The 72,089-nt window shown below is 38.5% G+C and overlaps 3 protein-coding genes and 1 long non-coding RNA gene across 4 annotated transcripts in view; 2 read left to right on the top strand and 2 right to left on the bottom strand.

Moving 5' to 3' along the window:
* Positions 1 to 7,079, top strand: part of AMBN (ameloblastin) — a 13,705-nt gene extending 6,626 nt beyond the window's left edge. Inside the window, exons 5-11 of the mRNA XM_061145227.1 lie at positions 505 to 615; positions 2,070 to 2,306; positions 3,334 to 3,372; positions 3,639 to 3,698; positions 3,794 to 3,838; positions 4,239 to 4,283; positions 6,123 to 7,079. Of these exons, the coding sequence (XP_061001210.1) occupies positions 505 to 615; positions 2,070 to 2,306; positions 3,334 to 3,372; positions 3,639 to 3,698; positions 3,794 to 3,838; positions 4,239 to 4,283; positions 6,123 to 6,671 (1,086 nt within the window). The 3' untranslated portion in view covers positions 6,672 to 7,079. The remainder of the gene's footprint in view (positions 1 to 504; positions 616 to 2,069; positions 2,307 to 3,333; positions 3,373 to 3,638; positions 3,699 to 3,793; positions 3,839 to 4,238; positions 4,284 to 6,122) is intronic.
* LOC133058527 (uncharacterized) lies at positions 4,252 to 8,577 on the bottom strand. The gene is made up of 3 exons (XR_009693345.1): positions 8,525 to 8,577; positions 8,308 to 8,407; positions 4,252 to 4,581 (listed from the first exon to the last, which is right to left on the bottom strand). It is a non-coding gene; the product is annotated as an uncharacterized LOC133058527 (long non-coding RNA).
* Positions 8,578 to 46,181: 37,604 nt separating this feature from the next.
* Positions 46,182 to 49,116, top strand: ENAM (enamelin). The gene has a single exon (XM_061145833.1). The coding sequence runs from the start codon at positions 46,342 to 46,344 to the stop codon at positions 49,114 to 49,116; it is 2,775 nt and encodes a 924-aa protein (XP_061001816.1). The 5' UTR covers positions 46,182 to 46,341.
* Positions 49,117 to 58,430: 9,314 nt separating this feature from the next.
* On the bottom strand, positions 58,431 to 67,874 carry JCHAIN (joining chain of multimeric IgA and IgM). Its single transcript, XM_061145834.1, has 4 exons — positions 67,714 to 67,874; positions 64,533 to 64,659; positions 60,179 to 60,259; positions 58,431 to 59,341 (listed from the first exon to the last, which is right to left on the bottom strand). Exons 1-4 carry the CDS (start codon positions 67,775 to 67,777, stop codon positions 59,137 to 59,139), a joined length of 477 nt encoding a protein of 158 aa, XP_061001817.1. The 5' UTR covers positions 67,778 to 67,874; the 3' UTR covers positions 58,431 to 59,136.
* Positions 67,875 to 72,089: the final 4,215 nt, after the last annotated feature.

The following is a 72,089-nucleotide window of genomic DNA, read 5'->3' as shown; positions in this document are numbered from 1 at the left end:
TTCTCACTGCAAATATTCATGGTATTTGTGGTAGTGATATTAGCAGCAGCATGGTAATTCATAAAATTTGTTTGTGAATAAACAATATCCTAACTACTAAAAGAGCAAAGAGTAACTGAAATAACCTAAAACAAAATAAGGACCTAGGATGGTAGGGATATAGGATAGGGATATAGGACCTAGGATAGGTATGGATAGTAGGGAAAAATAAAAATAATGATGATTTTTCTTTAGTACAAAAAAAATTCTTTTTTGTATTATCAATTTTATTATACAGCCCAAAATATGAATGCTTTTAAAAAAGCAAAATCTCAAACAAGTTTATGGAAATATTGCAGACTGGCTCAGAATGGAAAGCAAATCTACTGGAAGACTTACCTATCCACATTAATGAATATCACTCTAACTTTTGCTATTTCTGCACTTTCTGTGATTTTTTTAGAAAATGAAAACCAAGACAACAGAGAAATATAATCATACATTTTTTTTTCTCCATGTCTTTAGTATTCAAGATTTGGCTTTGGGAAATCATTTAATTCTTTGTGGATGAATGGTCTTCTCCCACCGCATTCCTCCTTCCCATGGATGAGACCAAGGGAACATGAAACTCAACAGGTAAGTTAGTTGCATCAACATGTCTGAAACTTCAAGCTTTAAAATATTCCTCTGCTTGCTTTCTCTAAGTTGTCCTATACTAACCACAGACAGGTAATAGTAATGAATAAAAAAAAAACCCAAATAAAATAAATCAAAATCTATAACTGTTTTTAGCACTTAGGAAAATTTAAAATGAAATGGTCCAGAATTTCAACCCATTTTGTATATCTATTTCAAATAGGAAGATATGACTTCCAAAATAAAAGAGACCTATGTTAAAGATATGAACAGTAAAAGTAAATAAACTATAGACTCAAAATGAAAGCAGGCTATATCCTGGAAAAATCTAATTTTAGTCAAGATTCCCTAAAAACTAAAAGACACATTTAAAATGATGCCAAAGTCCTAGTTAAAACACCATGAGCCCTATAGCAATTAATAAATATATTAATCAGTTTATTATTATTTATTTATTTGGTGCCTAATAAATACATAAGCCAAATGATAGATTGGCTTTCACTCCATAGATTGGGAATGAAAGTGAAGTCATTTAAGAATGGCTGTAAAGTTTATGAAATTTCACATCAGATTAGGAGAAAAGACAAAACAACCACATTACAAGGTGCTGAGCTGTGAGGCATTAGTAATGAATGAAGTATAGGTACTAATGAAAGCCAGGGAGTTTAGAGACAGGAAATGCTTAAACAGGTAAAGCAGAGTTGACATTGTGGTGAAACTTCTAAGCCACTTTGAAGTGGTTGCAACCAATTTAAAAATCATAGGGATTTATTCACAACAGGTCATTTCAAAGAGGAGCAACCAACCATGGTTGCCTGAACAGGAAGCTTTGATTTCAGATGATTTTCCACAACAAACAGCATTACTGACCAAGCTACATTTAGTGGGACAGTAAATCATGTTAAGGGTGATTCTTTCTCCACATGATTATTTCCAAATTGAATTCATGATGCAAGAATTCGACTGGTATTTTATTTGGTTATCCTTTCTCTTTCCAAAAAAATTTATCATCTATCATGTGCCAGGAACTTAGAAGCTAGTTAAGTCCTGGGACTATGAAGATAAATAAGACAGAGTATTCTGTATTAGTTGAATAAGGGATAAAGACATGGCATAAATCATTGTAATCCACTGAGAAGGTGGACACAGAGGCAGTTGCAGGAACCCAGAGGAGAAACCGGCTCATTCTACCCCGAAGTTCACACAGCTTCCCGCCTACATGAGCAGTGGTCGTCAGTCCCAGCGGAAGCAGGGGCGGTAGACACCTACCGATCTTACCCAAATAACACGGCCTTTAAGCAAATAGGTGCTTTCTGTGTAACACAGCTTCACGGCAAGTCCCACAGACTCTCCTGCAAGTCCGAAGTTCCCCAAGACCTTTCGCTTTAGAAATTCTAGACCGCACAGTTCAGCGAGCCATCGCTTCCTGACGCTCCTTTCAAATTTCTCTGCAGTATGAATATTCTTTGCCTGTGCATCCCCCACCTCTCCCATCGCAGCCATCCCTGCAGCCTCAACAGCCAGGACAGAAACCTTTCCTCCAGCCCAACGTTGTCACCTCCATCCAGAACGCAGTCCAGAAGGGCGTACCTCAGCCTCCGATTTACCAGGGACATCCGCCCTTGCAGCAAGCAGAGGGGCCAATGGTTGAACAGCAGGTGGCGCCATCAGAAAAGCCACCAGCGACCGAGGTACTTCCTTTCTCTGAAGTCCTGTCAGGATCATCCATTAACTTAGTGAAAGAAAACCAATTTGCAGAGCACATTTAAATAATCAGAGCTTTGGGTATAATGCACGAAAATATAAATATGTATCCAAGCAATTGACATATTTGGGAGTAGAACACTGATATCCATTCCTGCCTTCTGCCATGTGAGATGGGGGTTACGGATTCTAAAAGATCCTGTTCCTCTAAAACTGGTCTCTTAGTTGCAAAAGTGAAAGCTTTCACTGAAACTAGGATAGTCCAGAGAAGTCTGGGCTTCCTATCATCAAGCTCTTTTTCAGTGCTAGAAGACTGAGAAAAGTGATTGATCCGTCAGCATTGCAAGTAGTGTTGCTGCATTACTAGTTCTCTGTCTGGTAGCTGTTGTTTGTAGTTTAGCAGTTAAGTCGTGCCCGACTCTTTGCGACCCCATGAACTGTGCGCACCAGGCTCCCGTGTCTCGTGGGGTGAGATACTCCTATCTGGTGGTAGAGAAGACAATCAAGCCAAAGTATCCTGTGATAATATAGAGAAAAAAGCAATGGACAGAAAGGAAGTTACCATGTAACTAGTATGTTGCAGGCATTTAACATTCTCCGATATCATCCTGACTCCCATCCTATAAAGATAGATATTATCATCCTTTTTTAAAGAGAAAAAAAAAGATACTGAGAGGTTATAAAATTTTCCCAGTATCACACAAAAATTAAGTGACAGGGCCAGGATTCAAACCAACCTGGCAGGCTCTGATCCCAAAATTCATTAGTTTCTATGCTGCAAGACCAAACAAATTCGTGACAGACATGACACATCCCCCCTGCTGTGCACTTGAGTCGTGTCAGTAAGGGGCAATTGTAACCTTGTAGGTTGTATCCTCCAAGCTGAAATGAAACTAAAAACATGGAAATTCATTTTAGATTGCTTATATGTAATCGTAAAAAGGATCAGAACCCTTTAAGTTCATTTTGTCTATTCTGATTGCTCAGTAATTTTAATATTTATCTGTAATGCAGCTACCAGAAATGGATTTTGCTGATCCACAAGATCCACCGGTAAGTACAAATCTCAATAAGATACTTTCTTGGGGAATACATCTCTATACTTTAAGGAAGAAGAGTAAAAAATTTTAATTGTCCCATTTATTCATAAATATGAAGTATAATGGGTTGCTTTGTTTTCTTAAATATTAAACACTGAATATTTATCATAGTAGTTCATCTGAAAATGTATTTCATATAACTCTTAGAAATGTCTATAATGGGAGGTTTGCTGTGTTATAGCAAATATGAATTGCTTATTCTCTTTCTACCATTTAAAGATATTTCCAATAGCCCATTTGATATCTCGGGGACCAATGCCACAAAATAAACCATCTCCAGTAAGTTTTTTTAATACCACTTCTCTGTTTGTGATTTATTTAAAAACTTTTCTCTTGGGAATGCATTATGTGATGATTATTGTATTTATATTTAGCTTTACCCAGGAATATTTTACGTGACCTATGGAGCAAATCAACTGGTAAGTCATTATCCTATTTTAGTTAATTTAGTGTTAACTTAGGAGATAATATTATAAAATCCAGGTCTCCAACAATAGATCCCATATTTTCTGACTGCCGAAGTTAGCAACCGAAATGGCAAGGAGGCACTCTTCCTATTTGGATGATTCCGGCCAAGCATACAAACACACACACACACACACAATGGCATTAAAGAAAAGGTAAATAAATTTTCTATCAGAATATCCAAATTGGCTACTTTTATTCAATAATGATTCATCTCTCCACTTTACTCCACCTCTGGACACAGCATTAATATTAAAGTTTAAGGAAAGACCAATTGACTTTTTTCTTGAGTATCTACAAAGATAATAGGAGTCAGCTGGTTCATAATATGATTCAGCGTTTCTTTTTGAACAGAACGCTCCTGCCAGACTTGGCATCATGAGCTCAGAAGAAATGGGGGTGAGTAATGTCTTCAAACTCTTCTTAAAACAGTGGCCAAGGGAGAACAGTCACAGATGACTGGCTTCAAGAGGCATTGGCCATGAGTGTAGCTGAATATACAACATGGGACTCAGGTTGTTCCACTCCAAACCTAAAAACTGGATTCTGAAGCAGCATGCAAAGAATCATCACATTTCCCATATAACTGTTTCTGAGTGATGAGCATTCTTGCACATAGGATTTTGCCCCATTTCTTGAACGCACGGAGCACAGGAGCAACATCTCTTGAAAAGCCATCATTATTGAACAGCAAATGCTTCAAGCCAAAAAAGAAACACATGGTTCATGAAGTTCCCCTTACTTCTCAGACAATTTAACCCCTCAAAACAACAAACTCAACAAAATAACAAATCATTTAGACCTCAAAATTGAGAGATCAAAAAGAAAAAAATTAACCAAACTTAAAATTTGATTATTGTAAAATTCCAAGTACATTAATGACTTAAGTATATTCTTACTGTTATCATTATCCATGCATATTACAACTTTAAAATTTGAGATCAACAGACTCACAATTGGACTTTTTCTCTCAGAAATTTCTATGTTATATCTGTTAGAACACAAAACAAAACCATACCAAAGTAACAAATCATTATCAAATCATATCAAATTAATAAATACAGATCATGTCAAATTAATAAACACACATAAGCATGCTATCATTAAAAGAAAACTTGAATCTCAAATTATTGAATGCCTTCTGTGAGTGAGACACTTAAAAAGATCTTCTGGAGATAAGTTAAATAAAATAAGGTTTCTGATCTCAAGGAGTTTACAGACTAATCAGCAGGAAAAATAGATAGCAGAGCAGAAAATGTGAAAATTATGTGATAAGGGTCACAGCCCAGGGGTTCACAGTACCATCTCTGGAGGAAATGAGGTGAAAATCTGAGAGTGGAGAGCCAGGAGAAGGTAAGAGGGAAAAGAACGGACTCTACATAACACAACATACATAACTGACTCTACAAAACAGGTTGAAAATTCAAGTGTCAATTTTCATTTTATAATTTTAATTAACTTATTTATATTCTGCCTCAATCTTAAAAGATTTTCCTGTAGCTTATAAAAAAGACAATAAATATCACACACAAAAAAAACTGAAGATAGAATTTTAAAATGAGTCAAAATGAGAATACAAATATGTAAGTTACAAGGCCATGCACAACCATTGTAAGTAGCCCAAGATTTTGGTTCTGAAGTGTTTTGCAACAAAGGAAAAAAAGGAAACATGGTCAGTTCTAGAATTTTAACTGTCCACAGGAAGAAAATGTTACCATTTCTCCAGAGGAAAGAAGGAAGGAGGGGAAGAAGAATGAAAGAAGGAAGGAAGAAAAAATAAAAGAAAAAATATTACATGGGGCTTCATTAATTTGAGAGATACTGAGAAATGATATTGACAAGGTCCTCCAAAACTCTGCTCAACCAGTTTAGGAACGGATCAGATTTATGTTTGTTTTATGACGGTACTGCCCATTTCAGCTGCTTATTGTTTTCTTAAAACTAAATTCAAACTACCTTTTGCCTGTAGACGTGGTTCTTCCCTACTTCCCTGCTTCTCTTCTTCCCTTTCAGCAAACATTCAAAGGGTCTTCATCTCCCTTTCAAAGAAGTGAGCGCCCCACTCAGAAAAAATGCAGAAGTCAACTTAGCGAGAAATGTGCTTACACAAAGCTTTCAGCCAATTCCCTGTTCCCTATCAGTTTTTTTGTGGCTTCTCAGTGAATTTGACCAGGTATAATTGCATGGAATAGTTAACAGTATGTGACCATAGTGTTTTTGGTAAATGATTTTTTCCAGGGAGGAAGAGGAGGCCCCGTGGCCTATGGAGCCATATTCCCAGGATTTGGAGGCATGAGGCCCAGCCTTGGAGGGATGCCCCAGAACCCAGACATGGGTGGGGACTTTACTCTGGAGTTTGACTCCCCAGTCGCTGCAACCAAAGGCCCGGAGAAGGGAGAAGGAGGTGCACAAGACTCCCCTGTGCCGGAGGCCCACCTAGCCGATCCAGAAAGCCCAGCTCTCCTTTCAGAGCTAGCACCTGGTACCCTCGGAGGGCTTCTTGCTAATCCTGAGGGCAATATTCCCAGCCTGGCAAGGGGCCCTGCAGGGCGCGGAAGGGGATTCCTTAGGGCAGTCACCCCAGCAGCTGCCGACCCACTGATGACCCCTGGATTAGCTGAGGTTTATGAGACCTACGGTGCTGACGAGACCACAACTCTGGGTCTCCAGGAAGAAACGACCATGGACTCCACAGCAACCCCTGACACTCAGCACACATTGATGCCAAGAAACAAGGCCCAGCAGCCCCAAATCAAGCATGATGCGTGGCATTTCCAAGAGCCCTGAGAGTCTGGAGATATCGGCTACTTTCTGTATGCACAAGCTCCCCAGCTTTGTCCCCATAGCATATCTGTTTGCGAAAACACTTATTACCCTTCTGCAGCAAAGGCATTAAAAGTGCTAAACACATATTAATAAATACAAGTGGCTAGAAATAGTGTAGGTCCCCTTCTTGCTTTCATTCTCTTATTGAAATAAAATGTGCCGCCTGTCTCTGTGATTTAGAAATACTATTAATAACATCAGAGCAAGTCAAAGGGTCTCCGCATTTGAAAATCACTGTTTCTTAGCTATCTTGGCATTACAGAATTTCTCCTGCTAGCATGACACTGTTATATCCAGGAAATGTGACACTACTTTGGAAGTTTTTCTTTAAGCAAAGGCACATATTCTTAGAATTATAAGTTATTTCATTCAAACGTTATTAAACAGGGACTGGTCGATAATCCCTGACTGGTATTACTGGGTTTGGTTTACTGGATTTAAAATTCTCATTTGTAGAGTATTTTATTTAATCTAGTAAAAACATCTAGCCTATTTTAAATAAAGAATTTTTCTCACTGAAAATATCAGGAATTATACGCTTATTATTTACATATGTTTAAATGGTTAAGAGACGCATACTTATGCCCTGCCTTTGCTACCCTTTAACTCATTTTATTCAACTTGTTTTCCTTTCCTGGCAAGTTTATTGAGTATCTACCGATACCCTCGGCACTGTGCTAGGGAACAGGGACACGGCCCCTTCCTCTGAGCTTTCAACAGGGGTGATTGACAAGCAGACAAACAACCACAATAATAACAAAAATCTGGTGGCTCAGACGGTAAAAAATCTGCCTGCAATGAGGGATACCCGGGATCGATTCCTGGGTGGGGAAGATTCCCTGGAGAAGGGAACAGCAACCCACTCCAGTATTCTTGCCTGGAGAATTCCACGGACAGAGGAGCCTGCCAGACTACAGTCTATGGGATCACAAAGAAATGGACACAACTGAGCAACTAACACACACGCACGCACACGTGCGCATGCGCACACGCACACACACGTGCACACAATAACAAAAACAGCCGCTCAAGACCAAGCTTGAGTACTTTACACGTATCATCTCACATCAGCACTGCAGAATAGATACCCCCAACCCCCCAACACATGTGAAAAGTGCTGTAACAAGGTGAAGAACAGAGTACCCGGGAACCACAGAGATTAGGGGCATCTCCAGGCTAAGGTTACGAGTATGCGAGGGGCTGGGAGGGAATCACACAAGTTTTCTCAGAACAGTATCGAAAGCATCTGCAGAATAAGGCCTCCGAGAGGAAGAAACCCAAGAGTCATATGGGCACCATGTGAGAATTAGCTCATTTCTGTGAAACATAATGTGGAAAAAAGGAACCCAGATAATGATCATTACTCGTCACCAAAGCTAGGGTTGTATCAGCCAGGGCTACTTGCCTAAATCAAGAGGTTCGAAGGCCAGATCTGAAAGTCACCTCACCCCTAAAAAGTAACCTCCTCCCTCATTCTCTCCATTTCCTCTCAAGATGCCCAGACCAGGCCTCAGAGTCTGTGCAACTCAGATTCCTCTCCATCTCTTGTGGAGATTTTGGAGAAGCCAAGGAAAAGAGCCCTGAGATGCCTCCTCACCTGGGCTATTTCAGGAGCCTTAACAGGACCATGAAGCCACTTCTTATTTCCTCCCTCTCTTCAGGCAGAGCTCTGCTCATCCCCACTCCATGGGCTGGAGCTGAAGGAGAGATGCAGGGGATAAAAATTCAGTCTATGTCCCAGAGTGGCTCTGGCAAAAGTGCGAGGATAAGAGAGTGACGGCCACCGCGGCCAGCAGACGTCCACTGAGACCCACCTTAGCATTCCGGACAGTCTCCTAAAAAGCAACGCCATTAAAGACATATAGACAGGTATGGGTTCAAACCTTGACATCACATCTAATTATGAGTCTTTGAAAGTGAGACTTTGTCTCTCTGTTCCTGTGTTTTCATGTCCCTAAGGGAGTCGGAGTGCAACTCACCCCACAGGGTTGCTGTGAGAACTAAATGAGATAAAGTCCACAAACAAAATTGCCACATCATAGTAGTTTCCTTCTTTTCCTACTGATCCTTTTCATAAGGAGAACCTAACAAAACAGCTTCAGTAACAGTGGAGAAATGGAACATTCCCATTATCTGACGAAACTGGGCTTTTCCATTCACACTCCACACCCTACCCCTTTTGTCCTTCTTTGTAATTCAGAGCAAGCATTTACAAGATCACATATGCTGGTTTCCCTGATGAATACTGTCATACAACAGGCTCAAAGTTGGTCTCTGCTATTGGCAGGTGGGCACTTAATTGTGTTAATAGTTAGATCAACTTTGACAAGGGGGATACCAAGTTGTTGATACCCTACCATCACGGTCACTTTAAGCACCAGTCCATGAGCAAACACCAAGGCGGGCTCAATATACCCCACAGGAGGAGCCATCCTCATTACTGAGAATTCCCTCCACTATGACTCCCCTCCACTGGACATTTACATAAGAAATAAATATCTTCCTACTATAGCCCATTCTAAAACATTTAAGTAGCCTGCCTTCTAGACATCCTTATCAGTAATTGTCCAGTTTTGTTCTTTCTGACGCCTTGAGCAGCTGACCAGTCTGGTGTTGACACTGAGTTGGTATTGATCCTGAGTTGGTATTGATCTACATCTACATTTGTTCTTCCACACAAAGGAGACACCAGATATACTATTTGGAGTTCTGTCCACTCAGTGGGCTTGTGCTGTATTAGCTGTACACTTCCAGCTGATGCTAGAGTACAAAAATCCATAAGCCAGGTACACATACCTTCCTATTCATTGATTGATCATATATAGGGTAGTCGTAACTGGTTCTCCAAATTAGGACACTTTTGACAATGAAAAGTGGCGTCATGAATGATGAATAATAACAGGTATAAACCAGTACTACCTAGGGCAAACCTGGATATCTGCTTATTCTAGTCATTCAGAACGCCCCGTGAAACCAGATGTATGCATTGAGGGAAAGGCATCAAGTTATAAAGAGGAAGTATATGAAAGTCTGAACCTGTTGCTTACACAAATTACTTGAGGCCTTAGAATCTTCTAAAGCCTGATTATTTTCATTTATGATGGTTACTTCTGTTTATACTGTTTTATGGTTCAACGGATCATAAATCATCCAGTTCAGGATGAGTAACTCAAATAGCATAATCATTTGGCATCCCCAAGTCAGCACATTGGTTCTATTAGGGTCCAGTAGCAAGGCAAGAACTTCTTTTCACAAAGAAAATCCTAAGGTTCCATGCCCTTATTCTCCTGTCAGGGCTTGTCAGAGGTCCCATAAAGCCTCAGATACTTCCATGAGCCCCTGAGTCATAAGTCATAATGCACCTGTAACATAGACGCTTATGCTACTGTATGTACACCTTTCTTGACCTAAGTCCCACTCAAAACTGGCCACATTTCAAGTCATACACTATGTAGTATATGTTGTCCTCAAAACACAAGATAAATCCCAAAGCATTGAGCTTCTCTCATCTTGCCCAGTAGTGCAAGCTGCCTCAACTTGCATTTTGCTTTAGCTATCTTGACATGTCCCATGCTCCTAGGCCTCTAGAAATGTCAGGAACCCCATATACTTTTCCAGTATTTATCTTCCACCTTCTGGCTTGATTCTTCATGCTAATAAAAACCTGTGGCATTGTATTTTCAATGGAATGGACTAGCATGGTTTCCAATGGGATTTGAAGATGATCACAGACCCTCAGGACTATTTTATGATGGATTACAAGAGAGGTGACACAGTCCTGGGGCAAGACAGTTTAACTCTGTATTGTCCCTGCCCTTTAAAAGCAAACTGTTTCTGATTTTTCTTACTGACTGGAATAGAAAGAAAGTATCTGACAGATAAATAACCACATATGACATGCCATGGCTATACTAATTCGTTCCAATAAAGCTACCACATCTAGAACTCAAGCTACAACTGGCATCACCACCTGATTGATTTTGCAATAATCCACTGTGTCCCCATAACCCATGTAGCATTTGCGTCAGTCAAACAACTGAGTTAAATGGGGATATGGTAGGTCATCTTCGCTTCCTTTTCTCTCTCAAGCCTTCAGTGGTGATACTAATTGCTCTCATTCTCCCTACAGGTCTTACCATCTTGTCAAGGGGATTGGAGGAAGCAGTACAGTTCTAGGAGCTTCCTTCCACTTGGCCTGTCCTACCATTATAGATTTTATTCCACTGGTGTAGGAATCAGTGTGGAATTTTGTCAATCACTAGGCATATCTCCTCTGACTATACATTCTGGGTCTAGGGAAGTAACCACAAGACAGAGTCACTGAACCCCCCCCCCCGCCCCCCCACCATGAGATGGATGTGGACCAATTCTGTCTCTTATCTGACTTCCAAAGCTTTAATTGGCAAACTGTTAGGCTTTTCAGGTTCAGAACCACTGTCTAATAACCTCCAGAAAGCCTGTGTATTTCTCTTCCCCGACTCTACTCTATATGGTCACCATCGTAAACTGCCTCTGGTCTCTCCAGAGAAGACCTAGGGAAACTTCCATAACATACATACACGGTCTTTCTCACAGAGACCTTGTCTCCCCTCAGATAAGGGGCTCCAGGTCTGGGAAGTAGGTAAGAGCATGTGAATTCCACTGTGGTGACTTGAGTTAGGCTCAGTGAATCTGGAAACTTACCTTTTTATGCCAAGCAGCACCTTAACAGGATGTCCATAATTGTTTTCCAGAGACTTATGATCTTTTAGTCACCACCACAGATCCCTGCTGGTCAAAGCATCCTGACTACCATTCCATCCTGTGACTTAGTGTGGTAATTGCACCCTCCTTATCTCTGAGAGACTTGGCCTCTATTATTTCAGAATCCTATATTTCCCACTGATATTCCAAAGCAGCAGCCTCCATCATTATACCTGCTCTGCTGCTACGGCTGCTAAGTCATTCAGTCGTGTCCAGCTCTTTGCAACCCCATGGACTGTAGTCCACCAGGTTCCTCTGTCCATGGGATTCTCCAGGCAAGAATACTGGAGTGGATTGCCATCCCCTTATCCAGGGCATCTCCTGACCCAGGGATTGAATCCATTCCTCCTGCGGCTCCCAAATGGGAGGCAGATATTTTACCATTGAGTCACTGGGGAAGCCATCATATCTGCCCTACAGAGGATAAAACCACAGAGCTCTCCACAATGCCTTAAGTCAAGGAAGGGTCTTCTAGGCCCTTCTGGGTAGAGAAGGGTTGGGAATAAATCTGGAATGGTAAACATAATAGACCCATTACACCAATACCTGGCATTACACCAATGTGTCTTACATGTGGCATGCCTGCCATCAGTGTAAAGAAGCGAAACTGAAAGGATTAGTTGCTCAGTCATGTCCGATTCTTTGAGACTCCATGGACTGTAGCCCACCAGGCTCCTCTGTTAATGGGAATTTCCTGGCAAGAATACTGGATTAGGTTGCCATACCCTTCTCCAAGGGATCTTCCCAAACCAGGGATCAAACCTGGGTCTCACATGTTGTGGGCAGACTCTTTACCATTTGAGCCACCAGGAAAGCCCAAGACAATAATTTTTATGTAGCACATGAATAAGTGTATTTACATCAAGTGATGATGGTTTTTCATTTACAGATGCAAAAATGAGGTTTCTTTTAAGATAAATTTTGTATAATAGGCTCTACGCTCACCTACCTCAGTTGAACTACTGACTCATATTTGTTTCTTTATATGACTTTTTAAGTGTTAAAATTTTTTAAATTAAGTAAATAGTACAGATTGGTGGCACTAGTGGTAAAGAACCCACTTGCCAATGCAGGAGACATAAAAGATGCGAGTTTAATTCCTGGGTAGGGAAGATCCCCTGGAGAAGGGCATGACAACTCACTTCAGTATTCTTGCCTGGAGAATCCCATGGACAGAGGAGTCTGTCAGGCTACAGTCCATGGGGTTGCAAAGAGACTGAATGACTTAGACGGAAATGTCTAAGACACGACTGAAATGACTTAGCATGGATAGATTAGGGTAGGATACAGCAACAATCACAAAGGCAATTGTACATAAATCACTATGTACATGAACAAAGTTTATAAAAACACTGACTTAATTCAATCTTTGCATTTATAGGTGAGGGGGTCTCATGCCTGGAATGATAATGTATTTTTTCAAACTCTATTTGCATTAGAGGTTAAAAATATAAGCCTTCAAATTTCCCCTTGGCTCTCACACAGACTCTCCACAACATTCAAGCATTCATTTGAGAATCTAATGAAAGCTGTGAAATGAGGACTCTTGAGAGTCTACTAGACTGCAAGGAGATCAAACCAGTCAATCCTAAAAGAAATCAGTCCTTAATATTCATTGGAAGGACTGATGCTGAAGCTGAAGCTCCAATACTTTGGTCACCTGATGCAAAGAACTGACTCATTTGAAAAGACCCTGATGCTGAGAAAGATCGAAGGCATGAGGAGAAAGGGACAACAGAGGATGAGATGGTTGGATGGCATCACTGACTTGATGGACATGAGTTTGAGCAAGCTCCGAGAGTTGGTGATGAACAGGGAGGCCTGGCATGCTACAGTCTATGGGGTCACAAAGAGTCAGACACGACTGAGTTACTGAACTGAACTGAATATTCATAAAATTCTGCCTACAATTTCAGTGATTACTCAGACAGCCTACAGTCTAATCATTCAAATATCTACCAGTATGCGGTATTGTATGAGTGGAGGCAAATATTCAAACTGACCCAGACTCACAGTCTCAATTTTTCAGAACTTGAAAATACTTTCTTTGGGAAGGTAACTCTCAAACATACGAAAGAAAGCTCTGAATTCCTAGGAATGTTCAGCTTCCATCCAAAACTGCTCACACAGAAGGGTTAGCTAACGCAGACTGCATGTGACTATCAGTCACAGGACATCAATCAACACACAGATGGGCTGCATTTTGCAAAGAGGGGCACCAAAGCCGAAGTTTAGACAGTTCCTTTCTTCCTTAAACACTGGAGACTGGGGGGAGGTGGGAATACCTGCAACCACACTCCACAGAACCAGACGCTAGAAACAAAATTCCCAGTTTTGAGAAATAGTCATTACAAAGTTACCTGTCATCATAACTTTTGCTGAGGCCTTCAGCTCTCTCCCTGCACTTTCATCTTTCAGAGGGCTCAGCACTTTTCTGCCAACAGACCCCCACATAACCACCAGTTTGATAATGACTTAAAGATAAGCTATATGAGCACAGCGAAGGAAATGACTGTGGGCTTTCCAGAGTGAACCGGGATTTACATTCTAATTTATTCACAAGCTAGGAATGTAGTGGGGAGGGACTGTTATTTAAAGATGTGTTTAGAAAAACTGACATAAACAAGTCAGTCTTGGAGATATGTGTCTAGCACAGGTTGGACATTATTTTAATATGAACCTGGCGGGCTACAGTTCATGCCGTCACAAAGAGTCAGTCATGACTGGCTGAGCAACTGCGCACGGGCGCACAGGGCTATGCTACTTCCATGAAGCAAGGAAAGCTACGCCCCAGAAGATGAAGCTACAGCATCACTACAGGTTGCAAGCTTGGGGGGAAAAAATGGAAGATAGAAAGTCAGAAACCCTGAGACTGTCCCTGTGTCTTGGGGACTGTCCCTAAGTCCCTCTGAGGTTTACTTTTATACCTATCCTAAGGCCAAGTATGCCAAGCCAGCTGCTTCCAAGCCGAGTTTATGAAACATGTGGGTGTCGAACATGTAGCATTTGTCTCCTTTTTGCAGTTTTAGAAATGTTAGCATCAAGTACGTATTTTTGTGAAAGATCCTGTGCGGGTGCTGAGGGTGGTCATCCATCTCAGTTTGTGTTTGTTGGAAAGCACGTCTGTCCAACAAAGATCCACGTGAACACCATGCACTAAGCACTGTTACAGGCATTGCAAAAACAACAGGAAAGGGAACACCAAACCTGTGGTGTGCCTTCAAGTAATGACAAGCCCTGTGATGAAAGCTAAAACAGGGTAGGGAAGAAAGAGGAAGGAGAGACTATGGGGTGATTAAGGAGAGCTCCCTGAGGAGGTGACATCTGAACTGCAAAACCGAAAGCTCCTTAGAGAACAGCTAGCAAACACGCACATTAAAATTTAAAAAATAGAACACTGAATGCCAGAAAGTTAAAACTTGCTCAAGGTCACACAAGGGCTTCCCAGATGGCTCAGTGGTAAAGAATCTGCCTGCCGACGCAGGAGCTGCAGGAGACACAGGTTCAATCCCTGGGTCAGGAAGATCCCCTGGAGAAGGGAATGCCTACTCACTCCAGTATTCTTACCTGGGAAATCCCACAGACAGAGGAGCCTGGTGGGATATAGTCCATGAGTTTGCAAAGAGGCAGACACGACTGAAGTGACTTAGCATGCATGCACATACACACACACACACACTCACAAGGTTACACAGAGATGAATGTGGGCTCTACAACCAGAAGCCAGCCAGGCCAAGGTATTACCAGTCTGATATTCTGTGCTACTGTCTGCCCCATTCTAAAGCCCCTTCTCACTCTTCATGTTGCATAGGCAGAAGGAAACGTGTGAATTGACCCTGACCTCATGCCTGGATTTCATTAGACAGCAGTATGGCACAGTAGTTTAAACACCAACTCTGCTCTTCCCGGTTTGTGACCCCATTCCTTTATCATTCTGTGCCAGAGCCTCCTTATAAGAAAACAAAACAGACAAGGCTAAGAAAGGTAATCAAATTCAACATGTTAGAACACACAACAGTGACTTGCATATTAGAATTCCATAAATATTAATACTAGGAATTACTGTGCTTTTTAGAACTACTGATGTGTATAGCATTGCCTATCATTACAATTGCAATAAACAAATTATTTGTGTAATATTTGTTTAAGATCTGTCTCCTCCCACTAGCCCATAAGCTCTCTGATGACAGGGCTATTTGTCTTGTTTACTTCAGTGTCTCCAGATGCTAGAATGGTACCTGACTCAGAATATGGAGTTGATAAATATTTACTGAATGATTTAATGAATTAAAATGCAAAATTGCTATAGATTTTAGAAAAGAAAGCAAAATTGGTAAGAATCTTGCCAGTAAAAACTGCCGTTGCACATCTTTACTTAATGAGTCTTAATCTAGACTCACTATTTATTGCCACAAGAGAAGGCTTTAAATAAGCAGTAGCCTAACTCATTCTGTATGAGCAGCTATATCAATATGGTCCCCTACTTTATACTGCCCAGAATTACTTATCACAAGGGTCAAGTTCAGTTAAACCTCTGCAATTGGACTTCATTCATTCAGTCAACACATTCTGAGCACCTACTAGGCCCTGGTACTACGATAGACACTAGAGACACAATGATACCAAGATGAGCAGGTCACTCAGATGCTGCTGTAAATGCTGCTACTTAGACAAGGACTCAAAGGAAAAGCTGACTCTGTGGGGAGTGATGCAGGAAGTGGCGCAGAGAAGGGTATTTTTGAGCTGGCTCTGAAAAAATACAGAGCTTCCTAAGTGGAAGAAGTAAAGAGAGAATTCTAAGCTCAGAAAACCACAAGTGCAGATGGACAAATATTTAGAAAGATCTGAAGAGTCTGGGGAGGGGAAATAAAACAATATGGCAAGAGTGTCAGGATGTTAGGAAATATTCTTCAGTGCTATGTTAGGAAAAATAAGAAGAGGCAGATGGGGTGATTTTATGCCAAATTAGGGAGTTTACATTTTGTCCTGTACCTCCCAAAGAATGGGGATATGGGACTGGAACTGGTTTGGGCTAAATTAATCCTGACAGCAGTGAAGTGGGTAGGAAGGTATCTTTGAATTAGGGAATGGTTGGAGGCGTGAATCCAGTTAGGACTGTCTCTGTCCTCTGAGTCTTCTTTCCTGTATATCCTTTCTGTCTCCCTGATGTGTGTGTGTGTGTGTGTGTGTGTGTGTGTGTGCGTGCGCGCACGGGCGTGTCTCCATCTCTCCCTCTTTCAAGTCCTCTGGCTCTCTGCTTTCTCTCACACACTCTCTCTCTCTCCCTCTGGCTCACTGCCTCTCCCATTATCATTATTTGATATACAAAACACATAAAATTCCCTGCCTTTACTGCAAAAGAGGAAGATAGACAAAAATTGTTAGTAAAACATACGTTGATTGATGACGAGCGCAACCCAGAAAAATAAAGCAGGAGAGAGGATTAGCAAGGATGACAGAACTACAGTTTTACCTCACCAAGACGGTGAAATTTAAGTGAAGACCTAAAGGAGGCAAGGGAGCAAGCCATGGAGACTCTGGGTAAGAGCATTCTAAGCAAAGCCCACAGCAAAGGCCCTGAGGCAGAAGCATACCTGGCATGAATAAGATAAATTAAGAAGGCCAGAGTGGCCTGAGACGAGGAGGAAGACAAACTAGGAGGAGAAGGCTATCAGAGAGATGGGTTCAGATACACAGGGCACAGGCTGAGCTGAGCCCATTGGAAGAAGTTCATGATCTGACCTACATATATTTAAATTATATATTTAACATATCACTCTGGCTGCTAATTTGAGAAAAAAATGAAAAGGAGCCAAGAAGAAGCAGAGAGACCACTAAGGTGCTAAGACTCAGCCAGAGTGAACAGAAGAGGTTCAAAGTGGTCTGATTCTGGATCTATTCTGCAGATAGAGCTGCTGGGATTTTCCAAGGAATGGGGAAGAGTCAAGGATGACCTCAAGGTTTGGGGTCTGTGAGACTACGACAGGGACACATCCCTTTAGATGATGCTGGAAGAAGCACAAGCTGGAATCAAGATTGCCGGGAGAAATATCAATAACCTCAGATATGCAGATGACACCATCCTTACGGGCAGAAAGTGAAGAAGAACCAAAGAGACTCTTGATGAAAATGAAAGAGGAGAGTGGAAAGGTTGGCTTAAAGCTCAATATTCAGGAAACTAAGATCATGGCATCCAGACCCATCACTTCATGGCAAATAGATGGGGAAACAGTGGAAACAGTAGCTGACTTTATTTTGGGGGGCTTCCAAATCACTGCAGATGGTGACTGCAGCCATGAAATTAAAAGACGCTTACTCCTTGGAAGGAAAGTTATGACCAACCTAGACAGTATATTAAAAAGCGGAGACATTACTTTGCCAACAAAGGTTCGTCTAGTCAAGGCTATGGTTTTTCCAATAGTCATGTATGGATGTGAGAGTTGGACTATAAGGAAAGCTGAGTGCTGAAGAATTGATGCTTTTGAACTGTGGTGTTGGAGAAGACTCTTGAGAGTACCTTGGACTGCGAGGAGATCCAACCAGTCCATGCTAAAGGAGATCAGTCCTGGGTGTTCATTGGAAGGACTGATGCTGAAGCTGAAACTCCAATACTTTGGCCACCTAATGCGAAGAGCTGACTCATTTGAAAAGACCCTGGTGCTGGGAAAGATTGAGGGCAGGAGGAGAAGGGGACAACAGAGGATGAGATGGTTGGATGGCATCACCGACTCAATGGACATGGGTTTGGGTGAACTCTGGGAGTTGGTGATGGACAGGGAGGCCTGGCGTGCTGCGGTTCATGGGGTTGCAAAGAGTTGGACACGACTGAGCAACAGAAATGAACTGAAGGTCACTTCTGCCTCTGAGATTCTATGATTTGGAGAAATTTTCCTTCAGAGTGGAATCTTTCACTCTTTCAGAAACTAGTTTATTAAAAAATTGAACATATATGGTATCCCTTTTACATTACTACCTCTCTTCAGGAAGCTTTTCCAATAAAGGAAAATCTATGACAAAAAACCTTTTTAAAAACACAAAGAAAAATATCCATTTGTTTAAAAACCAATCTTTCCCAGTTACCTTTTGAACACTCAGTTAGGCTGGATTCCTGCATTTCTTATAGATAAGGCAAATACTGAATTGCTGGTGAGCCCAGAATGATCTTGTCCTTAAAGGAAAGCAGAAGAACCAAGATGGACCCCAGGCCAGAAACAGAGAGAAATCCCCTGGGGGCAGCACTTTGACTTACTAATACTGATGGCTCCAGTCAAAGGGTAGCTCTTGTGCTGACATTCTCTGGTCGCTCAGCTGATAAAGAATCGCCTGCAATGCAGGAGACCACGGTTCAATTCCTGAGTTGGGAAGATCCCTTGGAGGAGGGCATGGCAACCCACTGCAGTACTCCTGCCTGGAGAATCCTCATGGACAGAGGAGCCTGGCGGGCTGTGGTCCACGGGGTCACAAAGAGTCAGACAGGACTGAGAGACTAAGCACAGCACAGTGCAGACTTTCACCTAGACTTGTGACGATGATACTGGAGCAACTGGAACGTCGAGGCAACAGACAGTGGTGCAAACTCATGCTCTGGGGAGCCTCGGCTTCTGTTCGTTAATCACCCCAAGTTCCCATTAGATATTAAATATCTACCAGTATTAATATCTACCATTCAGAGTTACAAGGAAAAGACAACATACCCAAAGTATACAACTCTAACCCTACATCTCAGGCTGAACAAATGGGTGGTAGACCCTCAGAATACAAGTTCACATTGGTCTAGCATCCCAAAGGTAGGTTTCCGAGACCCACTCCCTCTGAGTAGACAGTGAAGGTCGGTGGTGGCAGGTAGGTAAGGGAACCCATACAACACAAAAGCATAAACAGAGGGCTGCATCTCAGTATATGAGACCACTGAGGAAGAGGAGCTTGAAATGTGTGTGTCATCTCAGTGCAGAAGTGTAGTGTGAATGCTAGCATTTCTGAAAAAAATGATTAGATGATGTCTGGTAAGAAATGAGATGATAGACTCAACAAGCTTCCACTTACTTAATTATCCAGTCTGCTCTAACTGTTTATTCAGAAGTTGATTCATCTTGCCCAGTACACACTACACTCCAAATACCAAGAGACAGCTTCCTGTTTTCAGGAAAAGCAAGACTTATTTTTCTTTTACTTTCCATGCAACTGGACTTTAAAAAAATCATAATTCATGTCAGTATTTGGAATTGAAACTCCACAAACCCATTTTATATAAGTTCACATCCCACCTTATTTTTTACAAAAAAAAAAAAAAAAAAAGCCTTTTATAGAAAGTTGGAAAAAAAAAAAAAAGAAAGTTGGGGGACTTCCTTGATGGTCCAGTGGTTAAGAATGTGTCTTGCAATGCAGGGGACATGGGTTCAATCCCTGGTTGGGGAACGAAGATCCCATCTACAGTGAACCAACACCACAACTAGAGAGTCCATGCACCACAACAAAAGCTCCCGTATGACACAACAAAGTTTCCACATGCTACAACTAAAACCCAATGCCGCCAAATAAATATTTTTTTAAAAAAAGAAACTTGGTCCCAGTGTCCTGAAACCACTGGTGAAAACATACATACCATATGTGTCTACACTATTTAAAGGGAAATAGTTAACTGCAGGCAGACCTGGGTTCAACTCCCCATTCTACCACTTAGCCTTTGGCAAATTCTTAAACTTCATTAAGATTCCATGTTTTCAACAGTAAAATACTAGTGGATCGATCATAATGCCTACTGCATAGGGTTTGTGTCAATATTCAATAAGATAAATCATCTAGAGAACTTAGCCCAGGGCCCAGCATGCAGTCAATGAAGTTATTTATTGTTATATATTTCAAGGTGCTATTACTATAAAGAAATGATAATTAGGCAGGGTTTATTGTTACTATTTTATTTTATTAATTAAATTTTTTATATCTATCTCCTCTCAGACACTATTTTAGACAGCTCATAGCATGAAATAGTAAAAATGAAAGGGGGAGATAAATTAGGAGTTTGGGATTAACATATACACACTACTATATATAAAATAGGTAAACAGCAAGGACCTACTGTATAGCACAATGAACTATACTATCTTGTAACAATAATATAAAAGAATTTGGAAAAGAATCTGTATATATAACTGAATCATTTTGCGGCACACTTAAAACTAACGCATTGTAAATTAGCTATACTTCCATTTTAAAAGTACAAAAAAGAAAAATTCCCCCCAAAAATAGTAATAAGGTTAGTAACATTAGATGGTAGATATAAGCAGAAAAGACATTCACAGGCTCAATACAGGGTCAGAGGCTGAGTCAGTTGCCTACAAGTGGTTGAGACTGCTGTATCTTCCCATTCCCATAGTCCCTTCAACACACTTCTTCTAAATTCAAATAGCATTGGAATAGCCCTGGACATTTTGAGAAGCTGAGGTGGAAGACATTTAGTTTGGGTTTAGTGTTATGTATTTTATGTGATCCACAGTAAACTTTTATATATAGTTAAAATGTTCTCTTGTTGGAATGATTTCCAAGAATATCCCTTCTTCCCATGCCTAACTCTCAATACCTACTCATTCTACATGTGAGCTAAAGGTGTCAGACCAGAGAAAATATTGTGATATGAACGTGTCTTGGAAGCTGGCCGGGCAACATGTGAGGAGAGGAGAAACTGGGCTTCACATGCATGCATGCTATAATAGAGGTAAGGCAGTTAGTAAGAAACATTGTTTTTCCAGATTTTGTAATGTCTATACTATTTGTCAACTCTTTAAAATCTGAAATTTGTTTGCAATTTCTCTTATTGAAACAAATATTTTTTCTTACCTAAATTTTGTGTTGTTTTTCTTAAAGAAAAAGCCTCCAAAATTACACTAACTAAAGCCTCACATAACCTGGATCCACTGTTAACTAAGCCACCAAATTTAGCTTAGCAACCCCATGGACTGCAGCCTGCCAGGCTCCTCTGTGCATGGGATTTTCCAGGCAAGAATACTGGACCGGATTGCCATTTCCTTCTCCAAGTAACCAGAGTGAGAGGAAAATACAGAATGTTACATATTTCTAGGAAATAAATCATAATGATAGTTGTAACAAAAGTGATTGATATTTCTAAAACAAGGTGTAGAAGGTAAAGACACTGGTCTAGATACTCCACTAGCAATGTGACTCCAGAAAAATAAGTTATTAGATGTCAAGAACAGCAAGATTCTTCCTGAAACAAAGTTCTAGAAGAAATTTCCTCTGCAGAGTTTTATATAATGCATATTTAAGTGATATAGTACAGCTTTCAACAATATTTTATGGGAAAGTCCTTCACTAGACTTGAGATTCTGTTTGACTAGCCCTGCTCACCTATTCTAGCCATATTTCTCACCACTCTCAGTCCTGGAGTTCTTTTGCAGCCATTCTAGAGTTCTCTAAGTTGTTAGAATTCACCTTCTTCATTCTTCCTCCAGACTTCACAATAATGCTATTCTCTGCCTTGAACATGTTTCTGTGTTTTTCTGGCTACCTTCAACTCAGAAGTCAGGTTACAGCTTGTATCTCACTTCCTCTGGGACACCTTCCTTAAAGTCCCTCCTATATGCTCTGAACTGCTCCAGTCTTATTTCTTACTATACAGCATTACGTCCTACACCTCAGAGTCTAGATCTGCTATTTAATAAACAGCTCCATGAAGGTACAGACTCTGTCCATGGTGTTCCCAATCAAAATATCACACACCTGCACTGTGTCCAGCACACATGCTGGGCACTTTCTAGGAACAGACTTCCTACATCTTTCATTTGTGAGTTGTAGTAATGAACCTAATTAAGCTGATTCTTCAAAGAAGCCAAGCTAATCTAAGGGTACGAGCTACCAGTAGTGTGACCTGACCTGGACACAGATCTAGGAGTTCCCAGGAAGGTGGCTGAATAGCTCTATTCCCAAATCCATTTCTCTCAACCAGGCATTTCAGCAGAACTGAACTGCAAATATTTTAAGTTTCTCTTTAGCTTGCAAGTCCAGACTACTAGGATTTTACTCTGCTGATGAAGGACAATATCACAGGCTTTGGGAAACAAATAGGCAGATTCTTCTTAAGGAAACCAAAAAGCAGTGAAGTCTAAGGACATTCCTAAAGTCCCAGGGTTGGTGAGTGATTAATCAAGAACTAGGAACTAGATATTCTGACTTCCTGTGATTTTTACCTCCAGTTAACTCCGAGATACTCAAATAGGGACAATGGCAGTCATTGTTATAAAAAAAAAGCTAAATAAACTATCCGTTAACATCACTGCTTCAATTCAGGCCAAGACATCATGGAGTAGAAGAACAGGGACCTTGGAGTCAGAGTATCTGGCTTTAGCCACTTACTGACTGTGTAACTAAACAAGCTACTTAATCTTTCTGTGTGTTTATTTCCTTATAATAAAACGTATGTAATAATAGAAACTATTTCATAGGGTTGTTGTGAGCATTAGTGACAATAAAGCCATGAAAAGTGCTTAGAGCTGCACCCAATGCATACAGTAAATGGTCAAGATATATATTATTTCCATGGTGAGATGACATCACAACCAGCCTCCATGAGGTATAAGAAGTAGAAAACCACCTAACCCTATGAAGCACTTACTATGAGCCAGGCACTATTCTAAGTGCAGGATATACATGACTCAGTATTTCAAAACTCAAGGCCTATGTTCTTAACTGTTGGGTTACATTTTCTTCTCAGACCGAAGAAGATGGAGAACACGGAGAACAAGCTAATCTTCTTAGATTCCCAGGCATGTTTAAGCTGACCTTCAGTACATACAAATACTACCTCTGAGGGTGGTCCAAATAAATAACCACCTACCAGTAGTACCTCACTGGCATCATGGAGTAACTTCTGCATTTGTAGATCAAAAGCTAGTCTTAAACTGAATAAATCTGATAAACTTTATTATCCAGTTTTTTCCTATATCCTATTTACGTGGATGTTTCATTGCTCCTTGAGAAGTGTTTTTGGTTTGCTTTCTGTCTTTTTGCTCTTGTTTCATCACTAAGCACAACAAGGTGAAACATCTTTTATTTTTTTTTTATTTTTTGAAACATCTTTTAAAATCTTTAGGAAATCTATCAGTGGTCAGTAACAAAACAGCTACTGAGCAAGCTCTAATCATAACCCCAGGTAATATTTACATATCTATTTATGGCATTTGTTTAAGCTATGTACTAAAGACTTTAAACAAATTAACTCATTAAATTCTCAACAAACCAATGAAGGAAATATTATTGTTATCCCCCATTTTACAAACAAAGAAACTAAGCCTTAAGGACTTTAAGTCACTTGACTGAAATTTTAAAACAGTTAAGTTGTAGGAACCAAAATTCAAACCAACTACTAAGTTCTGACTCGGAAAAATTTCTATCCCAATAGCTTATACAGGATGGATGGGAACCTCACCTAGGGATTTGCATAAAGAGGCTGCTTGGGAAATGTCTGTGGAATAAAACATTATTAACCATTTAAACTTTGAGAGGTTAAAATACACATCCTCTTCCCTTATGAAGGAAAGCTTCTCACACTTAGGGCCTGAAGATAACCAGACAGAAATCAAGACTGTGGATACTTATGTACTATTTGGCCACCTAATGGTGGATTCCAAAGACTCTACTTTATTTCAAATGTCCCAAGTTCAGTAATCTTGAATTGTGGGGGAGTTCTACAAGTAATAATCCACAGAACTTGAGTGGATTATTATTAGTAGGGCTTCAGCATGATAGTCATGCTTAGGAAATGAGAATTATCACTGCTGTTATTACTCTTAAGTCCATAATTATGAAGTGTAATGTGGAACCACAAAAGTACTTTAACGTACTGATCAGTCAGATACTGATCATCATTCAGTGCCTGTTAGGTGCCAGATACTTTCAATACATTATTTAAATTATTTCCTAAAAGAAACTTATTACCCCCATTTTACAGAACAGGAAATTTAACAGTTGGAAAATATATGGCAAGTTTTAACTCAGGTTTGACAACTCCAAAGCTAGCCCCTTTCCATCCATAAAAATCAAAAGGTTTTTCTGCTCCTGGTGACTTAAAATCAAGGGCAATAAGATCATGTTAGGAGAGTGGGAAAGTCACAGACTTTTGAGGATACAGGTTCTCCTTTGGGGGCAAAAAAACGCATCCACATACAAACACACAAATTTTTAAAATTTCATGGGGTTCTGGAGCCCTAATAAGCAGCCTTGTTTTATGGACAAAAAGGGAAACACAAAGGAAAACAGAAAGAGATAAATTCTAAAATTTTAAAAAGCCAAATCACAAACATATGCAAAAACTGCTGTAATAGTTTGGAGGGAAACAGTATTTATAAAGTAAGTAAAGATAATTGGAGTAAAGGAGAAAAAGTAACAAAGGATTGGTTTTAAACATTCTTTGGAATTAAGCACTTGTCTCGTGTTTTTAAAGAAAAAACGACGCTTGGTTGTTTTTCTCAATCCAGTCCACCACTACTAAGAGTCCACTCATTTCAGTAGCTTCAGTTTAGTTCAGTTCAGTTGCTCAGTCGTGTCCAACTCTTCGCAACCCCATAGACTGCAGTACACCAGGCTTCCCTGTCCATCACTAACTCCTGGAGTTTACCCGGGAGTAAACTCATGTCCATTGAGTTGGGTGATGCCATCCAACCATCTCACCCTCTGTCATCCCCTTCTCCTCCTGCCTTCAATCTTTCCCAGCATCAGGGGCTTTTCAAATGAGTCAGGTCTTTGCAAAGCATTGGAGTTTCAGCTTCAACATCAGTCGTTTCAGTGAACACTCAGGACTGATCTTTAGGATGGACTGGTTGGATCTCCTTTCAGTCCAAGGGACTCTCAAAAGTCTTCTCCAACACCACAGTTCAAAAGCATCAATTCTTTGGCACTCAGCTTTCTTTATAGTCCAACTCTCACATCTATACATGACTACTGGAAAAACCATAGCTTTGACTAGATGGACCTTTGTTGGCCAAGTAATGTCTCTGCTTTTTAATATGCTGTCTAGGTTGGTCTAAGTTTCCTTCCAAGGAGTAAGTGTCTTTTAATTTCATGGCTGCAGTCACCATCTGTAGTGATTTTCGAGCTCAAAAAAGTAAAGTCTGTCACTGTTTCCATTGCTTCCCCATCTATTTGCCATGAAGTGATGGGACCGGATGCCATGATCTTAGTTTTCCGAATACTGAGTTTTAAGCCAACTTTTTCACTCTCCTCTTTCACTTTCATCAAGAGGCTCTTTAGTTCTTCTTCACTTTCTGCCCATAAGGGTGGTGTCATCTGCATATCTTAGGTTATTCATATTTCTTCTGGCAATCTTGATTCCAGCTGTGCTTCATTGAGCCCAGCGTTTCTCATGATGTACTCTGCATATAAGTTAAATAAACAGGGTGATAATATACAGCCTTGACGTACTCCTTTTCCTATTTGGAACCAGTCTGCTGTTCCGTATCCAGTTCTAACTGCTGCTTCCTGACCTGCATACAGTTTTCTCAAGAGGCAGGTCAGGTGGTCTGGTATTCCTACCTCTTTCAGAATTTTCCACAGTTTGCTATGGAGTGGCGAGCAGCAGCTGAATGGCGCTGGAGTGGCGAGCAGCCGAGAGGAGATACCCCACATCCAAGGTCAGAGAAACCCCAATAAGACAGTAGGTACTGACAGAGGGTATCAGAGGGCAGACAGACTGAAACCACAATCACAGAAAACTAACCAATCTTAGCACGTGGATCACAGTCTTGTCTAATTCGATGAAACTCTGAGCCACACCATGTAGGGCCACCCAAGATGGACGGGTCATGGTGGAGAGTTCTGACAAAATGTGGTCACTGGAGAAGAGAATGGCAAACCACTTCAGTATTCTTGCCTTGAGAACCCCATGAACAGTATGAAAAGGCAAAAAGATAGGACACAGAAAGATGAACTCCCCAGGTCAGTAGGTGCCCAATATGCTACTGGAGATCAGTGGAGAAATAACTCCAGAAAGAATGAAGGGATGGAGCCAAAGCAAAAACAATACCCAGTTGTGGATGTGACTGGTGATGGAAGCAAGGTCCGATGCTGTAAAGAGCAATATTGCATAGGAACCTGGAATGCTAGGTCCATGAATTAAGGCAAATTGGAAATGGTCAAATAGGAGATGCCAAGAGTTAACATCAACATTTTAGGAATCAGCGAACTAAAATGAACTAGAATGGGTGAATTTAACTCAGATGACCATTATATCTAATACTGTGGGCAAGAACCCCTTAGAAGAAAATGGAGTAGCCATTATAGTCAACAAAAGAGTCCAAAATGCAATACTTGGATGCAATCTCAAAAACAACAGAATGATCTCTGTTCATTTCCAAGGCAAACCATTCAACATCACAGTAATACAAGTCTATGCCCCAACCAGTAATGCTGAAGAAGCTGAAGTTAAATGGTTTTATGAAGACCTATAAGACCTTTTAGAACTAACACCCAAAAAAGATGTCCTTTTCATTATAGGGGACTGGAGTGCAAAAATAGGAAGTCAAGAAACATCTGGAGTAACAGACAAATTTGGCCTTGGAGTACAGAATGAAGCAAGGCAAAGGCTGATAGATTTTGCCAAGAGAACGCACTAGTCATAGCAAACACCCTCTTTCAACAACACAAGTGAAGACTCTACACATGGATATCACCAGATGGTCAATACCAAAATCAGATTGATTATATTCTTTGCAGCCATAGATGGAGAAGCTCTATTCAGTCAGCAAAAACAAGACCGGGAGCTGACTGTGGCTCAGATCATGAACCACTTATTGTCAAGTTCAGACTGAAATTGAAGAAAGTAGGCAAAACCACTAGACATTCAGGTATGACCTAAATCAAATCTCTTATGATTATACAGTAGAAGTAAGAAATAGATTCTCCAGAAAAATAAATGACCCAATCAAAAAATGGGCCAAAGAACTAAACAGACATTTCTCCAAAGAAGACATACAGATGGCTAACAAACACATGAAAAGATGCTCAACATCACTCATTATTAGAGAAATGCAAATCAAAACCACAATGAGGTACCATTACACGCCAGTCAGGATGGCTGCTATCCAAAAGTCTACAAGCAATAAATGCTGGAGAGGGTGTGGAGAAAAGGGAACCCTCTTACACTGTTGGTGGGAATGCAAACTAGTACAGCCGCTATGGAAAACAGTGTGGAGATTTCTTAAAAAACTGGAAATAGAACTGCCATATGACCCAGCAATCCCACTTCTGGGCATACACACTGAGGAAACCAGATCTGAAAGAGACACGTGCACCCCAATGTTCATCGCAGCACTGTTTATAATAGCCAGGACATGGAAGCAACCTAGATGCCCATCAGCAGATGAATGGATAAGGAAGCTGTGGTACATATACACCATGGAATATTACTCAGCCATTAAAAAGAATTCATTTGAACCAGTCCTAATGAGATGGATGAAGCTGGAGCCCATTATACAGAGTGAAATAAGCCAGAAAGATAAAGAACATTACAGCATACTGACACATGTATATGGAATTTAGAAAGGTGATAACGATAACCCTATATGCAGAACAGAAAAAGAGACACAGAAACACAGAACAGACTTTTGAACTTTGTGGGAGAATGTGAGGGTGGGATATTTGAAAAGAACAGCATGTATACTATCTATGGTGAAACAGATCACCAGCCCAGGTGGGATGCACGAGACAAGTGCTCGGGCCTGGTGCACTGGGAAGACCCAGAGGAATTGGGTGGAGAGGGAGGTGGGAGGGGGGATCGGGATTGGGAATACATGTAAATCCATGGCTGATTCATATCAATGTATGACAAAACCCACTGGGAAAAAAAAATAATAATAATAAAAATTAAAAAAGAAGAAAAAAAAAATAGAAATGGAAAAAAAAAAAAAAAAAGAAATAGATTCAAGGGATTAGATATGATAGAGTGCCTGATGAACTATGGATGGAGGTTTGTGACATTTATAGGAGACAGGGATCAAGACCATCCCCAAGAAAAAGAAATGCAGAAAAGCAAAATGGCTGTCTGAAGAGGCCTTACAAATAGCTGTGAAAAGAAGAGAAGTGAAAAGCAAAGGAGAAAAGGAAAGATTTACCCATTTGAATGCAGAGTTCCAAAGTATAGCAAGGAGAGATAAGAAAACCTTCTTCAGTCATCAGTGCAAAGAAATAGAGGAAAACATTAGAACGGGAAAGACTAGAGATCTCTTCAAGAAAATTAGAGATGTCAAGGGAACAGTTCATGCAAAGATGGGCTCCATAAAGGACAGAAATGGTATGGACCTAACAGAAGCAGAAGATATTAAGAAGAGGTGGAAAGAATACACAGAAGAACTGTACAAAAAAAGATCTTCATGACCCAGATAACCATGATAGTGTGATCACTCATCTAGAGCCAGATATCCTGGAATGTGAAGTCAAGGGGGCCTTAGGAAGTATCACTACGAACAAAGCTAGAGGAAGTGATGGAATTCCAGTTGAGCTATTTCAAATCCTAAAAGATGATGCTGTAAAAGTGCTGCACTCAATATGCCAGCAAATGTGGAAAACTCAGCAGTGGCCACAGGACTGGAAAAGGCCAGTTTTCATTCCAATCCCAAAGAAAGGCAATGCCAAAGAATACTCAAACTACGACACAATTGCACTCATCTGACACACTAGTAAAGTAATGCTCAAAACTCTTCAAGCCAGGCTTCAACAATACGTGAACCATGAACTTCCAGATGTTCAAGCTGGTTTAGAAAAGACAGAGGAACCAGAGATCAAATTGCCAACATCCGTTGGATCATTGAAAAAGCAAGAGAGTTCCAGAAAAACATTCATTTCTGCTTTATTGACTATGCCAAAGCCTTTGACTATGTCAACAAACTGTGGAAATTCATTCAGTAGCTTAGCTGGGTTTTTCAAACATGGATTATTCCATGACCACTAACCAGCCTACGGCAGGGAAAAGGGTAAATGGGGACTTCCCTGGTGGCTCAGACAGTAAGGAATCTGCCTGCAATGCGTGAGTCTGGGTTTGATCCCTGGGTCAGGAAGATCCCCTGGAGGAGGGCATAGCAACCCACTCCAGCATTCTTGCCTAGAGAATCCCCATGGACAAAGGAGCCTGGCGGACTGCAGTCTATGGCATCTCAAAGACTGAGTAACTAAACACAACACAAGGGTAAATGGAAAAGCAGTCAAGTGTTGTTTAGTGGCAACTCCCAACAACTTCTAAGGCTAAGGTTGGTTTCAAAATCGTAGCCTCTATGCAAAGGTTTCTACAAGCAGAAACCAGGGTCATCCAGCATCACAATTCCCATTACATCTTCGTGAATACACCGTCCTCTAGGTGTCCTACCACTTGCAAACCAGTGTCAGCAAACACGCTGTATTGTACAGTTTCTACAAAATCAGATAAAGACAGACACTTGGAGCAGATATAAACATGCATACCTTCTTGGACACACAATCTAAAAAGATACTTAGATACTTGGATAGATATTTAGAGGTTAATTTAAAGTCAACTATTCTGGTGCAATTTTGTTCTTTGTGGTACTAAATTCAGGGAGCTGAAGGGCTAAAAAAAAAAGAAAAGAAAAAAAAATCAGTGTTATTTGGCCCAAGAGGAAGAACATGGCACCTCTCATGCCTTAGAGAACAGCACCTTGTACAACCCGTGGGTGAATTGATGTCTGACCAATTAGGAACCAGCTTTGGGCATCAAATTCAAAAATTCTTACTAATTAATGCCAACATAAAAACAAGCAGCAATGTCACCACTACAAATGGAGCCACAGAGGACAGGAGAACCTAAATTCAATAAAAATAACAAAGCTTGCTCTTGTCAAGGAAAAGAATAACTGTCCTATTTACTTATTTAGCAGTGAAATCTTTATTATGGAAAATCAAACTTCTAAGAACATCCATAACATAATTTCTTCAGTACATTTCTCAACTCAAATCTTTGTGAGGTTGTATTATCATGAATAGCTGAGAGTTAATTTATCATTTTGCTTTTCTCTTCAATAACGCTGAATCCCCAGTAACTAAAATATATTTGACTTCAAACAAGAACACTGTGTCCTGGTAACATTCTGTAATATGAATCAAATCAAGTCACTGAGTTGAATAATATTCTGGGCTTCCCTGGTGGCTCAGCTGGTAAAGAATCAGCCTGCAATGCGGGAGACCTGGGTTCAATCCCTGGGTTGGGAAGATTCCCCTGGAGAAGGGAAAGGCTACCCACTCCAGTATTCTGGCCTGAAGATTGGACTGTATATTCCATGGTGTTGCAATATGAGTTAATTTTAATTATATATTAAATATATACTGGAGGAAGAAGTGGCAACCCACTCCAAAGTTCTCACCTGGAAAGTCTCATGGACAGAGGGGCCTGGTGGGCTACAGTCCATGGGATCACAAAGAGTCAGACATGACTGAGCACACACACACAAATATATACTAAGTATATAAAATTAATTACATATTTTGACCTGCCTTTTGATGATGGTCAGTGATTTATGACAATAGCACATGGTTAATATTCACCTTTGTTCCCTAAATATCTTTGTATAAACAAAGTTTCTATACTTGAAAAATCCCAAATTCATCAAGGAAAGCATCTTCTAAATCTTACTGCTGTAAGCTCATTTTCCTGGACTGTTATTATACATAATGAGAGACTTCATTTGACAGCTTCTATAATAACACATTATAAATTTCACATTGGATGTGTTTTTTCACCTTAAACTCTTGAGATGGCAAAACTGTCTTTCTCAAAGCTGATTGGCTGTGCAGGTCTACAACAGTGCTTAAATGTGACCCAAGCTTTCTGACAAGGAGGAATCTTTTTACTTTAAGTCTTTTTGGTACAGAACATGACGTATTTATGAAGAATTTTTGTTTCATCATTAAGAAATAAATATGATTAGCTCCTGAGATCTCCCTGGCTTTAGCAACTTGTAGTTATTTTCAATGTAGACTATTAAGAATATATTTCAAAGACAGGTTAGCAAAGTTCAGGTAAAAGTTATTCTTTATATACTGGAGCATCTAACTGGCATTGGGTGAGTATTAGACATTATCAACATAAATAATATAGTTTCAAAATGAGCTTAATTCATAGACATTGATTGACTTCCTGATTGCATTCTTTGATGTTGGCTGATAATTATTTTTATGTAGCCTAATCTTCTGATAAAACTTCAAACTTCTTGATTTAGTTGGTATATTTATTTTTCTTATAAGCTTTCTTCCAAACTACTTAGATTTCATTTAACATTGGGCTAATGTACACATCCCCAATAAGCAATCAAGTTTTGTCAATTTTGTCAACTTTTGTCACTAAAGGTATCTCAAAATATGGTGCTTGGGTCATTTTCTGATTTAGCTTTCACCCTACTCTTAAAGCAACTGAAGATTAAGCTTGATTTTGAAGACTCTTTAATAAAGGTAGATCTGAAGCTTTTCTACTAGTTCCTTCATTCATTTGCTTCAATTCTACATTTAGGTTTCTTCTCATGCAAAATCTATACTTTTCTTAAAGGCTTATGAAAATTTTGGTGAAAAAATGCTGCCGCAGTGTAGGCATGAAGCCTCTTCTCCTAAGCTAGATTACTTGGTGAGTATTTTCATTTATTTTTCCTAATACAAACAGATCACATATCAAACTAAATGTTGTCAGAAGTACATTTGAGAAGATAAAACTATTTAAACATGTCAAAAAAAAAAAGAGATCTGAGTTGACAGATGGAATGTTAGAACTAGAGCTAAGAACTTAGTCATTGTATCCCACAGCAATCACAGTAATTAAAAATACTTTTTTGAAAAAACAGCTAAGCATAGACTTTCATCTGATCATGAACTATTAGACATGGAACAAATCTTAAGTCATCTAACATAATATGTTAATTTAATAAAGAAAATGAGTGATATTTTGTATTTACAAAATAAAAGATCATATATTCCTATATGAGTGTATAATGTTATCAAGAATCTCAGTGAGTGCTACCATAGAAATTAGATATAGACACCAATATTTGTTCATTCCTTTTGTTTAAGCAAGAGAGAAATTAAACATACAGAAGTTCCCCCAAAATCTTGGGCCAAAATCTTAGAAAGTAGATTTAGGAAAGCATTTACCAATATTCTCTTTATTAGCTTCTTTGTGTTGCAACAGCCTATATTAAACACACTAATTTCAGTTATTTTTAATTCTCTACAATGTTAGAATTCTAAAATCTTTATTTAGTAGGAAAGGCACTTACATACTACTGCTCCCTTTAATTGCACTCTTCCAATTTCTCTGATACATAAAAGGTAATTGATTACACTTACAGTTTAGGAAAATGATGAAGTGTTCTCTAATTATAGTGCTTCTATGAGAAGCAAGCAGAAGGGTGACAACTGGCTCAAGTCACTTCTAGATCATTTCATGCTCAGAAAATACTGGGTTGGCCACAAAGTTCATTCAGGGTTTCTCTACAACATCTTATGGAAAAACATGAAGGAACTTTGTGGCCAACCCAACAGAAGAAACAAAAGGAATGAACAAACATTGGTGTCTATATCCTGACTAATATGCTAGTAATCATCTTGCATCTACTAAATCATGAAAATATATCATTCTGATTAAAACCTTTATTTTTGTCTATTGTATATGCAAATAGAACAGTTTCTTTTTTTCGCTGAATATAAAACAACAGTATTTATTTAAAAACTCATTATACATCAGACACTATGCTAAGCCCTTTATATTTCTTTTTTAAATTAATTTATTTTAATTGGAGGCTAATTACAATATTGTAGTGGTTTTTGCCAAACATCAACATGAATCAACCACAGGCACACATGTGTTCCCCATCCAGAACCCCCCTCCCACCTCCCTCCGCATCCCACCCCCCAGGGTCATCCCAGTGCACCAGCCCTGAGCACCCTGTCCCATGCATCAAATCTGGACCGGAAATCCACTTCACATATGATAATATACATGTTTCAACGCTACCCTCTCAAATCATCCCACCCTCGCCTTCTCTCACAGAGTCCAAAAGTCTGTTCTATACATCTGTGTCTCTTTTGCTGTCTCACATATAGGGTCATTGTTACCATCTTTCTAAATTCCACATATATGCGTTAATATATTGTATTGGTGTTTTTCTTTCTGACTTACTTCACTCTGTATAATAGGCCCCAGTTTCATCCACCTCATTAGAACTGAATCAAATGCATCCTTTTTAATGGCTGAGTAATATTCCATTGTGTATACGTACCATAGCTTTCTTATCCATTCATCTGCCGGTGGACATCTAGGTTGCTTCCATGTCCTGGCTATTGTAAACAGTGTTGCAATGAACACCAGGGTACACGTGTCTCTTTCAATTTTGGTTTCCTCGGTGTGTATGCCCAGCAGTAGAATTGCTGGGTCATATGGCAGTTCTATTTCCAGTTTTTTAAGAAATCTCCACACTGTTCTCCATAGTGGCTGTACTAGTTTGCATTCCCACCAACAGTGTAAGAGAGTTCCCTTTTCTCTGCACCCTCTCCAGCATTTATTGTTTGTAGACTTTTGGATAGCAGCCATTCTGACTGGCGTGAGATGGTACCTCATTGTGGTTTTGATTTGCTTTTCTCTGATAATGAGTGATGTTGGGCAACTTTTCATGTGTTTGTTAACCATCTGTATGTCTTCTTTGGAGAAATGTCTGTTTAGTTCTTTGCCCCATTTTTTGATTGGGTTGTTTATTTTTCTGGAATTGAGCTGCAGGAGCTGCTTGTATATTTTTAAGATTAATTCTTTGTCAGTTGCTTCGTTTGCTATTATTTTCTCCCATTCTGAAGGCTGTCTTTTCACCTTGCTTATAGTTTCCTTCATTGTGCAAAAGCTTTTAAGTTTAATTAGATCCCATTTGTTTATTTTTGCTTTTATTTCCATTACTCTGGGAGGTGGGTCATAGAGGATCCTACTGTGATTTATGTCGGAGAGGGTTTTGCCTATGCTTTCCTCTAGGAGTTTTATAGTTTCTGCTCTTACATTTAAATCTTTTTGAGTTTATTTTTGTGTATGGTGTTAAAAAGTGTTCTAGTTTCATTCTTTTATAAGTGGTTGACCAGTTTTCCCAGCACCACTTGCTAAAGAGATTGTCTCTTCTCCATTGTATCTTCTTGCCTCCTTTGTCAAAGATAAGGTGTCCATAGGTATGTGGGTTTATCTCTGGGCTTTCTATTTTGTTGCAAATGGTACAATTTCTTAAGGAATTACCTTTAGAATAAATCTTATTCAAAGATGTAAATACAAGAGTTAATTATACAAGCCTTGCATAATTAACTAGAGTGGGGTAAATAAAATCCATGAAAACAATCTCCAAACTTCATATATAAGTCTATAGTATCAAACTTCCTCTGTGCTTAATCAGTGTCTAACAAAGAGACACATCTATAGTTTTGCCTTTTTCTCCATTTCTTTTACCAGCTCTTGAATATTTGTAAAAAGATAAAATAATAGAAATAATAATAGAAACAATAGCAGAAAGAAGCATAGATTCTAGAATATTCCCGTTTACATAACTAGCCTTTTTATAAAGAAATGTGGTCTACAGCACCTTAGAATGTAGCTCAAAGTACTGATTTTGTTCTCTTGTGTTTTTTTTTAAACTTTTTATTTTGTATTGGGGTATATACATGATTAGCAATGTTGTGATAGTTTCAGGTAAGCAGCAAAAGGACTTAGTCATACACATACATGTATCCATCCTCCTCCAAACTCCCCTCCCATCCAGGCTGCTACATAACATTAAGCAGAGTTCCATGTGCTATACACTAGGTCTTTGTTGGTTATTCACTTCAAATATACAGTGTTCAAAATAGATTTTGGATTGTACTATCATTCAAACTGAGATTATCCTCAATGGTGAATATAGTCAGACACTACTATGCCTTTCTAAACTAGCCTAGCAACTAGAAATTCAAAATCACCAATATTTATATTTTTCAAGATAAATTCCTAATTTCTAATTTCCACATTCCAGGGCTATGAACCATTTTCTCAAGCATCAGTGTATTCTCTGTCTCTGCCTCTCTGGCTTTTTTCTTTCCTTTTTAAGCAGATTAGAACACTACCAGGTAACAACCATCTAATAGTTTTTTAATGCAAAATAAACATGGCATCAGTGGCCCCTGAGATTGTGTATATCTATACTCTCCTTGACAAGCAGATGGGCTAGTGCTTAGATAAGCACCAAGTGCTTATCTAATGCTTAGATAACCCCGGCATTGTTACTTCAAAATTCAAAAATAAAATCCAGTTTTGCATTCCAGGTACCAAGTGGAAAAATGAAGATTCTTCTGGTCTTTCTAAGCCTGCTTGGTTATTCCGTTGCTATGCCAGTGAGTATTTTAAAAATGTTAGGACTTTATGTTCTGCTGTTGCACAGCTTGAGGACAGTTCTTGGACTTATTTCAATCGATGTTCTGAACTTGTCACACATATTCTCTCACTTCCAGTTGCAAATGCAAATGCCCCGAATACCTGGATTTAGCAGTAAAAGTGAGGAGGTATGTATGTTCAGTCTCAGGAGAGACATTTTCCAGAGCCCTTCCTAGAGTTCATTTGAAAAGGAGGATACTAAGGAGTTCCCTGGTGGCCTACTGGTTAGCATTCTGGGCTTTCAACGCTGGGCCTGGTTCAATCCCTGGCCAGGAAACTGAGATCCTGCAAGCTGCGTAGTGCGTGAAATAATAAAAATTAAAAAGGAGACTACTGGGAAACTTTCCAATATATAAAATTTCTTATAAAAGAGGTAGAGACTCTACCTCTTAAACTCTCAAATCAAGACAAAGTAAGTTATTTCCCTAGCATTATCCCACCTATGTGCTTCTCCTTTTCAAGGTATAAATGTGAATTTTTGTTATAGTTGATGTTAGTTTCCTTATTAAGTTTTAAAACTGACAAAGGTTGCCATTTCTACCAGGGCTTGTTAGAAGGCAGTCACTTAAGTATATAAATACATTTCATCTTTTCATAGATATCAAATTCCTAAGTCCTGAAGGCCAAAACAGGAGAGCAGAACATTTAAAAACTTCAAAGTAGACACTATTTTTATCCTCTATTACTCTATATTGATTCTTGTCAAAATAAAATCTGACTTAAAAATAAAGTGCCACAGAAGTTTCTTTCAGTTGCATACTTATTTTTTTTAGGAAATTTTTTTTTTATTTTTATGTATTTGTTGGTTGCACTGAGTCTTTGTTTTGCATGCAGGCTTTCTCTAGTTGCAAAGAGCAGGGGCTACTTTTCATTGCAGTGCATGGGCTTCTCATTGCAGTGGCTTCTCTTACTGTGGAGCACAGGCTCTAGATGCACAAACTTCAGTAATTACAGCATGCGGACTCTAGGGCATGTGAGCTCAGTAGTCGTGGCACATGGGCTTAGTTGCTCCATGGCATGTGGAATCTTCACAGACCTCTACTGGCAGGCAGAGGTACCACCTCTGTATCCACTGTACCACCAGACAAGTCTGAACTGCATACTTATTTTAAATTCATGCATAATTAGTAAAAGACATTATGACAGTTGTACCTAAAAATCAGAAAATTAACTTATTTCTTGTGATTTCATTGAATAAAATTTTCACTTCCTGCCACATTAATGAATTCCTTTGGTCGCAGATGATGCGCTATGGTCACTTCAACTTTATGAACTTCCCGCATGTAAGTTCCACTTTATATTAATTCTTATGATTTCCTCTTCATATACAGATAATTATATGGTTTGTCTCAGCTAATAAAGATACCAATCATTATTCACATGTTTTAACAATCATTATAAGAATTTCAAAGAAGAAAAATCATTGCATCTATTGTACTTTCATGTAGATAAAAACCATTTATTAATTATACTGCTTCTTTATATCTGAGAGAAATTGGTTCTAAGACTACACAAGATATATTTACAAATAATGAGAACAAAAAAATAACATAGGTCAATGCTGGGGGGGAGGGTAAAGTTTTATGTGGATTATCTTGAAAGCACTAAAATTATGAAACTAATTTTTATCTAATTTTTAAAATTTAGATTATACTTCCCACTATGTGCTAACTCTTAGAACTAATTAATAATTAATTCATTATTAATTTAGAGTCAAAATTTTTGGCATAATTTTTCTGAAAAGATTTTATGATAGTACAATAATACTATATATTACTTTCAACTTTTATGACATGATCATGAGACCCATTGCAGGGGAAATAAATCGACTTCATCAATTTTACCTTAATCTTTTTCATTCAAGTCATTCTCTTTTAATGTCCCTCACTTAAAATTATCATCATCAATTTTTCTTCTTTATCTATTGGGAGACCCAACTTTTCAAAACTCTCAATCTCAGTTTTAGCAACTTTGCCAGTGGTTTGAAATTTTTACCAACTTAATTAATCATAAAATCTCACATCTTAATGCAAGGTTGCAATTTCACCTTCCATTAATCCACATGGCATTTGCAGACTATTGTGTGTATATCAACCATAGACAGTGAAAGACTGATTAATGAAGACTGGAGATAGAGACTGGCGATATATCAGAGAGGGAATGTTTGAATGGGAACTACTGTTGTAAGAGGTTAATTCATACATTACCATTTTCAGATTATAACTACTTTTGCTTCCCTGTTGTTACTGTTGTTCAGTCACTAAGTCATGGTCAACTCTTTGTGACTCCATGTACTGCAGCATGTCAGTTTCCTCTGTCCACTATCTCCCAGAGTTTGCTCAGATTCATGTCCATTGAGTCGGTGAAGCTGTCTAACCATCTCATCCTCTGCTGTTCCCTTCTCCTTTTGCCTTCAATCTTTGCCAGCATCAGGGTCTTTCCTAGTGCATCAGCTCTTCTCATCAGGTGGCTAAAGTACTGGAGCTTCAGTGTCAGCATCAGTCCTTCCAATGAATATTCAGGGTTGATTTCCTTTAGAAGCGGCCACCTTGTAATTTTGGAGATTTTCATTATGAAAACAGAATTATGAGAATTCACCAGTAATCAAGAAGCACAGCCACATATAAGGATGTTTACACACATAAAATTTTTATTCTTTCTCTCTTTCTCCTTCTTTTTTTTTTTTTAACACTCTCACTTCCTTTGTCTTCTTTTTTTTCTTTCTCCTTTCTGTCTCCTTTTTGTAACAAGTCACAGGAATTTTGAACTTGATATCAACTCCTCTGTAACCTGACTTGTACATTTCTTACCTGAGTCAGGGCTTCAGAGTTAGAAAATTATAAGCCAAATTCTTTAACTGAAGTTTTTCACCTAGTTGTGCCTTTTGCTTTGGTTGGTTTTCTGAAAGACTGAAATTCACTTGTGTAAGAAAACATGTAAAGAAATTCCAGCTAAAGAGCTTAAAGCTTCCATTGTTGACTTAAGTTTCCTGGGCTGAGTTTTAGAGACCGCCTGAAGAGGGCGGGGAGAGCTACAACCTCAGCCCTCGTGTGACTCCCCTGTTGTTTACTACCCTACAGCTGGCACACCTGGGTCCCTTTTATGGAAATGGTATACAGCTCCCTCAGCTCTTCCCACAGTACCAGATGCCCATGTGGCCTCAGCCACCACCCAACAAGAAACAGCCACAGAAGCCTTCATCTCCCTCAGCACCCAAACACCAGAGCAAGACAGATCAAGCCCCTGAGACCCCGAGTCCCAACCAGCCTCAACCAAGCGAGTCCCCACCAAACCAGCATTTAAAGCAGCCATCACCCACCACAGCTCAGCCACAAGAGGAGGAAACCCAGACACCTCAGGTGAGGCTCGCTCAGCAAAATTCCGATCCAGAGTCATAAATGGCCTCAGAGGGATTGGGAGAACAACGCCACCCCCACAAACACACTTTCTCCAGTGCTCCCCAATATAGGTATCACTATGCACAAAATAAGCCTGGCGTGCTGTAGTCCATGGAGTCGCAAAGAGTTGGGCATGACTGAGCGACTGAACTGATATACAAAATAGAATCATGTACTGTTGCCCTAAAGAGGTTCCTATTAAACTACACAGGCAACATGGTATGAACATGGGCACCAACAGAGGATCAGGGAACACAGATTCGAATTTTACCCTGGCCCATATTAGTTGTATGACCCTGAGCAAGTCATTTTGCCTTCTAGACTCCACGTTCATCACAAGGAAATGAAATGTTCTCCAAGTCCCTTACAGATCTGTTCTTCAATGATCTAGAACATTGCCCTGAAAGTTAACACTGCTTCCAGGACTTCAGGATAGCACAAGTGTAGCCCTGATGTAAAGCAAGAAGATGTGCAGATGGTTTCTCAAGATCTCATCCAGTGTAGAGCTTATAAAATATTGTCTTGAGTCGATTAACCTTTCATTATCAGACCTATTACTGCTGTAGAGAATACAAAGTTGAATGAAAAGACACTCCTGGGTGTGAATCCTGGCTTCAATCATTTACCAGCTGTGAGATCTGGGGCAAGTGACTCAACTTCTCTGAACCTCAGAATCTTAAGTGAAATGAGAATAATGACAGCACATTATTACATTGGTATGTGAGGATTAAATGAGTTTACCAATATAAAATTCTCAACACATTACCTAGAACATAAGTGCTCAGTAGTACTAAGTGTTATTATTATCATCTCTGTCCTTCAAAAGTTCACAGTTTAATGCAAAGGAAGATATAGACCTCCAAGTTCCAAACAATTGTCTTTAATAGGTTTATTTCATTTTCATTTATTCTCACTTCCACGTCACTCTGATTCTTTTGTTCTCTCTAGGCATTCCCACCATTCGGCAATGGGCTATTTCCCTATCAACAGCCACCGTGGCATATTCCACATGTGAGTATTTTTCCCTTAAATTAGAATTGAAAATAATATTATCATGTTGTATCTCAAGCTAATTTGAGTTCATACACTCTAAATGGAATGCCATATGTCAATGAGTAGAGAATATGAAACAAAATCATCATATCAGTAATAATGTATTATTGGAAAAAGAAGAAGTTTTAAATGGATCTTTTACTCAAATTGGTGACATGAACAGAGCCTAAATCATCCAACACTACTAAAAACTTAGTTAATGAATTCATTTCAAGGGCTGTGCCCCTTCACTACTATTCCTCACCCAAGAGATTAGACAATACAATCATTATCCTCATTCAATGTAACAGGTAAATTGGGACAAATAGAGTTTCAAAACAATGACTAGACTGAGATCTTTCCATAATATCTTATTATTTCGAGCTAGAGATACTTCATTATAAGGAATCTTGCAAAATAATAATTAAAAGAATCCTCTTAAAAAAAAAAGAATCCTCTAAAGTGTAAAATCATCAAAATAAAACAAAATAATGAAATTGCATGACAAGCATTACAAAATATGAATTGCAAAATAAACTCTCTAAAGAAATATTAAAGGTCAGTTGCAACTGAACTAACAAAAACAATAATAATAAATACTTGATGATGCTTCATTCAGCTATGGCATTGTTTTTTCGTGTCTACAACTCTACAACCAAGAAGGCTTCTTATCACCAAGGAAAAATTTCAAGGAGTAAAACTTCCTTACTTCTTTTTTTCCTTGTAAGAGTGACATCCTTTTTACTGGCAATAATGAACTAAGAAAACGAAGGCAGTACCAGGTAAAGATTGAAAAAGCAGATAAACATGATTCTCTGGCTGAAATAGCTATTAGTCTAATCTACATAAAACTTCTGTGGGAGTTGAATTGCTTTTCCAAACCCTCCCATGTGCAGAAACTCAACCTCCAAGTTTGATTAGGAAAATAACCTTGGTTTTTAGTATAACCATATTATAGTAATAATCCAGGATGGGTTGTCAGTTTGTCATCTTAAATGTAAACATTTTTAAAATAACATCATTAATCTCCATTATTAGATATTCTAATGTGGATATTTGGATCCTCATAGCACTCAAATCTCTCTCTCTCTCCTTTCTCTGTGTGTGAGCACGCGCGTGTGTGTGTTGGTGATGGGACAAGACGACTGCTAGGAGATGCAGCCACACATAGTATTTTGAGTAACATAACCAAGGATCCAGTTAAGGTCTTTGTATTTACCAGAATTCATTGATGGTTATGTCATAATTATTAATAGCTAGATTATAAGAACAAATGACTCGGAAACTAAAAGCCAGCAATAGTGCTAACACTGACAAACTATTTTTAAAACATCTTGGCATTTACAATCAAATGGCAGCACAAAAAGTGGTTTTCTCTGTGTTCACTATGTTTTTCATCTTTCAGAGGATACCACCAGGCTTTGGACGTCCACCAAGTAGCAATGAAGAAGGTGGGGTAAGTACAAGTAAAGCTACGTTCTTCACGAGTATTACATTCTGAAAGTCTCTGCTTTTTTGATCCCTATCTAACAAGAAAGTTAAAATCCAACACATGAATCTGTAAGCTCAAGCACCCATGATTTTTTAAAAAGTGAAACTAATCAAGTAACCTAAAATAAATGCGATATATCATTTCTCCCCTACATGTACTGAAACCAATTTCTCTTTCTCTCCCTCTCTCTCTCTGCCCCCTCTCTGAAAAGCAAGCCTAATAACCTTTGCTCAAGGTTGACCTAGACTGTTAACAGTGATGGAACAACTAGTCAACAGGAATGAAGAAAAACTACCTTGGAATGCTATACTCAGGAGGGAATTAACTGATCATCTAATATCCTCATTGTACAAATAAATTGAAGCTTTGTTGCTGTTCTTCAGTCACTCAGTTGTGTCTGACTCTTTGCAATGCCATGGACCGTAGCATGCCAGGCTTCCCTGTTCTTCAACTTCCGGAGCTTGCTCAAACTCATGTCCATCAAGTCGGTGATGCCATCAAACCACCTCGTTCTCTGTCTTCCCCTTCTCCTCCAGCCTTCAGTCTTCTCCAACATCAGGGTCTTTTCTAATGAGTTGGCTCTTTGCATCAGGTGGCCAGAGTACTGGAGTTTCAGCTTCAGCATCAGTCCTTCCAATGAATATTCAGGATTGATTTCCTTTAGGATTAACTGGTTTGATCTCCTTGCACTCCAAGGGACACTAAAGAGTCTTCAACGCCACAATTCAAAAGCATCAATTCTTTGGCACTCAGCCTTCTTTATGGTTCAACTCTCACATCCATACATGACTACTGGAAAAATCATAGCTTTGACTAGATGGACCTCTGCCGGCAAAGTAATATCTCTGCTTTTTTTTTTTTAAGCTTTCAAGTTTATTTATTTATTTTACCGTGGACCATTTCAAAAGTCTTTTTTTAACTTTTTACAATATTGCTTCTGTTTTAGGTTTTGGTTTACTTGGGCAGTGGGATCTTAGCTCCTTGATGAGGGATTAGAAACTGCACCCCTTGCACGGAAAGGCAAAGTCCTCCAGGGAAGTTCCAAGCTTCCAGTCTCTGCTTTTTAATATATGAGGTCTAGGTTTGTCATAGCTTTTCTTCCAAGGAGCAAGTGTCTTTTAATTTCGTGGCTGCAGTCACCATCTGCAGTGATTTTGGAGCCCAAGAAAATAAAGTCTCTCACTGTTTCCATCGTTTCCCCATCTATTTGCAGTGAAGTGATGGGACCAGATGCCATGATCTTCGTTTTTTGAATGTTGAGTTTTAAGCCAACTTTATCACTCTCCTCTTCTACCACCATCAAGAGGCTCTTTAGTTCTTCTCTTTCTGCCAGAAGGGTAGTGTCATTTGCATATCTGAGGTTATCGATATTTCTCCCAGAAATCTTGATTCTGGCTTGTGCTTCATCAAGCCCAGCATTTTACATGATGTACTCTGGATATAAGTTAAATAAGCAGGATGACAATATACAGCCTTAACATACTCTTTTCCCAGTTTGGAACTAGTCCGTTGTTCCATGTCTGGTTCTAACTGTTGCTTCTTGACCTGTATACAGGTTTCTCAGGAGTTATGTAAAGTGGTCTGGTATTCCCATCTCTTTAAGAATTTTCCAGTTTGTTGCGATATACACAAAGGTTTTAGTGTAGTCAATGAAGTAGATGCTTCTCTGGAATTCTCTTGCTTTTTCAATCATCCAGAGGATGTTGGTAATTTGATCTCTGGTTTCTCTGTCTCTTCTAAAACCAGCTTGAACATTGGAAGTTCATGTATTGTTGAAGCCTGGCTTGGAAAATTTTGAGCATTACTTTACCAGCTTGTGAGATGAGTGCAATTGTGCGGCAGTTTGAGCATTCTTTGGCATTGCCTTTCTTTAGGATTGGAATGAAAACTCACCTTTTCAAGTCCTGTGGCCACTGCTGAGTTTTCCACATTTGCTGGCATATTGAGTGCAGCACTTTAACAGCATCATCTTTTAGGATTTGAAATAACTTAACTGGAATTCCATCACCTCCACTAGCTTTGTTCGTAGTGATACTTCCTAAGGCCCACTTGACTTCACATTCCAGGATATCTGGCTCTAGATGAGTGATCACACCATCGTGGTTATCTGGGTCATTAAGATCTCTTTTGTATAGTTCTTATGTGTATTCTTGCCATCTCTTCTTAATATCTTCTACTTCTGTTAAGTCCAGACCATTTCTGTCCTTTATTCTGTTCATCTTTGCATGAAATGTTCCCTTGGTATCTCTAATTTTCTTGAAGAGATCTCTAGTCTTTCCCACTCTATTGTTTTCCTCTATTTCTTTGCATTAATCACTTATGAAGGCTTTCTTATCTCTCCATGCTATTCTTTGGAACTCCACATTCAGATGGGTATATCTTTCCTTTTCTCCTTTGCCTTTCACTTCTCTCTTTTCTCCAGCTATTTGTAAAGCCTCCTCAGACAGCCATTTTGCCTTTTTGTGTTTTTCTTGGGGCTGGTTTTGATCATTGCCTCCTGTATAATGTTACAAACCTCCGTCCACAGTTCTTCAGGCACTCTGTCTATCTGATCTAAACCCTTGAATCTATTTGTCAGTTCCACTATATAATTGTACAGGATTTGATTTAGGTCATATCTGAATGGTGTAGTGGTTTTCCCTACTTTCATCTATTTAAGTCTGAATTTGACAATAAGGAATTCATGATCTGAGCCACAGTCAGCTCCCAGTCTTGTTTTTGCTGACTGTATAGAGTTTCTCCATCTTCAAGTGCAAAGAATATAATCAATCTAACTTTGGTACTGACCATCTGGTGTTGTCCATGTGTTGTAGAGCTGTCTCTTGTGTTGTTGGAAAAGAGTGTTTGCTATGACCAGTGCATTCTCTTGGCAAAACTCTGTTAGCCTTTGTCCTGCTTAATTCTGCACTCCAAGGCCAAACTTGCCTGTTACTCCAGGCATCTCTTGACTTCCTACTTTTGCAATCTAGTCCCCTGTGAGGAAAAGGACATCTTTTTTTGGTGTTAGTTCTAGAAGGTCATGTAGGTCTTCATAGAACCTGTGATGCTCATGGGGTTATTATGAGCATCGACTGAGGTAACATATATAAAACTCAGTGCCTAGTACTCAGTAAGTGCCTGACAAGTATTTTATATATATATGTATGTATATATATAACTATATTATATAGTATACTGCTTAATATAATAATATATAGTATAACATTTAAGTGCCTGACCTCACTTGATGCATTATAATCTAGGAGGTAGCTATTATTTTATTATTTCCCTTTTACAAATGAATAAACTGAGGTTAGCCCAGAGTCATATTATTAGGACTTGTGGAATAGACATTTTAACCTATATTTGTCTAGAGCCCCACTCTTTAGCACCATGGTTTGTATGTTATGCTATGAGTTTAGAGTTTATCCCGTAAGGTAAGGGCAACTTTAATTAGTATTTGAGGAAAATGACAGAACTTTCCCAAACACCCACCCCCAACCTCTACTACTCTGGTGGAAATGGAGAGGCAAGATTAGAGGAAAGTAAAATTTTATCCAGAGTAACCAGTGAGAAACCTGTTGCAATAGCACAGGGGTATTGGGGACAAAGGGGGTGGGGCAGAGGTTTAAATTTTATAGATTTGGTCTAGGGGGAACAGAGTGAAAACTTGGGAAACTGGGTTGTTTGTTGTTTAGTCGCTAAGTCATGTTCAACTCTTTCGCAACCCCATGGACTGAAGCCTTCCGGGCTCCTCTGTCCATGGGAGTTCCCAGGCAAGAACAGTGGAGTCAGTTGCTATTTCCTTCTCCAGGGGATCTTCCGGATCCAGGGACTGAACCTGATCTCCTACTTGGCAGACATATTCTTTACTAGCTGAACCACCAGGGAAGCTCAGATTTTAAAGATTTGGTCATTAATTATCAGGGGGAAACAGAGTGGAAACTTAGGAAACTGGGTAGATAGTGCTAAACGCTGATTACATATAGAACACTGGGGAATGAGGTGTGCGGGAAATGAGTCTAGTCTGGGTACATACAGTTAGAGGTACTCATAAGATCTTTAGTGTAGCAGTCTTGCTGTCTCAACCTCAGGAGAGAGTCATGCACCAGAATTATGGCTTTATGAGTCACTAGCATGTATCCATATTGAAAAATTGGCCTGCAATAAATTGTGCAAAGCAGGTGTGTTAAATGAAAACAGAATAAGGTGGATAGAGGATGGATTTCTTAAAAAAAACAAACAAACAAAAAACTTAGATTTAGAATCCAGGTCTAAGAAGAGAAAACTACGTACTGCTCAAAGAATAAGAGTACCAGAAGGGAGAAAGGTGATGGAAACCAAGGAAGAATCAAATTTCCAGAAAGAAAGCATAACCAGTGGTAATTTTAAAAGTATATCACTCACAGATTTTTCTATCCCTTCAAAAAAATTCCAAGCAGCACCACAGTGGGAAACAGAGAGTAATTATTAATTTCCATCTTCTTCCTACAGAACCCTTTCTTTGGATATTTTGGATATCATGGATTTGGGGGCCGTCCTCCTTATTATTCAGAAGAGATGTTTGAAGATTATGAAAAACCAAAAGAAGAAGATCCTCCTAAAACAGAGACTCCAGCCACTGATCCTTCAGTTAATTCAACAATTCCTGAGACTAACTCTACCCAGCCAAATGCACCCAGTCCCAGAGCGGGTCAAGGCGGAAATGACACCAGCCCAGTAGGAAACAATGGTCAGGGGCCTAACACTGTGGGCAATCCTACAGTTCAAAACAACCCTGTAGTAAATGTTTCAGGCCAAGGAGTTCCAAGAAGTCAAACCCCATGGAGACCAAGTCAGACAAATATTCATGAAAATTATCCACATCCTAACATCCGAAACTTTCCTGCAGGAAGACAATGGCGTCCTGCTGGTACCTCTATGGGGCACAGACGTAATGGGCCTTTTTACCGAAATCAACAAATTCAAAGGGGTCCTCGGTGGAACGCCTTTGTTTTGGAAGGCAAACAAGCAATTCTTCCAGGATACCCAGTATATCGCAGAGCTTATGCCTCCACCGCAAGGGGCAATTATCCCAATTATGCAGGAAATCCAGCAAATTTCAGAAGAAAGCCTGAGGGGCCCAGTAAACAACCTGCAGGAACCATTGCCCCTCTGGATCCCAAACATGGTACTACTGGCCACAATGAAAACATCCAAAATCCAAAAGAGAAGCCAGTAAGTCAAAAAGAAAGAATAGTTATTCCTACAAGGGATCCAAATGGCCCCTGGAGAAACTCTCAAGACTATGGAGTTAGTAAATCAAACTATAAACTGCCTCACCGTGAAGGTAACATTCTAGTCCCAAATTTTAATTCTATTGATCAACGTGAAAACTCTTATTACCCAAGAGGAGATTCCAGAGGAACCCCAAATTCTAATGGACAAACTCAAAGCCAGAATTTGCCCAAAGGGATTATTTTAGAACCAAGAAGAATCCCATATGAATCAGAAATTAATCAGCCAGAAATAAAGCACAGTACATATCAGCCTGTGTACCCTGTGGGATCTCCTTCCCCTGCAAGGGAACATTTTCCTGCTGGAAGAAATACTTGGAACCAACAAGAAATCTCTCCACTTTTTAAGGAAGATCCTGGAAGGAAGGAAGAACACTTATCTCATCCTTCCCATGGTTCTAGAGGACTTATTTACTACCCTGACTACAACCCCTATAACCGCAGGGAAAACCCACCATACCTTAGAAGTAATACCTGGGATGAAAGAAATGGTCCTCCCAATACAATGGGGCAACCTGAAAATCCACACTATCCCATGACTACTCCAGATCCAAAAGAGACAATCCCTTACAATGAAGAAGACCCAACTGATCCAACTGGAGATGAACCTTTCCCAGGACAAACAAGATGGGGTGTGGAGTTGAACTTTAAGAGAGACCCAACAGCTAGGTATGAAGGCAAGCAATATACCTCAAACCAACCAAAGGAATACCCTCCCTATTCCTTAGATAATCTATCAAAGCCCAGGGAGTATTTTCCTTATGGTGAATTTTACCCCTGGAGCCCAGATGAGAATTTTCCACCACATAATTCTGCTCCCACTATACCACTGCTTGTGGAGAACAGGGCCTATTATCCTAATAATGCTGTTGGACAAGAAGAAAACACTATGTTTCCTTCTTGGAATTCCTGGGACCACATGGTTCAAGTCCAAGGGCAGAAAGAAAGAAGGCCATATTTTACCAGAACTTTCTGGAGTCAGCCAATGAATCTACCCAAAGCCCCTGCTAGTCCACCATACCACAAGGAGAACCAGCCTTATTCCAGTAACTCCCCAACTGGGTTTCAGAAAAATCCAACATGGCATGAAGGTGAGAATTTGAATTATGGCATGAAAATCACTAGGTTAAATTCACCAGAGGGAGAACATTTGGCTTTTCCAGACTTAATTCCTCCACATTACCCAGGAAGTCAAAAAGAAACACGTCTATTTCACCTAAGCCAGAGAGGCCCTTGCTGTGCTGGTGGCTCCACAGGGCCCAGGGACAATCCACATGCTCTACAAGACTACACTCTATCTTTTGGTCTTGTACCAGGGGTGAACCAAGACACCAGCCCTCTCTATACAGAAGACAGTCATACTAAGCATGAAAGACATACTATTTCCCCAACAAGCATCCTACCTGGCCAAAGAAACAGCTCAGAGAAAAGACTGCCTGGAGAAAGTCAAAACCCAAGTCCTTTCAGAGATGACGTGTCCACTCTGAGGAGGAACACACCATGTTCTATAAATAACCAATTGAGCCAAAGGGGAATTAGGCCCCTTCCTGAAGCCAGTTCCCTTCAATCAAAGAATATACCTTGCCTCAAAAGTGATTTTGGAGGAGATGGAAACCATGTTTTGGAACAAACATTTGAAGGCAACCAGCTCAATGAAAGACCTGTTGATCTTACTCCTGAGCAGCTTGTTATGGATACACCTGACGAAGGTCCCAAGCCAGAAGGAATTCCAAGTGAAGTGCAAGGAAATGAGGGCAAAAGGCAGCAACAAAGACCATCTACGATCCTACAGTTACCATGTTTTGACTCCAAATTAAGAAAGTATTACACCTCCAGCACTGGGACTCCATCTAGTCTTGGGAGGCAAGGCTCATTTGATGGGGATTCAATTATGCCTACCGAAATTCCTAACTCATTGGCTGAATTAGCCACTGGGGCACAGTTTCAGAATATAAATGTAGACCCACTTAATGCAGATGATCACACTCCATTTGATCCTCTTCAAGTAGGGACCAATCCACAGGACCAGGTTCAAGACTGCTTATTACTTCAGGCCTAGGAATCATCTCCAGCAAGTATTCTCTGGGGAAGGAAAATACCTGCTGTGTTACAGTGGTTTCCAGACATTTTCTCCCCCAAGACTTGATTAAGTATCTCACCTTTTTGTGATCCCTAAGTTTTTTCCCACTCCAGCACAGGAGGCTGGGCCTCTGGGGTTTGCTAGATTCAGTATTGTCACTAATTAGCACAGACTTTAAAAAAAAAAAAAAAAAAAAAGGAAGGCTCTGACCACCATTGCCCTGAAACTTGTAATCCACTTGTCTGGATTAGTTTCTTTGTGCTTGCTGATTCTTCCTTTCCCTCTCAAAGTTCCATACTTGCAAAATTGTCTGCATTTGCAAGACAGAAAAGCAGATGAACTTGCCATTTTATGTATGGAGATCTATACATCAATATAGTCCTAATGCACTGTACTTTTTACTTCCTTGTGTTGGTCTTTTTCCTGGTTAATATTCTCCTTCAGAACTTTTCTTCCACTACCTCCTTCTTCACCTTTATCATTTCCTTTTTTAATCTTCCTTCTTTATTTCTATCAACCACTCTGTGTTTAGCTTTTTATTTCTCCTTCCCCATTTTTCACTTTCTTTTTATGTACTAAGATACCTTTAACTATCACTAGTCTTTATATCCAATTTCTCAATTTTGTCTTTTCTTCTCAGCTTTCTGTTCTGTTTCCCAGTGTATCACTTGTCAATCTCTTTCTTCTGACTCCTTTCTTCATTTTTCTCTCTGCTATATCATTTGCATAACTTAAGACTGCATACACATCTCACTCCCTCCTTGTGTTTACTCTAAATTCCATACTGATTTCTTTTTCTTGGCCCAGCCTAACCATCACTGCAGAACATATTTTGGAAACAGTAGACACTGATACCTATTTTTATTTTTAATTTTTGTATGGTCTTTACCAAGTAGACACAGCTCAGTGAGAGGAACACATTCAAAAAGAAGAATAAGGGAATAGAGGATATTTACCCAGACCTAGTAGCCTGGGGACAAGACTTGGGAAGGTAAAGAGGGAAGGACTCCCTCTCTTCAACTGAGCATCCAGATAAAAAAGTAGGACTTGCCGTTCCCCATCATCAACTCATAATCTGCAGGATCTAGAGAGTATCTTTAGGGTAACACTATCCTAACAAGAGAAACACCCAAAGGTTAATTTCTTTAGTAGTACAGTATAAGTGGTCCTACCAGTGTAGTCTACTACTAACATAGACTTATTCTTCATGCCCTGGTAGAATTATTCAAAATTACACTCTCTTTGTATCTTGATTAAATAGTGTAAATTATTTTGTGAAGTAGATATTTCTATACTGCCTTGCTTAGAATACATCTAGGTGTTTTGTTTTGTTTTTATTAATGGCACTTTGGCCTACTTTCTGTATATTCCTTCCCAGAGAGGAAGAATTCTCCAAATTATCCAGAAAGTTACCTGTTGGCTCTTAGGAGTTTATTAGGAGAAAGTTTCCTGGGACAGATTGTGTAAGATCTCAGACACTTGGGAAAATACATTGAAAACTTCCTGAGAAAAGGTATCTTTCCCCTTGAGTCTTCTTGAGTCCCTGGCACAGTGTCTTGCACATAGTAGATAGCCAATAAATATTTATTGATTGGTTTTTAAACAGCGTTGAAAGCTCCCATGAAAATACCACAGTAAGCTTGTCCTGTGGGTACACCATCTGGGATGCTAAATGAGCCGCCATACTCCATAGCTTTATATACTCAGCAACGTTTGCATTGTAGAACCTCAGGGTTTAGAGGTAGATTATCTAGGCCAATCCACCAGTTGCTTAAATCCACCAGCACTACCACCAGATTTTAATCACATGTTGAAAAATTATTAACTTATTCTATATAAAACTGTCTCTCAAGAATTATCCTCATCAAAATAAAACTACATTGTTATGTTTCACTACTTCTTTACAAATGATTTCTTTAATCTAGACACGAATACTTTCACTGTAAAACATTCATTCACTCCAGTATTTCCTCAAAATGCACAGATCATATATTTTTTTTGGCAGATATGTCGACTGATCTTTATCTATGAGGCACCACAGCTTTAACTTATCATCTGAGACATCTGTAATATAAAATGTAAAAGCACAGTGGAACAAAAACATCTACTGAATTTGAGAATGTAGAGTGAGAAAGGGGGGAGGGAACATCTCTGTAGAAGACGACTCTTCATCTCACCACCATCATCACTACTACCACAGGTATTCTTCCATAAACTCAGACACCAGGGCTGAGTTTCTTACAGTAAAGAAATTATTTTGTGTGCCCTTGCTAAGCAAAAAATCAGCTCTAAGATGAAGGTGCACACAGTGGTGATGGCAGGCCTTGAAAGTGACGCCCTCATGTCTTGAGTGCCCCCATCCCACCTCCATGGCCCAATTTCTGTGCTGAGTTCCTATGTCTAGTGGTCATCACCTACTGATTCTAAAATAACTAGATATATCCTGGTGATGACTCATTGATAAATTAAAGAAGAAGAAAACAATATCTGAAGATAACAAACATAGGAAATAATTCAGCGAGGCTAACAAACACTTGCCTTATAAGTTTTTCTGTCTCACAGCCTGTAACAGATTTCTCTAGAGGTACCTGGGCAATGAGCCAGTTGGCCAGAGGAAGATATATATATTTTTACTTTGAGCAAAAAGCAAAACAGGATGATGAAATATAGGGTCGAACCACCTCTTAAATTTCAGCCTAGTAACCATTATCACAGAGATTATTCCCTGGCTTTTTGGATTCCCTGAACTAACATCAGTCTTAACTTTATATATCTTAAAAGAAATTTACAAGACATGACATGTCTTTTATCATTTGTTTTGACGTATCTCTGGCCTCACTTAACTGGTCTCCCTCAGTCGTGACCCTGAGGACTATAAAGAAGATTCATCTTGCCCTCAGGAAACCAAACTTTATTTCTAAAAACCCAAAAGGGAACTAGAAATAAAGGACTTGAAATCAACAGCTGTCTCCTTCACAAAACCTCAAAGGTTTCAATGTGACTCAGGCCAAGCATCCAGCTAAAACTCAGAAGAACTGCACTTGGTAGAAAATAGGTAATCATCATTTCACAATGAGTTATAGTTCTTGGTTTGTCTACCTGTTCTTCCATGCCTCTGCACCTAATCCCTAGGCCAAAAATCTCAGTCACTGGATCTTCTCTCTCTTTGAATTCACCACGAATAAACAGGTAACAAACAGAACACCATGCTGATGGAGCAGAACTCTTCAAATAAAGGAGCAAGGAGGAAACTAAGCTGTTGGTCAACACAGATATAACTGTGAAACAGATGAAGCTGTCCTCAGTGTCCCATCACCTCCCCAGTCAAAGACCCTCTGCCATCATAGCGCTCCATGTCAACTCCCTTAGGACACACATCCTCCATGTCTGTGCTTCATCAAAATGGGACAGTAATTTCCTCTGCACTTAATCAAATAACTGTGCCTCATTCCTTTCTGCACTGTATAAAGCAGGTATTTGCTGTGGTTAACCTGGCAAAAACATTCCTTCTCCAGTGTTGGTTAATATGTAGTTATGCCCTTAAAGAGTGAGTCAGAGCACGGCATATTTAGAGAAGGATATTGGTAGAAAACTTTGTTTGGTCAGGACCTTGTCAGTCCCTCAGCCATTAAACCATGTTGGTACCTGCCTCCTTTACCTAGGATTCAAGCTGCTCTTGACAGTGTCGCATGCTACCCCGGAGTTTCTGAGGCATTAATGTGCACATGGGTCTTGTTAAAATGCAGGCTTTGATTCTGTGATCTGGAGTGGGGTCTGCAATTCTGTATTATGAAAATACTCCCAGGTGATAATAAATCAGCCAGTTGGTATCAATAGATCAAAGCTGGAGTGGCAAAGTCCTTGGCTATTTCCTATAATTAAGGGATAACTGAGCACTCACCAGAAAAGAAATAGAAAGGTGCTGATCACAGAAAACACAGAATATTACTAATTTGAGGGGATTTGTATAAATGAAACATGCAAGTGACAGGCTTGATAAGAGGACACAAAGAAAGAGGGGCAGGCCAATCCTGTCTCTGTTCCTGCAAGTATGTTATGCTTCTTTCTGTCTCTTTGCTTGGCTCATGTAGTTCTATTCTAAAAAGTTCTACTTCTATCCATGAAGGCCCTATTCCGTTAATGCTATAGCTCCTCCAAGATGAACCAGCCCTAAACTCCCCAGCTTCCCTCAAGGCTCACAGCACATAGTTTTTTATATTTAATCCCTCACTGTTCTATACCATGTGCTGGTTTTTCCTTGTTAGTTCTACCTATAGAAGAGAGAAAGTGAGACTCAGTTCTTATTCATCTCATGTAACCATTCCTCACAACTGCCATTTTGCTGAGCACAGAGCAGATGCTAAATAAATGTCATTTTTCCTTTACATGTTGTAAATGGATAGAAATTTAGAATTTCCCAAATTTTAATGTTATTGATTTAAAATAAGAATTTTTCTCATTACCAAAATACATTCTCATCATAGACTATTTGGCAAATAATGAAAAGGTAAACTAATAAAAATAACACATAATTTCACTACCCAATGTTAATATTTTGGCCTATTTTCTCTTTTATATGTATATGGGAGGGAGGATTTTGAAGTAATTATTTTATGAATTAGCCAACATTTCCCTCTTGACATTATGCAAGAAATTTCCATACAATTAAAAATATTTAAAGTTTCATTTTTGTTGCCTGTAAAATATTCTGAAGTATATACTATATCATCATTCCCTTCAATGATGGACTTAAAGTTTCTTATGAATTTTCACTATAATAAATAATGTTGTGATAAATATCTTTATGCCTCTTTGTCCATATTTCTGATTACTTCCTCAGAAGTGGAATTACTGGAGGAAATGATCTGGAAAATGTATTTTAGACATAACAAACTGAAAGAGAGCATCAGCTTTGGAGCCTCACAGTCTGGATCCAATTATCAGTTCTCCGTGTACTATTTGTCAAACTTTAATAAAATCACTTTATCTCTTTGCATCTTAGTTTTGAAAGGTTGTTGCTGACCCACGAAAAGACGCCAGGATTCTTGGCCTCTGGAGGAGAAGAATTCAATCCGGGGCCAGAAGCAAGGCTTGATTGCTCAGAGCTTTTGTGTAATAAAGTTTTATTAAAGTATAAAGCAGATGGAGAAAGCTTCTGACATGAGCATCAGAAGGGGGCAGAAAGAGTACCCCCCTGCTAGTGTTAGCCATGGCGTGATATACTCTCTAATTAGTTATTACAGTGAATCAAAAGAATGTCTGGAGATTGTAAAGACCTCACTAGACCTACTCCCATAATTTACATTTTAAGATAATAGGATTAGCCAGAAGGTTTTTTCCAGAGACTGTCCTCAAGCAGGACACATTATTGTTATATAATCCTAAGGAATGTAGAGGCAAGTTTGTCCTTTCTTCCCCCTTGAGAATTCCAGACCCCTCTTTCCTTGGGGACCACTGGACTTCTTATCAATCTGCCTAGGAATTGACTCTCTCAGTTTCATGATTTGTAAATGAAGAGAGTACTTATTTTATGAGGTACTTAACAAGGATTAAATGAAATGTAATACAATGCATATGCATTGTATTTCATAAATCAACCACTAGGTGGAGATGAAGGTTTACAGTAATAATTCTAAAGGAGAAGTTCTAAAGCAATTCCCAGGCAGCAGCAGAATTTGGGAAGTTTCTGCACCCTCCGATTTCTCCTGTGGTATCCGAGAACTGCTTAATCCCATCTCTGAGAGTGGGGCTCAATTATCTGTCCTAAGGAGTTCTCCAAGTGAGTCTCACACACACTAAAGTTTGGAATCACTGAATTAATACATGTTCACATTTTTCTCTGATTTGTTGCCTGGGCAGAGAAAAGCCAAAAGACAGTTAACACACAATACCAACTAGAATTTACAGAAGGTTAGTGAGTGCTATATAAATTTGTGCTTAATGATAAACATACACAATGGCATATATCCTTATTTTTATAAGATAGTTATTTTATGAGAGAACTATTTTTACTTCCATTTTTCAACCTGAAATTGAGTAAACTTGACCGTTAGTGACTTATCATTATTCCCTAAGTACTCTAAGCATAGAGTACTCTAAGCTAGGCCATGAATTTACCCACCATACTACACTGCCACCCCCAAAGCCTGTCTTAGTATTCTCGCCCCACTCAATCATCAATGACTGGGAGCAGACCATGGAACCTCATACAAAGGCAAAGACAAAGCAGAGGTTCCTTTCACAGCTGCTTCATCTGCATTGACTCCTTATGAATTCCTACTAAATTTCTCACTTATATGTATGAATGAAACTACTAGACAGCATATTTAAAAGCAGAGACATCACTCTGCCGACAAAAGTCCATATAGTAAGAGCTATGGTTTTTCCAGTAGTCACGTACGGATGTGAAAAGGTCAGTTTTCATTCCAATCTCAAAGAAGGGCAATGCCAAAGAATATTCAAACTATTGCACAATTCCACTCATTTCACATGCTAGCAAAGTAATTCTCAAAATTCCCTAAATCAAGCTTCAACAGTACATGAACCAAGAACTTTCAGATGTTCAAGCTGGATTTAGAAAAGCCAGAGGAACCAGAAATCAAACTGCCAACATCTGCTGGATCACAGAAAAAGCAAGAGAATTCCAGAAAAACATCTACTTCTGCTTCATTGACTACTCTAAAGCCTTTGACTGTGTGGAACACAACAAACTGTGGAAAATTCTTAAAGAGATGGCAATACCAGACCACCTTACCTGCCTCCTTTGCAGGAGAGAAGCAAGTTAAAACCAGACATGGAACAACAGACTGGTTCCAAACTGCGAAAGGAGTGTGTCAATGCTGTATATCATCACCCTGCTTATTTAACTCACATGCAGAGTACATCAAGCAAAATGCTGGACTGGATGAAGTACAAGCTGGACTCAAGACTGCCGGGAGAAATGTCAATAACCTCACATATGCAGATGACACCACCCTTGTGGCACAAAGGGAAGAAGAACTAAAGAGCCTTGATGAAGGTGAAACAGGAGAGTGAAGAAGTTGGCTTAAAACTCAACATTCAAAAAACAAAGATCATAGCATCTGGTCCCATCACTTCATGGCAAATAGATGGAGAAATAATGGAAACAGTGAGACTTTATTTTCTTGGGCTCCAAAATTACTGAAGATGGTGATTGCAGCCATGAAATTAAGATGCATGCTCCATGGAAGAAAAACTATGACCAACGTAGACAGCATATTAAAATGCAGAGACATTACTTTGCCAACAAAGGTCTGTCTAGTCAAAGCTATGGTTTTTCCTGTAGTCACATGAGACATGGACCATAAAGAAGGCTGAAGGCCAAAAAACTGATGCTTTTGAGCTGTGGTGTTGGAGAAGAGTCTTGAGAGTCCATTGGACTGCAAGGATATCAAACCAGTCAATCCTAAAGGGAATCAATCCTGAATATTCATTAGAAGGATTTAGGCTGAAGCTAAAACTCCAATACTTTGGCCACCTGATGTGAAGAGCTGACTCATTAGAAAAGACCCTGATGCTGGGAAAGATTCGGGGCAGAGGAAAAGCGGTCGACAAAAAATGAGATGGTTGGATGGCATCACCGATTCAATGGACATGAGTTTGAGCAAACTCCAAGAGATAGTGAAGGACAGGGAAGCCTGGTATGCTGCAATCCATGCGGTCGCAAAGAGTTGGACATAACTGAGCAACTAAACAACAAACAGAAAAGGCTTTAATCACTCTTCAGTAGCTCTCATTTAAGAGTCACCTACTCCTCTAGATTTATACTGAATGAGTTATTTCTTAATAAAGCACCTAGCCTAGTGCCTAGCAGTTGGTGTAAGTGTGAAATCGTTAATATGATAATCCTAGAGTATAATTAAATTTCACAAAGAAGGAAGATTTCCAGTTGGCATTTAATGAGGCAATTATACTGGCACAGAGATCTCTTCTATAAGAATCTTCAGCATGGCCCCACAAACTTTTCCTGTTGGGTATGCAGAGAAACTAAGGCCAAGATGGAAATAAAACAGAGAAGCCTCTTCAGAAACAGTCTTCCTCTAAAAGTTTGCATCATAAGAAAAAAAAAAAAAACTAACTATATGAGGTGATGGATGTTAACTAAACTTATCATGGTAACCATTTCACAATGGGTAAGTATGTGAAGTCCTTCTGTTGTATACCTTAAAATATCTAAATAAAACTGGGGAAGAAGTCTCCCATAAATTCTCAGAACATTTTGAAACCTATTTCTTTGTTTTATGCAATTCTGCCAAGTGACTGTAATTATGCACATGTCTTTTTTCCTCATCTAAGCTGTACTTATATTCATCCATTCAACAAATATTTATTGAGCTCCATTACACACCAGACACCCTTCCACCCTTCCCTGTGCTGGGGACATATCAATGGGCAAAATAAAAATGACTGTCTTTGTGGAGCTTATGCAGTTGTTAGGGGAGACAACATAAACATAATATATAAGTAAATTATGTAGTCTGCCAGAGGGTGATAAGTACATGGGGTGGAATAAACCAAGATAAGGGAATGGGATTCGCAATTTTTTAAAAGTGGTCAGGATGAGTTTCGTGGAAAAAATCATCACCAAAATGAACTGGGGTCCAACTGAGCAGAGTTCTAGAAAGTGAGTGGTGACAGTGACTATCACAGCTCAATCACCAAAAATCTAACAGAGTTCCCTGCATGTGGTAAATAATCAATAATTGTTTGCTGATTAAATAAAGTTCAAGGTCTTGTCTAAAACAACATACCAAATTGAAGACTGGACAAGAATGATCTGTCTTTAGCATGTCAAAACTATGATTCCTACTGAAGCACCAGTGTCAGAGCCTTATCCCTAAAAGAAAACACTAATCAGTATGAGCACAGTGGAAGTTATTAAAAATGACTATTACCCTTGGGGGAAAAAAGAAAACATAACAATGTCTCTTCAAGCAACTGATTTTACTAATCAGCCTCTCATTATTTTAAATTCAGAGTCAGCATTTACTTTCCACAGTACCCTTATATATTTATGCCAAATTGGTCTTGACTTTCTGCCATAAAGTTTATGTGCCATGATAAACATATTTGTCAGAAGGGACTTTGTCTTTTTATTTAATTTTAGGTATAAAATGACAAAGCTATCTCAAATATCATGTTTGAACTTAGTGATTAATGCATAATTATATCATACTTACAACCTGTTTCTCAGTAATAAATGATATTTTAGCTTACATACAGCGAAGTTAACACAAGCAAACTTTTTCCCAATAAATTATTTCACGCAGGTATATGCTTATGAATCTATTTAATTGTTCAAACTGTGCTAGAGAATACATATTTTGGAGTACATAATTTGTTAGATTTAGTTACAACAGAGGTGATTTCAATGGGAATTTCTTATACTGTTCTACTTATCAAAGAAACTTTTATTAAAAAAAATCCGTATCATTTGCTCCCAAATCTGTTATGTCAAAATGTATTTTTCAATTATACATTTAATTATGTCACTTTCAGCTAATTTATTTCATAAATATTAGAGATCTCATTTTAAATTATTTTATGAATATTTCCAAAATATGTTTTCTAATTATTATTTTTCTAGTGAAAACAAATAATTGACCTATATTTACATATAAATATTCTCTGCACAGTGATTTTTTTTTAAGAGACTAGTATGGAAAGCGCAAAAGCTCAGGCTCTCTACGGCAAAACCAAAAAAAAAAGCAAAATTTAATTATGCCTCCTGATTTTTTACTTTTTGAATTTTACTTTCTCCCCTCATCTATTTTTTAAATGCTAGAAATTTACCTTAAAAATGTAACAGTGTTACTATTTCCATTATTTGCCAGTGGTAGGGGTGGGGTAGTTTATTTTATATTATCCCCCCAAAAAAAATCATGGTTTCAAATTTATCAGGAGTAAATATATTAACTACCTGGGATCAAAATGGAGAGCCCTTCAAAATAAGCAGTTGTGCAGTCAGCATGAGTTGAATTAGTCAGGATAGCAGGAATCAGGGGTCAGAGCTGTTTCCACTATTTTGGTCTGACCACGATAATCAAGTTTGACCCTGTTTGTGTAGCACTTGTTTCTGTCATAGGTGTAACAGGTCTCAATGTCTCTATCACAGATATTGCTCTGGCTGGCAGTAACTACTTGATCTTCCAGCTCCACATCTGTAGTGTCACATTTTTTGCACCTGAAAAACAAATATACACATTAGACACTCCCCATCAAATGTTGTCTCAGAATCTGAGTGACTATACATTTCTATCCAAAAATCAGTTAGTTCTGACAAAGGATGACTCCTTTCAGACTTCAACTTCTCTATAATACAGAATTATTTATGTGATTTTTCAACCTTTAACTGAAAGTAAGCAATAGAATTAATATATATGATTGTGTACACTATTCAGTAACTTCCACTCTGTTAAATTTATTCCCAACTGTATAGCAGGATTAAATTAATTATTTACAGTAATGAAGAAGGGAGGGTTTTTTTTATGTTGGATTCTATGGTTTCCAAAGAAACACCTGCAAGTTAATGGGTCTGAATTACTGAACTAAAAAGACAAATTGGTCCTTCTTGTACTAGTGGCAATAATTATTTCTTTAGAATATATTTAGAGCTAACCTTTATTTATAAAATTTTATGAATTTCTGATTCCCTGGGCTTCCCTGGCGGCTCAGACAGTAAAGAATCCGACTGCAGTGCGGGAGACCTGGATTCAGTCCCTGGGTGGGGAAGATCCCCTGAAGGATGGCATGGCAACCCACTCCAGTATGCTTGCCTGGAGAATCCCCAGGGGGCCTGGCAGGCTACAGTCCATGGGGTTGCAAAGAGTTGGACACATCTGAGTGACTAAGGACAGGACAGCACAGCAATAATTAACATATGAATTAATGTATTCAAAAGTTCAAATGATATTGGTAAATGTTTATACCCCAATATGTTTTCAAAAACATTCTTACTAACAAGTTTAATGAAAAGTTATTGACTTAGGTATCTTTATTAGTGTGAAGGAAAATCTCTTACAGGTCAGACAAATGGTACACAAACTTGGTTCTCATTGGAGAGGTAGGATCAGAGATATTCTCCCTGCTGTTCAGAGGAACACTAAAAAAAAAAAAAAAGAAAAGAAAATGAAGAATAATGAAATTAGCAGATACTGCTGTTTTTGGTAATAGGTATCTTGCTAGGACAGTACTTACTATTTCATTCAGACATTTAGGACATTTAGCTCTCTATAAACACTCTTTAGTAACACTATTACTCACATTTCACAGTAATTGCTACATTTTAAACAATTTCATTCAAAATAAACCTCATAACAACTCCTATCAATTATCTTTTATTACTTAGTAAGTCCCTGCTTTTCCTTTAAAAATAAGCTCAAGTTTTACTTTCTTTGCGATTTTTACCTGGACCCCATTTCCACCCCTCAATAAACTTCTCATCTGTAGTCTCATTAATAGTTGATATACCTTTACTATACTGCCATATTATAGTTGCTTACCTACACAGTAGCTGTTTCTAGATTCTATAAATTCCTTGAGCCAAAAACATTTACACATCCCAGTGCCTTGCTATAGGTGTAATATATAGAATATGTCCAATATTTGTGAATGAATGGACAGACATATACTAAGGATCACATTTTAGAAATGTAGTCATTACAAATCAGAGAGGTTGGTGACCTACCCAAGTTCACACAAGTACTAAGAAGTAAAGCTGGAACTGGAATTCAGACCTTTTGAGTTGGAGGTTTTCCATGAAAAATTAGATAACATATCAACTAGTTCAGGCAATTTCATTAACTTTACATTTTTTCATCTATGTCATCATTCCTCTTGATATGCACTGCTCCCTACCAAAAGATCCCCAAAAACCTCAGGTTTTCCTAACTCAATATTTAGCAATGTTATCCACATATATATCCAAGCTAAAAAGTTGGATTCTGTCCCTCAGTCTTCCCTCTCTGTCACCACCTAGGTCTAAATCCATCTCACAGTTCAGTTGACTCTAATACTTTGCATCTTCGAACTTGATTCAGGACACCACCCTTTGCTCCTAATTTGTAGCAATACCTTCCTTCAGTCTTGACCCCTCCCATGCGTTGGCCACATTATTGCCAAGGCAGTCTTTTTAAACTACAAGCCTAATTTCCTTCTCTGCTTAAAGCCTTCAGTGTCTCCCCACAGAAAACAAGGTATCAATAAAATGGCACAGAAAGCACTGCATGAGGCACCTCTGACTCTCCAGCCTCATCTCTCACCACACCACCCCCTTTACACCGTGTGTCAGATGTAAACAACTGTTTGCTATCATACAAAACTTACCAGGATATTCTCATCTCTAAGTGCTAAAGATAACAAAAACAGTAATAGCCCTAACATTTGTGGCTTGGATGGTAAAGCGTCTACCTACAACGTGGGAAACCCAGGTTAGATCCCTGGGTTGGGAAGATCCTCTGGAGAAGGAAATGGCAACCCACTCCAGTACTCTTGCCTGGAAAATCCCATGGACAGAGGAGTGTGGTAGGCTATAGTCCATGGAGTCGAAAAGAGTTGGACATGACTGAGTAACTTCACTTTCACTTTACTAAAAACTTGCAGTGTGCCTGGTACTGTGATGAACATGTTAACATGATGATCTCATACAATTGTCACAGAAACTGTTTCCTTTTCTTGGAATTATCTGCTACCCCTATCAACTCTGTCATCACCCACACACATTTCTACCACTTACTCCAAATACCCTCTCCAGCCTCCCCCTGACTCTCTCCCACTTTCCCCAGGGACTGGACTCGGGGCCCCTCCCTTGTGCTCCTATAACATCCTATACCTATTCCTGTCACAGCATTTACAATACTGCATTGTAATTGCCTTTCAATTATTTACAGTTCCCTACTAGACTGTAAATTCTTTGATGGCATGGACTGTGTTTTATATAAATTATTGTATCCCTAGCTCCAATCCTCAGTGGCTTTCAGAAGCACTCGATAAATGTTTGTCAAATTAATAAATGAATGAATGAACATATCTATTATTTATTACATTACAAAATCTCTAGTAATACCAGAAAATGCTTTAAATAATGAGAAAAGTAAGAGAACAGACACACATAAGTACTTCACTGGGGGCCACTGTTCTAAGTGCTTTTATATATTATCATATTTAATCCTCACAACCTTACGATATGTATATATACATCCCTTTTTTTAGTTTAGGGAACAGGCTCAAATTAGTTAAGTAACTTGCCCAAAGTCATATCATCATCGAGTGATGGAGTTGGGAATAATGCCATAATGACACAGCAATGGTAACAGAACTTTCAGAAATAAGATTAAAGAAGCATCAATATACGTCAGGGAAATGGCATGAAGTTACTTAACTGCCTGATTTCAGTAAACATAATATCGTAGAAAGGACCATGTCATTAAAAAAAAAAGATAAATCAGAGAATCCCGGAGTATCATTTTAAATCTGCCCTTGGAGATTTAAATATAAGAGAGACTTATATTGAAGAGACTCCTCTTCAACACTGTTTAGGTGCCAGTGTCATTGATGCCATTCTGTTAAGATACACGCTTCTCCAATTATTCTATCCTTAACAGGGAACTGGGGCTTCCCTTGTAGCTCAGTTGGTAAAGAATCTGCCTGCAGTGCAGGAGATCCAGGTTCAATCCCTGGGTTGGGAAGATCCCCTGGAGAAGGAAATGGCAACCCACTCCAGTATCCTTGACTGGAAAATCTCATGGACACAGGAGCCTGGTGGGCTGCAGTCCATGGGGTCACAAAGAGTCAGGCACGACTGAGTGACTAACACTTACTTACTTACTTACTTAACTTACTTACTTACTTACTTAACAGGGAACTAAATGGTATGGACTTGAGTGGTCAAAGAAAACTTGCTCAAAGAAGTGATGTCTAAGCTAAGACATGCAGGCTGAAGAGTTAACCAGGCTAAGAGGGGTGCAAGAAAGAGTCCTTCAAGCAGAGGAATGGATTATGCAAAAGCAGAAGAGGAAGAAAGAGGTACTGCAACATACTGATTTTTCAAACATAAGGTGAAAAAGAAGTGGCCATGGAAGAGCTTGAGAGTTATGCTGAGCACTGTAGGTTAGGCTAAAACATTCATAATTTATCCTAGTAACAACATTGGGGTACCAGCAAAAGGATTTTAAGAAGGGTAGTGGCATAATGATAACTGGCACATAGGTTGGGTGAATAAATAACGGTAAATATTTTTTGAAAGTGTGCCAGGAACTACATAGTCTTTAAAAGGAATAGATCTCAATTTATCTTTACAATAACCCTATGAATACATATTATTTTCCTATTAATATTTAGAGATGAGAAAGTTCAGGTTTAGAAGGGTTAAGTAACTAGCATACCATAGCACATGGCTACTAATATTAGTGACAGCCAGAACTCAAAACAAACTCTTAAGCATGTTATACTTCTCCTATTGATTACATGGGATTGAATGCTATATTCTGTTTCAATAAGACGTATTTGATTCAGGAGGGAAACTATTGAAAGTAGTAGAAGTACTTCACAAGAGAGACATTAATGACTGGATCCAATAGAAATCTCAGTTTTTAAATATTATTAGTGTTTTTGCTGTTGAATAAGACTCACGGCTTAAAACTTAAGACTGCGTGAAATGAAATGAGTATCTGAAGTCCAACGCACAAGTGGAGATGAAATCAATGTAGTAAATTTAATTAGTCTACCTTACTTTTATGCAGACAGATGAAGTTGAATACAAGGTGAAGAACTTTGTGGTCCATATGTGGTGCAAAACAAGCCCTTCAAAATTATCTCAAGTTTCACTTTGAACGGATCAAGGGCAACTGTAAGTTCTGATTCAAACTGAAATAACTCCATATAAACAGGGCATGTTGATGTCTAGATCCGAACCTCCAGTTATTATTGGATGTAGCTGACTGGTTTTAGGTTGCCTGCAAACCTCTGTTTCTGCTCCCAAGTACATAATTGGCTTAAGCCCATTACCCCAATTCAACCTCATGTAAGCTGTTATACTTAGGCTTCCCAGGTGGCACTAGTGGTAAAGAACCCGCCTGTCAAGGCAGGATACACAAGAGACGTGGGTTCTATCTCTGGGTCAGGAAGATCTCTTGGAGGAGGAAATGGCAACCCACTCCAGCATTCTTGCATGGAGAATCCCATGAACAGAGGAGCCTGACAGGCTACAGTCCATGGGATCACAAGAGTCAGAAATGACTTAGCAACTAAACAACTACCACCAAGGTGTTAACCACCGAAAAGAGGAGCAAAGATATAGGTATCATATGCAAACAACCACTAATATCAGAAAGTATCTGCTCACAAAATGAAATAATGAAGCATGAAATATCACATACATAACTCTGATGTTTCTCTCCACAATGTCTTGACTAGGATCTTCAGCAGAAGGGATGATCCTGGAAGTAATCCGGGCACACTTACATTTGTTGTCAACAAGAACAATCCTTTCATTTTCATCTTGGGCTTGAAAGATAAATATTTTAAGAAGAAAGGTAACCAAAAGTCTAATTTCATACTTTGTATCAAGTTAATTTATCACCCTCCCCAGCAGAAAACTTAAAGTTTTTTGATTGATCAGTTTCAGCTTTCTCCATTTGTTCTCTTTCCTAACCTAAAGTAGCTAAGTGAAATCTCACAGCATAGTGAAGGAAATACAAATGAATTCCAAAAGGAATTTTCTCACTTTTCCTTGGACCAGTCTATGGGAACCTGAACTGAAAGAATTCTGGTTTTAATCAACTGCTTTTAATGGAGGCACAACCCTCTGAATGATAGAGCTTTGTAAAAAAAAAATTAGTGCCAAATGCCAAAATGAGAGAGGAAACAAACATCTAGACTGAATTTCTCTCAGACTAGAGAAATGTATTCAAAAGTGAACAAATAAACCGGTTTTTTATAATAAAAACACCCTTCCTGAACACCCATTCATACTTTTTTTCCCTTATGCTAAAAACATGCACATTTTCCCCAAGGTAACCTTATTTTATAAGACTAAAATTCTCCATTAAAATTTCCCTAAACTTAATTATATTCTTCCTTTTCATAATAACAATCAGGTTATCATGGCATAATGATTTAATCCATTAAGTTCTATATTTATTAATATTTCTTATAAGACTTATTTTTAAAGATACAGTATCTCTAGACGTAAAGTGCTATAAACTTGCTAAAACAGTTTAGAATATGTTGTTAGGTACAAGTTCTATTTCATATAACATGCATGTGTACAGAAAAAAATATCAAATGAGTGAATATACAAATAACAATTAAAACCGTAACTGTAAATGTCAACATTTACTGTCCAACCTGAATATTAGATAAAATGTCTGGTAAGTGCTGCAAAGAATTAACAAAATTTCTTATTATCTGGACTTAGATCAACTAACATATATTTCAGGAAGTAACAATAAATAACTTTATTTAATAGTGATAATTAATAATAATGATGTTAAATATCTTTTTCATTCCTATAATTTTAGCTAAGTGAGCTTTAAAATTTCCTTCCATCAAATCTCAATTAAAAAAAAAAGACTTAGCACATGAATTCAAGTTATAAAGGTTAAATGATAAGGAAATAAATTGTAACTGGACATCAAATTATTCCACAGATGATCTCAGAGCAGAAAGGACCTAACTACAGTATTTCAGTCTTAATGATACAGTCATTACAAAAACAATTTAAGATCATTGTTATGGTACTTATAATTGTTTTAAGTACTTTATAATGCATTATTATGTCATTATTCATAAGTTCTTGATAAATCTTCTGATAAAAGTCTTACGGTATTGGAGAAAAACCATTATGAAGTCAATTTAAAATAATGATATAATTCTGAATTTTTTTAAAAAAGATGATTTAAAAGGTATCCTCTTCCCTACTCCTATATTAGTGACTTTTAAATGTTTTTCTCATTAAAATACAAATAAGCAGGCAATACCTGACCAAAAATATAGGTGGAGTTGAGTATGTGACATGACTATTAAGTCTTAAATAGAAAATATATATGCTTTGTTTATGGCACATATTATATTTTCTTGCCAGAAACCTAGGGGGGAAATATCTTTACTGTTATTATATAAGAATACTAGGTAGCCTAATATACCTACCAGGAAAATGTGAAAATACATTCAATTCACCAAGACTTATAAGAGTCTAACTTCCGTTTCATCAACAGGAAATATTTTTCCTAATACACCTGTTATTATAGACTATACCTTACTTTATTCCAAGAGCACCTGAGACAGAGTAGGTGGCTCAATAAATGTTTGTTAAACAACTTAATTCAGTTCAAGTAAGAAAACAGATTTAACATGTACTAGTTATGAATGTAATGAGTTTACCAAAAAGGTGATTCTCTCATACAGGGAGAACAGGAGATTAGATAGGAGTGTGGGTTATGGTGTCAGATGGCCTGAGCTCCACCTACCACATGCCTGTCGTGTGACCTTAGGCAAGTTACTTCACCTCTTTAAACTTCCATGGGCTCAAGGATATGTCAGAAATAATGAGAGTACTTACCCTCAAACGGTTACTGTGAGAATTAAATGGAACAGAATATGTAAAGCAGTTAGCATAATGTCTAGAATATAGTATGTACTCAATAAGTTACAGCTCTTCTATATATAAATGGCTATATATGTTCCATGTATATGTTTATAGGTATATAAATATGTTCATAAACACATATTTTTATATATAGGTACATATATTATATATGGTTTACTACTGCTATCTTTATCTTTTAAATATTATTAGAAATTCATTATTCTTAATACTAAATTAGTGAAAAGTATATATAAAATTACTATTCTTAATTACATCATACTGTCCTGAAATAATAAGCTCAAAAAAAAGGAATAAACTCAGTAAGTCTTAAAACAATATATATCAAATTATATCATTTCTAATTCACATACCCTTCTAGATGAAGATTATTAAAACTATACTTTCATATCAGAAAATAATCCATTTTCTACAATAGTTTGAAAAGTTAATAAACAAGATAACTGAAGCTCAGCCATCAAGTTCCAGGAAATCTGTACAACATTAAACATTGTTAAAGGGTCATAATAAATTTGTAGGCTCGGATCCAGGAAAGTTATTAGAACTAATACCAGCCTTTCTGGGAAAATAAAATCTCAATGCACTCTATACTGTTATTTACAACAATTATTACTTCATTTCTCCAGAATATAAATTTGAGACACTCAAGGAGAGAATTCTGATTTTCAAGATTCAATATGGGTATTTGAATAGTATAACTATCTATACTTATCTAAAAATTACCTATTTTCTTATTTTCTAGGTTTTAATAGGCAGACATATAAGAGAAAAAGAAAAAGAATTACAATGAGTCTCCTCCATGTTAAAGACCACTGCCCATACAAAGATTAAGACATGTTAGAAAAACAGCCAGCTAGCTGTCCAACCAAAACACAAACAAATGTTTAACCTGAAGAACAGATCTGTATTCTATTTTTCTTTTTATCTGGGTTCATGCTCAAAATATCACATACCTGTCGCAAGAACAGCCTTAACAAAAATGGCCAGGACTCCCCAAAAAAGCAAACAATTCTTCATCTTGACTTCACTTCTTTTGAAAAACTGGAGCTAAGAAGTCAGGGTTAAGGTGTGTGATCTATAAGGAGTGTGCAAATGATGGGGCTTCTGCTTTCTTAAAATAACACTCCAGGCAGCTAACAAACTAAGATCACAACTGCGGTTGAACTCTGCAATTTAAATGCTGCACTGGAAAGATATTATGGCTCAGATTTATGTAGTTTCTTCCAAAATATTCCCCAAAACTATGTTCTGGTGCAATTACTTTTTATTTTACATTTATTCTATATAATTAAATCTAAAGATTAATCATTTCAAGGCATGAGCCCATTAAAAATGTTCAAATATGGATTCTTAATGTCATTACCTAGATAATAACATACTCAAATGAAACATAATATGGTGCTTGTTGTACCTGGAAAAATTAATGAAGCAGAGAGAAGGAAAAGGAAAGAAGTAAAGCCCTTTAAGGTTCCAATTGTATTTTATGTCAACTTTTTCTTTTAGTCCTTACTTACCCAAGCTACCAGGGTTTAACATATAAGTTACAGATTATGTCTATAATACATATATTATCTCATTACGTTCAGTTATTTTATAGATTCAAACTTGCAGTTAGAAACTGTTGGCTGCTGGATATCAGCTGCCATGTTTCAATTTGACAGTATTAAAGCAGACCCTGTATTTGCTTACCCAATCATACCTTTCAGAATTGTAAACCCATGAAACAATGCTCGTTTGAGATGCCTCAACAGAAAACTGAATCACTGCAGTATTTCTTGTAATTTTTTTCATTAATTAATGTCAAAAAAACAAACAAACCAAAACTGTGATCTTTCATATAGAGCATCTCCCTACCTCCTACCCCAACAGGCTAGAATAATGTCTCTTGAGCAGGGTTGGTTCCAAGAACATGCTGGTTATGTTTATATACAATATCAAATCTACGCTACTTTTGGTTTTCAGCTCTCTGATTTTTTAAGGATCACCTAGAATTTTTTTTTTTTAGACCAGAGTAAATAACACACATTTATTGGTGTCACTTATGGTAGAAAAAAGTTCCTACACCAGATACACATGACCCAATTGTTAAATAGAACATTTTCAAGGTGAACACACGCCCTAACCCAGCTTTTTCTTTTTTTAACCCACTTTTGATGATAGCCAATTCCTCCTTGCCCCCTACCCCAAGACATGTGAGCAACTGCTAATGAAAAGCAGTAAACCACCACTTGGGCTACAGCATTTTCAACTCCACTCCAAGGTGAAGATTCCAATTACATTCGAGACTTAAGTTCTCTCAATTTTCTCCTAACAAAAGTTCCTGAGTCCAGTATTTACAATATTACAGCACTAACAGAGCAGTGTCTACAACTCATCTTTGTCTGCTGCTTCCTCCTCATTGGTTGGGGGAGGATCACCTAGAATTTTGAGAGTTACTAAAGAAATACTTCAAGGTAAGTAGGCAAGTGGGTTTAACAGCTGGAAGCAAAAAAATTGCAGAATGAATGTTATTAAAAGCTAGCACACAACTGCACTCCTTTAATTAACATGTACTGAATGACTAGAAAGAATACAAGAGCCAAGCACTAGAATACACAATATTATTGCACTGTCAAATCTTACTCTCACCTTAGTTTCTACCTTCATAGGACTTAGAAGCTATTCGGGGTTAAGAAAAATATACCGGAGTCACATGAATAATTATATGTTAGAAAAAGAAACATCTGAAAGCTCATTACTTTAGTGTGTGGGCAGGATGTCAAAATAACTGTCAACCACTTAAAAGTCTTAAGTGTTTTGACATCTAATTGTTTTGACATATAAATAACTGATTTATTATAACACTCAAAAAAAAAAACACAGTAAATAGAAGTTAGCTGGATACATTTTTAAGCCATTATTTCCTTGAAAAATCAACTATGGGGTAGAATGCCTTCTCAAAGCAAGTTGGATAGATTCCTGGAGACAAATTAAAACTCCCCCCTGGAAACTTATTTTTTATAAGAGCAAATAGTGACATAAAATTACTAAGCTAAAGAAACACTCTGTATTTGATATTTTTGTTCTTTCAACCTTATAGCTTTGTAATTCTATTATATAAACCATGTATCTATAAGAAATTATTTTAATAAAGTGTGGACAGTGCCACGTAGCACTTTTGCCACCAGACAAGAGTTACTTACACATATAATCTAGGGTTGGGACAAGTGTTCTGTCAAGAGTGGTACAGGATTACTTGAAGTATTAGTCAAAATACACACTTTCTCGCTACACCCAACCAGAATTTTGGGAGATATATCCTCAAAATGTGTATTTTTAAAAACCCTTCCAGTTGATTCTGATGTACACTAAAATTCGAAAATTGGTAGACTAAGAAGCCTGTGGAGGAGGAGAGTAACCAGCAGCAGTAACTACAGAAGAGCGAGAAGTTAATAAAGGTAATTTCTTTTTAACAAATGGGCTTACATTGAAAATCCCTTAGCTTAGGCTTCTATTTATCTGTATCTATGTTTTACAGGTGAATTGTCTTATAACCTGTTCAGTTCAGTTGCTCAGTCATGTCCGACTCTTTGCGACCCCATGAACCGCAGCATGCCAGGCCTCCCTGTCCACCATCAACTCCCAGAGTCCACCCAAACCCATGACCATTGAGTCGGTGATGCCATCCAACCATCTTATCCTCTGTCGTCCCCTTCTCCTCCCACCTTTAATCATTCCCAGCATCAGGGTCTTTTCCAATGAGTCAGCTCTTCGCATCAGGTGGCCAAAGTACTGGAGTTTCAGCTTCAACATCAGTCCTTCCAATGAACATCCAGGACTGATCTCCTTTAGGATGGACTGGTTGGAGCTCCTTGCAGTCCAAGGGACTCTCAAGAGTCTTCTCCAACACCACAGTTCAAAAGCATAAACCTTTTCAGTAAGTCTGGTTTAATTTTTAAACTATCATCTCTGGTTTTGTTCTTCCCACCAAAAAAATGTGAAATGTAAATAGTTTCATTTAAGTAAGTTAAATAATTGGGAGCTTGGCTCAATGTTCTAAATTTTTCACCAAAAATGGATTTTTCCACACATATATAAAATTCTTACAGGAAGATTTTCAGTGATAGATTCATTTGAATGAAAGAGATCTAATGGTAATTGACTAGATTACCTTCTTCTAATTAATTCTAATTAATTATTCTTCTTAATTACCACCTTCTCTACTCCCGCTCAAGTTTTGTTTCAATTTTCCTATCAGCAGACAGGCTGAGTTTAGAAAACCGTCTGAAAAAGGTCAATGCTTTCACTTCCTCTGTACATAGCTTATTATATTTAGGATACTCAAATCATGAAAAAACACTTGATTCTATTGAGACATAGAAAATACCCTCTTCTGTTGTCTTACTATCTCACTGACAACTCCTGTTCAGGATCTTGCTGAATTTTCCTTTGAATCTTTTTTTTTTTCCATTTATTTTTATTAGTTGGAGGCTAATTACTTTACAATATTGTAGTGGTTTTTGTCATACATTGACATGAATCAGCCATGGATTTACATGTATTCCCCATCCTGATCCCCCCTCCCACCTCCCTCTCTACCCGATCCCTCTGGGTCTTCCCAGTGCACCAGGCCCGAGCACTTGTCTCATGCATCCAACCTGGGCTGGTGATCTGTTTCACCCTTGATAATATACATGTTTCGATGCTGTTCTCTCGAAACATCCCACCCTCACCTTCTCCCACAGAGTCCAAAACTCTGTTCTGTACATCTGTGTCTCTTTTTCTGTTTTGCATATAGGGTTACCGTTACCATTTGAATCTTAAGGTTGATCCTCAGCCTTCTCTTTTCTCTTATCCTCTCCTTAACTGATTTTATCTTATCCCATGGCTTTGAATATAAGACATGCTGTGACCTTCAGATGTGTGACTGTAGACCTTATCTTGCCCACTGACCTGCAAACTCCTGTATCCAACTTTCTTCACTGGGCAGTCTAAAAGATGTCTAAAACTTAACCAGGCAAAAACAGTACTCTTGATGACCAAGCCACCCTCACATCTCTGCTCCAATCTCTCTCTGTCTCTGCTCCTCCTCATCTCTGTAAATGGCACCTCCAATCTACCACCTCCATCTAGGTTGCTCAAGGCAAAATCTTCTTCTTTAATCCATTTCTGTTCTTCTCCCTCACATTCAATTTATCACCATGTCTTACTTGGTTTTATTTCCAAAATACATCCCAAATTTATCTAATTCTCTCCGTTTTCACTGCCACTCTAGTTCAAGCCTCCATCCTCTTTCCTAAAACTATTAAAATAGCCTCGTAATAAAAAGTGATTTTTTTGTCCCAGAATT

Source organism: Dama dama, chromosome 6 (genome assembly GCF_033118175.1).
Source record: "Dama dama isolate Ldn47 chromosome 6, ASM3311817v1, whole genome shotgun sequence".
Taxonomy (NCBI): Eukaryota; Metazoa; Chordata; class Mammalia; order Artiodactyla; family Cervidae; genus Dama; species Dama dama.
This window is presented reverse-complemented; position numbering and strand designations above follow the sequence as displayed.

What these genes read in the sequence shown, in the direction of transcription:
- JCHAIN (XM_061145834.1), bottom strand. Translation starts at nt 67,777, where the DNA reads ATGAAGAATTGTTTGCTTTTTTGGGGAGTCCTGGCCATTTTTGTTAAG. An exon ending in TAAGGCTGTTCTTGCGACAG is followed by an intron (nt 64,660 to 67,713) that starts GTATGTGATATT and finishes TTATCTTTCAAG; the next exon opens with CCCAAGATGAAAATGAAAGG. An exon ending in GTGTACCATTTGTCTGACCT is followed by an intron (nt 59,342 to 60,178) that starts GTAAGAGATTTT and finishes TTTGTTTTTCAG; the next exon opens with GTGCAAAAAATGTGACACTA.
- ENAM (XM_061145833.1), top strand. Translation starts at nt 46,342, where the DNA reads ATGTTTGAAGATTATGAAAAACCAAAAGAAGAAGATCCTCCTAAAACA.